The sequence below is a fragment of the Muntiacus reevesi genome, chromosome 16 (genome assembly GCF_963930625.1).
Source record: "Muntiacus reevesi chromosome 16, mMunRee1.1, whole genome shotgun sequence".
In the NCBI taxonomy this organism is placed as follows: Eukaryota; Metazoa; Chordata; class Mammalia; order Artiodactyla; family Cervidae; genus Muntiacus; species Muntiacus reevesi.
In genome coordinates this window covers 24,744,984-24,817,072 of record NC_089264.1, presented here as the reverse complement: position 1 = coordinate 24,817,072, position 72,089 = coordinate 24,744,984, and the positions used below count along the sequence as shown (strand labels likewise).

At 36.5% G+C, this 72,089-nt stretch overlaps 1 protein-coding gene and 1 non-coding gene across 2 annotated transcripts; one reads left to right on the top strand and one right to left on the bottom strand.

Moving 5' to 3' along the window:
- Positions 1 to 31,920: 31,920 nt before the first annotated feature.
- On the bottom strand, positions 31,921 to 70,711 carry EIF4E (eukaryotic translation initiation factor 4E). Its single transcript, XM_065907545.1, has 7 exons — positions 70,642 to 70,711; positions 46,880 to 46,986; positions 41,430 to 41,525; positions 38,554 to 38,617; positions 37,766 to 37,879; positions 35,566 to 35,705; positions 31,921 to 33,493 (listed from the first exon to the last, which is right to left on the bottom strand). The coding sequence occupies exons 1-7, from the start codon at positions 70,657 to 70,659 to the stop codon at positions 33,379 to 33,381; spliced, it is 654 nt and encodes a 217-aa protein (XP_065763617.1). The 5' UTR covers positions 70,660 to 70,711; the 3' UTR covers positions 31,921 to 33,378.
- TRNAW-CCA (transfer RNA tryptophan (anticodon CCA)) lies at positions 36,339 to 36,411 on the top strand. The gene has a single exon. It is a non-coding gene; the product is annotated as a tRNA-Trp (tRNA).
- Positions 70,712 to 72,089: the final 1,378 nt, after the last annotated feature.

Below are 72,089 nucleotides of genomic sequence, written 5' to 3'. Positions count from 1 at the left end.
GAAATTTTGTTATGAAAATGAAACAGAAAACTTAAGTGGATACAAAGTCTGTTCCTACCAATTTCCATTCCTTTCCAACTGATGTTATCAGAACATTTTTTAAAACTTGGAAGTGTATGCATAGATTAGGAAGAAGGGAAGCTTATAATTGGTGGATGGTGTAGGGAAATTACTTTTTCCTCAGGCTACTGTTATTCAGATTATGTTTTAATGTATGAAAAGTGAAGACAAAGATGTTAGCGTCTAAGTAAAACACTGAAGCCCTGTGTATCTAAGGATCAAGATATAATGGATTGAGATAGTATGAACTTGGATACTCTGTGTCATAGGTTATTCTGGACATTTATCTAACAAGAGATCCTAGCATACAAAATAACACACTATACAGTGTAAGCACTCCACATGCTTATTTAGTAATCCCTAATAGCTTTTTCATCTAAAAATTTCTAAACTTTGATAAACCTCAATTTAAAAAAATACTTTTAAAATGTTTGAACAATTGTTACATAGCATTAGCACCTGGAGAAGGCAATGGCACCCCACTCCAGTACTCTTGTCTGGAAAATCCCATGGACAGAGGAGCCTGGTAGGTTGCGGTCCATGAAGTCGCTAAGAGTCGGACATGACTGAGCGACTTCACTTTCACTTTTCACTTTCATGCATTGGAGAAGGAAATGGCAACCCACTCCAGTGTTCTTGCCTGGAGAATCCCAGGGACGGGGGAGCCTGGTGGGCTGCCGTCTATGGGGTCGCACGGAGTCAGACACGACTGAAGCGACTTAGCAGCAGCAGCAGCCTTAGCATCTCCCATCAGGTCAGAATTAGTCACACAGTTCCTATTACTTCAGAATATTGTGAGATGGTTAATTATAATATATCTGAGTAGTTTTCAGTAGTCTCTTGAAAAAGGACTCAGTAATCCATTTTGTACCAGTGGATTAAGAAAAGAAAAATAAACATACTTCAAACGCAACAGTTCTTTTCTCTGTGTTTAAAGAGATAGGGCTTCCCCAGTGGTTCAGCAAAAAAGAATCTGCCTGCAATTCAGGAGACATAGGAGATGCGGGTTTGATCCCTGGGTTGGGAAGTTTCCCTGGAGAAGGAAACGGTAACCCACTCGAGTACTTTTGCTTGGGAAATCTCATGGACAGAGGAGTCTGGCAGGCTACAGTCCATAGGGTTGCAGAACCTGACACAACTGAGCAACTGAGCACACACTAGAACTACACAGTCAATAAGAAAGCTTTGTAAGGGACAGTACAGATGCAGGCGGTTAAGAGGTACAAACTACTACGTATAAAATAAGCTACAAGGAACATGAGGAACTATATTCAAAATCTTGTAATAACCTAAATGGAAAAGAATCTGAAAAAGAATATATTTATATAATTACATATACATATAAAGCTGAATCACTAGCTGTATGCTGGAAACGTAAATCAACTCTACTTCAACAAAAAATAAGGTACAAAGATATATTATACAATACAGGGAATATAGCCAATATTATATGAAAACTATAAATGAACTAAAACCTTTAAAAATTATGAATCACTACAATTGTACAATCATGTACAATTGTACATCTGTAACTTAGACAATACTATACATCAGCTATACTTCAAAAAAAAGCTCAAAAAAGAAAAAAAGAGAAAGTTTTGTAAATGTTTTTTGCGAAACACATCTCCAAATTGTCCCACATAAAAATCTTTTAATGGTTAGAGAACAGAACTTCGGAATAATCTTCATATAATTTATATAATTAATGACAGAAGTGGTTAGTGACACTTTATTCCAAAAATGTGTAATTTAATATTTGTAACTTACAATCCATCTTTTTTTCTTTTAGTGCTTTCTTTTTGTAAGAACAATTTTTTCCTAACTGTGACTACATTTAAATTTCAGAGGAAGAGCATGTTAAAATTTCTTTATAGCCTCATGTTACTTCTCTGTTTACTGTGCATTCATGCATTCCACCTTCAGAATCCCATCCTTGTTCCTCTAAACTTCTGTTGCAGGCAGAATTCTAATGGTCTCTATGGGCTCTGCCCTTCAACGTTTTCCCCGTGATTATACAAGCTACATAGCAAAAGGATTTGGCAGGTGCAATTAAGCGTACTAGTCAGTTGACCTTAAGATAGAGAGAGGATATAAGTGGGCTTAACCTAATCACATGAGCCCTATAAAAGCATAGAATTTTCTTCAGCTGGTAATATAAATGGGAGTCAGAGAGATTCCAAATGTGTGAAGGATTGGACATGAGTTTCCTGCCTTTGAAAATGGAGTGGACCATGTGGTAAGGAACATGAACAGTCTTTGGAAGCTGAGAGCAGCCCCCAGCTGACAGCCAGCAAGGAAATGGGAATCAGTTCTATAACTGCAAGGAGCAGATGCTGCCAAGAGCCTGAAGAGGCTAAAAGAGGATTCTTCTCCAGAACCTCTAAGATAACAGCCCAGTCCAGCCTATACAAGAGTCCCTTTATAATATATTAAGGAAATCTCTACCAATCTCTTATGCTGTTAGCATATTTTTAAAATCAATAATAGATGTCAAATTTTGTTAAAATGCCTGCATATATCTGCAGAGATACTCCTCTGACTTCTTTATTAATCTGTTTAGTTATTATTGCTGTTTTAGTAACTTTCCTTGCATTCCTGGTATGAATCCAGTGAGGGCACAGACTATCATTGCTTTATCATGCTGGGCTTACTCCCTCAGTCATGTCTGATTCCTTGTGACCTCCCATGGGGTGTAGCCCACCAGGCTCCTTTGTCCATGGGAACTCTCCAGGCAAGAATACTGGAGTGGGTTGCCATGCCCTCCTCTAGGGGATCGTGCCAACCCAGGGATCGAACCCAAGTCTCCCACATTTCAGGAGGGTTCGTTACCATCTGAGCTACCAGGGAAGCCCACGTTACTGTGCTACTGGCTTCTAGTTGTCCTATAAGAGACAACTTGGGTAATCTTTAGGAAGAGAAGGCTCATTTCGATTCAGTCTCCTATAGGAAAACTCCAAAGGCACAGAAAAGTTGCTGAGGTTATTTTACCATCTTTTTGTGTTATTCTACTGTTCAGTTCAGTCGCTCAGTCGTGTCTGAGTCTTTGTGACCCCATGGACTGCAGCACACCAGGCCCCCCTGTCCGTCACCAACTCCCAGAGCTTACTCAAACTCATATCCATCGAGTTGGTGATGCCATCCAACCATCTCATCCTTTGTTGTCCCCTTCTCCTCCTGCCTTCTATCTTTCCCAGCATCAGGGTCTTTTCAGATGCGTCAGTTCTTCACATCAGGTACCCAAAGTATTGGACTTTCAGCTTCAGTATCAGTCCTTCCAATGAATATTCAGGACTTATTTCCTTTAGGATGAACTGGTTGGATCTCCTTGCAGTCCAAGGGACTCTCAAGAGTCTTCTGTAACAGCACAGTTCAAAAGCATCAGTTCTTTGGCTCTCAGCTTTCTTTGCAGTCCAACTCTCATATCCATACATGATTACTGGAAAAACCATAGCTTTGACTAGACAGACCTTTGTTGGCAAAATAATGTCTCTGCTTTTTAATATGCTGTCTGGGTTGGTCATAACTTTTCTTTCAAGAGCAAACGTCTTTTAATTTCATGGCTGCAGTCACCATCTGCAGTGATTTTGGAGCCCCCCAAAATAAAGTCTCTCACTGTTTCCACTGTTTCCCCATCTATTTTCCATGAAGTGATGGGACCAGATGCCATGATCTTAGTTTTCTGAATGTTGAGCTGTAAGCCAACTTTTTCACTCTCCTCTTTCACTTTCATCAAGAGGCTCTTTAGTTCTTCGTCACTTTCTGCCATAAGGGTGGTGTCATCTGCATATCTGAGGTTATTGATATTTCTCCCAGCAATCTTGATTCCAGCTTGTGCTTCATCCAGCCCAGCATTTCTCATGATGTACTCTACATATAAGTTAAATAAGCAGGGTGACAATATATAGCCTTGATGTACTCCTTTTCCTATTTGGAATCAGTCTATTGTTCCATGTCCAGTTCTAACTGTTGCTTCCTGAACTGCATACAGATTTTGCAAGAGGCAGGTCAGGTGGTCTGGTATTCCCATCTCTTTCAGAATTTTCCACAGTTTGTTGTGATCCACACACTTACAGGCTTTGGCATAGTCAATAAAGCAGAAGTAGATGTTTTTCTGGAACTCTCTTGCTTTTTTGATAATCCAGTGTGTGTTGGCAATTTGATCTCTGGCTCCTCTGCCTTTTCCACTTCTCTAAATCCAGGCTGAACATCTGGAAGTTCATAGTTCATGTACTGTTGAAGCCTGGCTTGGAGAATTTTGAGCATTACTTTACTAGTGTGTGAGATGAGTGCAATTGTGCGGTAGTTGAGCATTCTTTGGCATTGCCTTTCTTTGGGATTGGAATGAAAACTTTCCCAGTCCTGTGGCCACTGCTGAATTTTCCAAACTTGCTGGCATGTTGAGTACAGCACTTTAGCAGCATCATCTTTCAGGACTTGAAATAGCTCAACTCCAGTTGAGCTATTCCATCACCTCCACTAGCTTTGTTCATAGTGATGCTTCCTAAGGCCCATTGACTTTGCATTCCAGGATGTCTGGCTCTAGGTGAGTGATCATACCATCATGATTATCTGGGTCATGATCTTTTTTGTATAGTTGTTCTGTGTATTCTTGCCACATCTTAATATCCTCTGCTTCTGTTAGGTCCATACCATTTCTGTTCTTTATTGAGCCTATCTTTGAATGAAATGTTCCCTTGGTATCTCTAATTTTCTTGAAGAGATCTCTAGTCTTTCCCATTGTATTGTTTTCCTTTATTTCTTTGCACTGATCACTGAAAAAGTATTTCTCATCTCTCCTGGCTATTCTTTGGAACTCTGCATTCAAATGGGTGTATCTTTCTTTTTCTCCTTTGCTTTTCACTTCTCTTCTATTCACAGCTATTTGTAAGACTTCCTCAGACAACCATTTGGCCTTTTTGCATTTCTTTTCCTTGGGGATGGTCTTCATCCCTGCCTCCTGTACTATATCACGAACCTCGTCCATAGTTCTTCAGGCATTCTGTCTATCAGAGCTAATCCCTTGAATCTATTTGTCACTTCCACTGTATAATCTTAAAGGATTTGATTTAGGTCATACCTGAATGGTCTAGTGGTTTTCCCTACTTTCTTCAACTTAAGTCTGAATTTGGCAATAATGAGTTCATGATCTGAGTCATAGTCAGCTCCCATTCTTGTTTTTGCTGACTGTATAGAACTTCTCCATCTTTGGCTGCAAAGAATATAATCAATCTGATTTCAGTATTGACCATCTGGTGATGTCCACGTGTAGTCTTCTCTTGTGTTGTTGGAAGAGGGTGTTTGCTATGACCAGTGTGTTCTCTTGGCAAAACTCTATTAGTCTTTGCCCTGCTTCATTCCATACTCCAAGGCCAAATTTGCCTGTTACTCCAGGTATTTCTTGACTTCCTACTTCTGCACTCCAGTCCCCTATTATGAAAAGGACATCTTTTTGGGGTGTTAGTTCTGGAAAGTTTTGTAGGTCTTCATAGAACCATTCAACTTCAGCTTCTTCAGCATTACTGGTCGGAGCATAGACTTGGATTACTGGGATATTGAATGGTTTGCCTTGGAAATGAACAGAGACCATCCTGTGGTTTTTGAGATTGCATCCAAGTACTGCATTTCAGACTCTTATGTTGACTATGTTGGCTACTCCATTTTTTCTAAGGGATTCTTGCCCATAGTAGTCGATATGATGGTCATCTGAGTTAAATTCACCCATTACAGTCCATTTTAGTTTGCTAATTCCGAAAACGTCGATGTTCACTCTTGCCATCTCCTGTTTGACCACTTCCAATTTGCCTTGATTCATGGACCTAATATCCTAGGTTCCTATGCAATATTGCTCTTTATTAGTTCCATCACCAGTCACATCCACAACTTGGTGTTGTTTTTGCTTTGGCTGCATCCCTTCCTTCTTTCTGGAGTTATTTCTCCACTGATCTCCAGTAGCATATTGGGCACCCTCTGACCTGGGGAGTTCATCTTTCACTGTCCTATCTTTTTGCCTTTTCATACTGTTCATGGGGTTTTCAAGGCAAGAATACTGAAGTGGTTTGCCTTTCCCTTCTCAGTGGACCACATTTTGTTAGAACTCTCCACCATGACCCGTCAGTCTTGGATGGTCCTACATGGCATGGTTCATAGTTTCACTGAGTTAGACAAGGCTGTGGTCCATGTGATCAGATTGGTTAGTTTCCTGTGATTGTGGTTTTCAGTCTGTCTGCCCTCCAATGGAGAAGGATAAGAGGCTTATGGAAGCTTCCTGATGGGAGAGACTGACTGAGGGGGAAACTGGCTCTTCTTCTGATGGGAGGATAGCCATAAGATATCACAAAAAGTAAGAGGGCAGATTTCTAAGCCTAGCTCATGAGAGATGTTGTAGTTGCAGGCAGCCATGTTTTGAGGTCACACAAGCAGCTCAGTGGAGAGGCTTACGTAGTGAAGAATTACTGTGTTGGAAATCTCCTGCCAACAGGCATGGGAATGAATCATCTTGGCAATGGATCCTTCAACCTCAGTGAAATTTCAGATGACCACAACTACAGCCAATATTTTGCCTGCAACCTCATAAGACATCTCAAGCTAAACCATCCAATTAAGCCACTCCTTTACTCTTAACCCACAGAAACAATGCAATAATAAATGTTTGTTTTTTTACGTCACTAAGTTTTAGAGTCTTTTTTTTTTTTTTTACTCAATAGATAACTAATACCAAGTTTCATATACTTTCCTCTCAACACAATTGCTGACAGGTGCCTCTCCAAACATTTCTCTCCCCATCATGGATCATTCTCACTGCATTCTCAGTTTCTTCAGTCATGTCTGACTCTTTGTGACCCCATGGACTATAGCCTGGCAGGCTCTTCTGGCCATGGAATTCTCCAGGCCAGAATACTGGAGTGGGTAGCCTTTCCCTTCTCCTGGGGACCTTCCCAACCCAGGGACTGGCTGGGTCTCCTGCATTGCAGGTGGATCCTTTACCATTGAGCCACCAGGGAAGCCCCATCATTTTCATTACTTTAATCATAAGGTTATTGCTTCTTACCCAGACTCTGAAAGTTTTCATTCCTCTTCCTGAATGATGGTCTGCCCTCACTATTTGCCTAGTGACTATTTTCCCCATCCAGTGGGAAAAGCCTGACTCAGGAAAAAATCATCCAGAAACCTAAATTTTAGAATACTTATCTCCCAAGTGTTGCTGTGCTGTGCTTAGTCACTCAGACTTTTTGCGACCCCATGGACTATAGCCCACCAGGCTCCTCTGTCCATGGGAATTCTCCAGGCAAGAATATTGGAGAGGGTTGCCATGCCCTCCTCCAGGGGATCTTCCCAACCTAGGGATTGAACTCAGGTCTCCCACATTGCAGGTGGATTCTTTATCATCTGAGCCACAAGGGGTGGTCTCTTTTTTCCTCTCTATCAAGATATAAGTATAATGTGAATAAATTGTTAAAGAACAAATGTGTCATTATCCTAGGTTCTGACATATAATTATACTTTAAAACATTTATCCCAACTGTTCTGAATAACCTAGAGTTTTATAAAATATAGGTCCTAGGCCACACCCTAATGGTTCTGATTCAGTATGTCTGAAGTGAGACCAAGATTAGTGGGGTTTTTTCAATTGCTAAATTATTCTAAAGCTCCAATACTTTGGCCACCTGACACAAAGTGTCGACTCATTGGAAAAGACTCTGATGCTGGGAAAGATTGAAGGCAGGAGGAGAAGGAGATGTCAGAGAATGAGATGGTTGGATGGCATCACTGACTCAATGGACGTGAGTTTGAGCAAGCTCTGTGAGATGGTGAAGGACAGGGAAGCCTGGCGTGCTGCAGTCCATTGGGTCACAAACAGTCAGACATAACTGAGTAACTGAACAACAACAACAACAACAACAGTTATTCTGATGATCATCCACTGTTCATTCATTTTTTTAAAAAAAAGCCATATGATTTCCTTATTAAATCAAAACTATAATCAGAAATCTTCCAGCAATCAAAAGCCCAGGACCAGATGGCTTCACAGCTGAATTCTACCAAAAATTTAGAGAAGAGCTAACACCTATCTTACTCAAACTCTTCCAGAAAATTGCAGAAGAAGGTAAACTTCCAAGTTCATTTTATGAGGCCACCATCACCCTAATACCAAAACCAGACAAAGATGCCACAAACAAAGGAAACTACAGGCCAATATCACTGATGAACATAGATGCAAAAATCCTTAACAAAATTCTAGCAAACAGAATCCAACAACATATTAAAAAAACCATACATCATGACCAAGTGGGCTTTATCCCAGGAATGCAAGGATTCTTTAATATCCTCAAATCAATCATTGCAATACACTACATTAACAAATTGAAAGATAAAAACCATATGATTATCTCAATAGATGCAGAAAAAGCCTTTGACAAAATTCAACATCCATTTATGATAAAAAACTCTCCAGAAAGCAGGAATAGAAGGAACATACCTCAACATAATAAAAGCTATATATGACAAACCCACAGCAAACATTATCCTCAATGGTGAAAAATTGAAAGCATTTCCCCTAAAGTAAGGAACAAGACAAGGGTGCCCACTCTCACCACGACTATTCAACATAGTTTTGGAAGTGTTAACCACAGCAATCAGAGCAGAAAAAGAAATAAAAGGAATCCAGATAGGAAAAGAAGAAGTAAAACTCTCGCTGTTTGCAGATGACATGATCCTCTACATAGAAAACCCTAAAGACTCTACCAGAAAATTACTAGAGCTAATCAATGAATACAGTAATGTTGTAGGATATAAAATTAACACACAAAAATCCCTTGCATTCCTATACACTAACAATGAGAAACAGAAATAGAAATTAAGGAAACAATACCATTCACCATTGCAACAAAAAGAATAAAATACTTAGGAGTATATCTACCTAAAGAAACAAAAGACCTATATATAGAAAACTATAAAACACTGATGAAAGAAATCAAAGAGGACACAAATAGATGGAGAAATATACCATGTTCACAGATTGGAAGAATCAATATTGTCAAAGCAATCTATAGGTTCAACGCAATCCCTACCAAGCTACCAACGATATTTTTCACAGAACTAGAACAAATAATTTCACAATTTGTATAGAAATGCAAAAAACCTAGAATACCCAAAGCAATCTTGAGAAAGAAGAATGGAACTGGAGGAATCAACCTGCCTGACTTCAGGCTGTACTACAAAGTCACAGTCATCAAGACAGTATGGTACTGGCACAAAGACAGAAATATCAGTCAATGGAACAAAATAGAAAGCCCAGAGATAAATACACGTACCTATGGACACCTTATCTTCGACAAAGGAGGCAAGAATATACAATGGAAAAAAGACAAACAACCTCTTTAACAAGTGGTGCTGGGAAAACTGGTCAACCACTTGTAAAAGAATGAAACTAGAACACTTTCTAACACCATACACAAAAATAAACTCAAAATGGATTAAAGATCTAAATGTAAGACCAGAAACTATAAAACTCCTAGAGGAGAATGTAGGCAAAACACTCTCCAACACAAATCACAGCAAGATCCTCTATGACCCACCTCCCAGAATATTGGAAATAAAAGCAAAAATAGACAAATGGGACCTAATGAAACTTAAAAGCTTTTGCACAACAAAGGAAACTATAAGCAAGGTGAAAAGACAGCCTTCAGAATGGTAGAAAATATTAGCAAATGAAGCAACAGACAAAGGATTAATCTCAAAAATATACAAGCAACTCCTACAGCTCAATTCCAGAAAAATAAATGACCCAATCAAAAAGTGGGCCAAAGAACTAAACAGACATTTCTCCAAAGAAGACATACAGATGGCTAACAAACACATGAAAAGATGCTCAACATCACTCATTATCAGAGAAAATGCAAATCAAAACCACAATGAGGTATCATTACACGCCAGTCAGGATGGCTGCTATCCAAAAGTCTACAAGCAATAAATGCTGGAGAGGGTGTGGAGAAAAGAGAACCCTCTTACACTGTTGGTGGGAATGCAAACTAGTACAGCCACTATGGAGAACAGTGTGGAGATTCCTTTAAAAAAACTGGAAATAGAACTGCCATATGACCCAGCAATCCCACTCCTGGGCATACACACCGAGGAAACTAGATCTGAAAGAGACACGTGTACCCCAATGTTCACACAGCACTGTTTATAATAGCCAGGACATGGATGCCCATCAGCAGACGAATGGATAAGAAAGCTATGGTACATATACATAATGAAATATTACTCAGCCATTAAGAAGAATACATTTGAATCAGTTCTAATGAGATGAATGAAACTGGAGCCCATTATGCAGAGTGAAGTAAGCCAGAAAGGTAAACACCAATACAGTATACTAATGCATATATATCAAATTTAAAAAGATGTTAACAATAACCCTATATGCAGGACCTAAAAAGAGACACAGATGTATAGAACAGACTTTTGGACTCTGTGGGAGAAGGCGAAGGTGGGATGATCTGAGAGAATAGCATTGAAACATGTATATTATCAAGTGTGAAACAGATCACCAGCCCAGGTTGGATGCATGAGACAAGTGCTCAGGGCTGGTGCACTGGGGTAAGACCCAGAGGGATGGGATGGGGAGGGATGTGGGAGGGGGATCAGGATGGGGAACACATGTAAATCCGTGGCTGATTCATGTCAATGCATGGAAAAAACCACTACAATACTGCAAAGTAATTAGCCTCCAACTAATAAAAATAAATGAAAAAAATAAAACCATATGATTTCCTTATTATATTTATCTTGTCTCCTCCCTCTGAAATATAAGCTATATGAAGTAAGATATCTTTGTCCATTTTGTTCACTGATATATCCTCAGCAACTGCTACTATTCCTGGCACACAGTAGGTGATCAATAAATGTTGAATAAATAAACAAAATTTTAGAGGTTGCTGAGCACTATGGAAAGAAATAGATCTGGAAATGCAACACAGAGTACTGAATGTACAGGATCGAAGATGGAAGTAGAGATGTAATTCAGAATGTAGCCTGAGCCTTATTATTTATTTTGGTCACACTATGTGGCATATGGGATCCCAGTTCCATGATCAGGAATCAAACCCATGGTAACTGTGGTGTCCTAATCATTAGACTGCCAGGGAAGTCCAGGCTGAGTCTTACTGAAGTGACTTCAGGAAAAATTTGAAGAGAGAAATTGGATACAATGAGCAAACACAACATTTCTGAGCTTTGCTGAAAAGGGGAACAGAGAATGATTCAAGCAGGAGTTTTATGTTTTAAGCTGGTAGACATAATCGTGTCCTAATTATGTCGTCATTGTTGTTCAGTCCCTCAGTCGTGTCCGCCTCTCTCTGACCCCACGGACTGCAGCATGCCAGGCTTCCCTGTCCATCACCATCTCCCGGAACTTGGTCAAACTCATGTCCAGTGAGTCAGTGATGCCATCCAGCAATATTGTTCTCTGTTGTCCCCTTCTCCTCCTGCCTTCAATCTTTCCAAGCATCAGGGTCTTTCCTAAAGAGTTGGCTCTTTATATCAGGTGGACAAAGTATTGGAGCTTCGGCTTCAGCATCAGTCCTTCCAATGAATATTCAGGACTGACTTCCTTTAGGGATTGACTGGTTTGATCTTGCAGTACAAAGGACTCGCAGCAGTCTTCTGCAACACCACAGCTGAAAGGCATCAATTCTTCAGCGCTCAGCCTTCTTTATGGCCCAGCTTTCACATCCATACATGACTACTGGAAAAATCATAGCTTTGACTAGACAGACCTTTGTTATACTTTGCTGACAAAGGTTGTATTTATATGCTAATATAAATGGCCCAATAGAAGAGGAAAAACGCATTGTTGGTTCCAAAACCTGGTATCCTAAACTCTAGGAGAGAGAAGGAACCAGTGAAATAGAAGGAGCAGAAGAGCAGAAAAAATATGTGACTGTTAAAGAACAATATGTAGACATATAGTCTCTGGCTTCAAATTGTAGCTACCAAAGAAACCCCATTTCTCTCTGAATACCTGAGAGTAAGACGACATATCTCCATCCCCTTCCATGAAACAATTATGTCAGGAGAGAATAGTTATCCACCAAGGTGTGTGACAGTTTGTCAACTTTAACCTCCATGGTTATGTTGGGGGTGGGGGAAGCTATGACCCCTCCTAGTTCACATTACTACCATTTCCTCCTTCAGTTCTTGATTTTATTCTCTGGTTAACTGGATGTGATATATCTTAACATTTAAATCCTACCTCTCTACCCTTCTGCAGCATATTCACTCATCAAGGCACACACTGCCTGATTGCTGTCTTCCACTTTATTTGCATATACCATAGCAGAGTTAAATGGGTGAAGTACTGACTCAAATCTTTCTTTTGGAGAAAGATGCAACCATCCAGATCAGGGTTTCTTAATCTCTGCAGGATGACATTTTTTTGGCAGAATAATCCTTCGTTGTGTGGTGCAATTGTTCTTGCTGTCGAGTATTGAGCAACATTCTTGGCCAGGACACACTAGGAGCCAGAAGCACCTTCCTCTCCCTCCCACTTCCTGCACCAATCATGACCAAAAGAATGTCTCTAGACATCGTCAGACATCCCCCAGGAGGTAAAAATCACTCTCTAGTTGAGAACCACCAGTATAAATATAAAGTTTCTCAATATATTATTTAATAAATCCTTTTGTGGTGTCAATGATAAAACATGGGATGAAGCCGGGGACTTGATACCTATATCTTTATTGTGCTTTTGTCATAGGTAATCATTCTTAACCCTTCTCTTCTTACCACTAATCTCAAAATGAGAATCCAGTATAAAGGGATAACTAACTTCACCCTCACTGTAAAACCTGGTACATTTCTATACATCATAGGAATGGGGAGGAGGAAGGAATGAGAACAGACGTACTATGGAAACTTAAAATACTAGTGGTGAGATTTTGCCATCTAAAGTTTTTCAAAATATTTGCTCAAGCACCATATAGGGATTTTTTTCTATCAACTGATTGCTGATAACCTAAATTGGGTCTTATCCACATTGAGTGCATAAGGTATCAAAAAAATCAGAACCAGAAGAGCCCAATTAAGCTTGAAAAGAACATATTTGAATTTAAGAACTAGAAGAAAGTTACAGTAGTTAAGATAGTGTGGGACTGGCACAAGATATACAAACAGACCAACGGAACAGAATAGTCAGAAAAAGACCTAGGTTAATTAGGGCAGGTCTATAAGGAAATGAATGGTTTCTCAGTAAGGGGTATTGGGACATTTAGTATTCTACAGACCAAAACACAACTTGATCCCTACCAAACGTGACATATAAAATTTAATTTGAGATACATCACAATTGTAAATGTGTAAAGCAATAAAGCCTTTAGACTAAAACAAGAAAGTTTCCTCATGACAATCTTAAGTAGAACACAAAAAACACTAACCATAAAAGACTGACTTTATTAAAACTAAGAACTATATTCATCAAAAGACAAAATTAAGCAAGGAAAAAAATGCAAATCACAGACACAGAGATCTTCATGACATAAATTCAACATATCTAAATCAGTAAGAAAATGACCATAATCCAATTTTTTTAAATAGGTAAAAGTACCAAAGAGGTCTGTCACAAAAGAGGCCATTCAAAAGGCTGACAAGCATATGAAATGGTATTTAATTATTTGTCACAGAAGTAATAGAGCATAATGAGATTACAGAGTGACTAAAATTTAAAGGACTATTACTGTCAAATATTATAAGGATAAGAAGCAACAGTTGGAATGCTCATATATTGCTGATGGGAAGGTAAATTATTTCAAACACTTTGGAAAATAGGCAATAGAAAAATTAATGATACTGTGTAGTAAAATGAAACACACACCTACCCCTCAAAGTAGCAATTCTTCCCTTAGGTACAAACCCACGAAAAGTGAGGGCACCTTTCTATCAGAATATATTTTTAAGAATGTTCACAGCGGCATTACTCAAACTAGTCAAAATAGAAGCCACCCATATGTCCATCAACAGAAGAATGAATCAAACATGGTAGAGTCTCACATGGAAGACTATATAATTTAATTAAAAAACCCAGAATCTCTTGATATTTGCAACAAAACGAATGAAGACCACAGACACTGTATTAAGTAAAAGTAGTCACAACAGTACATACGGATGATGCATTTATATGAAGTTAAAGATTAGGCAAAACAAATAACAATAGAAGTCAGAATATTGATTACCTTTTGAGGATGTGTTGAGTAGGAATGGGCATGAGTAAACCTTCTGGAGAGATGAAGTATTCCATAAATTTATATGGGTCCTATGGAACATACAGATAATTCTTTTGAGTTTTGCTGCCAAGCAGAGAATCAAGGCAGTATGTAGCAGAGAAGGTGGGGTTAAAAAATTTTTAAAGGACAGGGGAAATAGGAATAACTGATGGGAATAACTCAGTAGCGAAGGAAAATGATACAGAGAAAATGCTGGAGAAATGTCCTATGCAAGGTGGGATAAGATGTGATGAGAGCCTAGGAAGTTCTTTTCTGATCATTTCCATCTTCTTGGAGAATTAGGAAGTAAAACTGGCAGAGTGAGGATAGAGGAAGTGATTTGGAAGTAGGGGGAAAAGAGAAGTGTGAAATAATTAAAATGGTAGTACAGTGAATGGACCAAGGAGCTGTATGTACTTCAACCGTGAGGTACCACTGAAGCCCATTTAAGGTTAGGGTGATGCATCCAGTTAGTGTGATGTGTTCTCTACTCATGCCAGCACCTAAGGAGTAGAGCACTAAATTAACCAGCTTTACAGTTTTCCCACAGAATTTCAGTTTTATGAATGAGGTCATATATACCTGAGAATCTTATTTTACCAGTTGGGGCATCACTAGTTTCATGCTCTTTTCATGGGCAAAACTAGGAAATAATTCTTAAAATATTTTTAAATGACTTCATAATAATATTTATCATATTTGATATTATAGGGACTTTCTGGAATTTGGGGTTTATCTTTGTGTATCTTTTCTCTGGCAGTGAAAATCTTGGCTCTATTACTGTCAGCAATAAAATTACCTAGTGAAATGTCAAAATTTATTTGCGGTTCTTTTTGTCCTTAGAATATATCCCTTTTGTTGTTGTTGTTTAGTCACTTAGTCATGTCAGACTCTTTTTCGACCCCATGGACTGAAGCCCAATACATTCCTTTGTCCATGGGATTATCCTGGGATTCCCGAACACTGGTCTGGATTGCCATTTCCTTCTTCAGGGATATGTTCCATTAAGGATATACAAATAAGAGTAGATTCAACATTCACTTGGAATACTTTTCTCTGTATAGATTCTATCAAATAAAACAAAAAATAGGCCTTTTGATTATTGAAGTTAAATTTGGATGTTTGCATTTTATATTTCTTCTAAATGTAATGTTTACTATATGACACATTCATAAGAGCAAATAAAAACTGTAAAAAGTCACTCATGTACATATGTAACTGAATCATTTTGCTGTACACCTGAAACTAATATATCGCAAATTAACTAAACTTTAAGTTTTTAATGGTTTTTCAAAAAGGGGGGAAAAGTTATACTCAGAGAAGAATTACTTCTGTGCTTCTCCTGTTGCTATGCCCCCTTCATCCATTATAGGTGACAATTTTCTCACTCTGTAAAGAATGAAACATTTATACTGCCTTTGGGGAAGAACTATAACATATTTTGTTGATGAGGGGAAATTCTCCTTTACAGAAGAGTGTCAGCTAATAAATGTAGAAGGAATTGTTTTAACTGGAAAATCTTTCTGCAATTCTTAGTGAAATAATTAATTCAGACAAGATGTTAAAACCATTGGGTAAAAGGTTGTTGAAGATGATATTGGCACAGAATCAAGTATCACCCCACAGACTACTTGCTTATTGAAAAGGAAAAATGTTATCTTACAACTGATTGAGCTGGCATTATCATCTCAGCCAAGTGACAAACTTGACATTATGTGCTCACTGATGGGATGCAATATTAAATACACAACATTAACCATGAAGCATTCTTGCCAAAACACAAAAAGTTTAATGTGTTTCTAGCCCAACCTTTGGGCTAAACCTCCAGTTAATAGGAATGTGGGAGTTAAAAGATTAAGTTAAACAATCAGATCAATCCAGAATATGTGACATCTTACAAGACAACTGATCTGGTTTCGTCTAATGGCAATCTCAAGGAAGAAAATTGACAAAAGTGTTCTAGGTTAAGGGACTAAATAAGACTAGATTTTAAAATAACAATGATTCACAAATAGTAAGGCATTCACACCAGGTACATAAAGTTCAACACTTCACAATATTAAACAACTTATTATTATCTTACATTTCTGCATAAGTAGTTGTAGAAATAATAAGTAACGTGCAAATTGTGTTACTAATTTTTTACATTAGCAACAAGATGGACATTGAATGTTAGAATTGCAGGGAGTTTTATTTTTAAAACTATTTAATTACATTTTATTAAAGTTTCCAAAAATTAAGTTATTTAAATTTTTATTTAAAATTGAGATAACAATTATATTCACATTTGCCTTCTAATTTTAATAAATAGCTTTGAATATTTTAAGACTTTTTAAAATATAAAAATAATTTTAGTATCTAATTTCCTTTTTGATGAAATATTTAAATATTATATACCTAGAATACATTTTTTATACTTTACTGCCAATAGACATTGTGAACAAATTCTTATAAGAATATAATCAAAGATTTTGTTAGAATTAAAGTAAGAAAAATGGGAAAATTTCTTTAGTTTTGGAAAGATGAGAAAAAACAATGAATGAATATCTAAATATGTAGAGAATAGAATCAAAATAAGCAGTGTTCCTGAAGGAGAATCCCCAAACAGAAGCATTATTGAAAGACATATGCCTTTATTACTCACCCAAACACTGCTGTTGAACACTCAGATACGTGCAATAATGAAATTCAGTCATCTTTGATATTTTACACTTTGTCATATAAAAGCTATAGCACTGTACATCTTTTTCTATTTTAATAAAACTTTATTTGCCAAGGTAAGAGGATATTTTAAGCTTGCTATCATGATTCAAACATTAAAAAATTTTAGACATATGGATCTCCATTCAAACTCTTGCCTTGGGTCCTGCAAACATTAGTGGTGGGCCTGACTGCAATTTCAAATACTAAGAATAATTAAGCAGTATCTATAAAGTGTTCAGAGAAAACTGCAATTCTAGAATCATTAGCCATTTATGTCTATTCAAGTTTCCTTTAACATGTAAAAAGAAACCAAAAGATCATTTCAGATATGTAAAGATTGAGAAAATACATCATGAATCCTTCTTCGAAAAGGTACATAAAGAGATGTCTAACAAGTGACCCAAAATTAAGAGCTCAAGACTGGGAAATTTCTGGGAAGATGGCAGTGTTAATGTACTTCCTACTGCTCAGCTCTTTGAACTGCAGCCCAAATACCAACTACCTTTCCCAAGTGGGCAGGTTGTGTGCATAAGTTAGGTCTCAAATTTCCTTAGATCTCTTCTGAAGAGAGTGAACTCTGGACTTACCCTTTCAGGCCTGACAAAACCTGGGAGTCTTGTAGAAAGAGCAAGAGCCTTGGAGTAAGGACTGAAAAGTCACTGATACATGATCATGTGATCATACTAGGTCTCAGTCCTTTCACATGTTTGGCTCTTAGGGATAAACAGAGAAATGACTCACTGACTGAATCCCTCCTGCCCCCAGAATCTGAGGATTCAAGCGAGTAGAGAGTTCTCAGTAGGGGATAAACAACCTTCTGGCTTGCCTCTCAGAACTGATAGAGCTGCAGGTACACCAGCAGCAGGACTTGAACCCTGAGCAAGGGTGGAAGCCTACAGAGCGAAAGGGAACTAACGCGGCCCCTAATTAGGCAGCCACAGTGAGGAAGGAGAGCTACTGGAGGGCAAAGCAGTGACCTGAAGCATACAAAATGAAAGTGCTTAAGAAAATCTGACTACAAATCACAAACCTTGGATTTAAATTAAAAAATTTTTTTAATTAGATAAAGGTCACTGTTTAGACCTCAATTAATTAAAGGTCAGGTCAGAGGCCTATCTCAAAACATTAGCAAGCATGCAAAAAATGGGACTCCAGAGGAGCTGACAACTGTGCTGGACAGATCCAAAGGCATCTCTCACACACAAAAAAACAAACAAACATGGAGTACCAGGAGAAAGTAAGGACATATAGATGAAAGAAGGGCAATAACTAACCAAGTCATGGGGAATTCCCTGGCAGTTCAGTGGTTAGGGCTCCACATTCTCACTGCCAAGGGCCCAGGTTCAGTCCCTTGTAGGGATCTAAGATCCCACAAGCCACAACGTAAATCAAAAAAAACCCAGAAAAGATAGTAAAATAAAATGTAAACTTGTAGATCAAAGGGGTTAGGAGCCCCAGTTAAGGCTGTTTGAGAAAGTCCACACACCTAAATTAGCTTCATAAAACTCAATTATTTCAATAAAATCATACAAGCTTCAAGGATAAAAGGAAAAAAGACTGCGAGAAACAGAGAAAAAGAATCATCTTCACATCCCACCCCTTGAAAAAGATCAGTGTTACATTTTCCTTTTTTTTTTTACATTTTCCTTTTTTAACAATACAAAATAAAGTTAGTTTAGCTTCTTTCTTAGTTAAATTTTAGTCTTTTCTTGAGTATTTTGCTAAGATGGTGTAGATGGCTGGTAGTTCCTGAATGTTTCCCTATCTAGGATTTTTTTTTTTTTTCACTAAACAAATGAAGGATGACAGACACTTATAATACATAGTGTGCCAGACATTGTTCTACAGACTTTAAAAGTATTAATTCTTTCAATGCTTACAACTCCATGAGGTAGATGCTATTATAATCCTTATTTTATAGATGAGAAAAGAAAGCAGAGAGGTTTGTCCAAAGTCACAAGCTAGTAAGTGGTGAAATCTTTTCTCTCTACTCACATCAATGTACAATATAATATTAAAAGTTCTAAGAAGGGACTTGCCTGGTGGTCCAGTGGTTAAGACACTGTGCTTCCACTGAAGGGGGCACAGATTCAATCCTTGGTCGGGGAACTAAGATCCTGCATGCTGCAAGATGTGGCCAAAAAATTTAAAAATAAATTTAAAAAAAATTGTAAGTCATAAACAAAAGAAAAAGACACATTATATAAAAAGCAACTAGTACAATGATCATAAATCTGTAAGCTCCAACAACACAAATAGTTGTGTCTTAAAAAAAGTTCAGTTTTTGGATGAGAAAATATAGTACTTATAAAAGTATTTATAATGCAAAACAAGTAATTTCATAGAAAACAACAGTAAAAAGCAACTTGACAGGAAAGTGGACTATGAATATAAATATGCAGAAGAGTAAATGTTAATAGACAAGTCAATCCAAAGACACCTAAGAAAAATTTTCAAAACACTAATATACAGAGAAATAAAACAATGATGTATTACATCTATCAAACCGTCAAGAATTGAGCCTCAGTTAACACCTTACGAAAGGTCTTTCTATGGCTGACTGGCTCATGTTCAGTTGTGTTTGACTCTGCAATTCTATGGGCCTGTAATTTGCCAGGCTCCTCTGTCCATGAAATTTTCCAGGCAAGAATATTGGAGTGGGTTGCCATTTCCTCCAGCAGGCGGATTATGTACCACTTAGCTATCAAAGAAGCCCCTATGACTGACCAGGCCTAACTTAGTCTAGACTGCCCCTTCTGACCTCTCTTCTTTGCTTTCTTCTCTATCGTTCAGCCACTGTCCAGCTTCAAATGCGTCTTCAAATGTAAAAAGCATCCATCCTTCTGCCTAAATACTCCCTCCTTAGATATTATGGTGGCTTTCTCCTTCACTTACATCAGGTCTTTGCTCCAAAGTCAACTGCTCAGAAATGTGCCCTTATCACAATACAGAATCCTCCTCCCACAAAGCTTCCTCTGCTTATCTTACTCATTCTTCCTTACATTTATCAGTTACCTAGTGTAACTGATTGTCTTATTGCATTTGTGCAATATTTATAGAATTGTATTAGTCGTTGTAATGTAATTGCTTATTGCTTCTCTTTCTCAGTAGACTCTAGACTCCAGGAAAGCTGAAACTTTTTTTTAATCTAGTGTCTAGAATAATGCCAGACACATGGCAGAAATACTTGTTGGTGGAATGAACAAACAATACAATGAGCAAACAACTACGAGCAAAGGTGTTAAGAAAATGGAACTCTTAGAAGGACATGTGGATTTACACATTTTAAAATTTATATAAAATTATGCACATGTATGACAATATCTCCTTTAACTTTTAATGGGTCAGCATCCACATAAAGTTTCAAAATATAAGGACATATACATAAGAAGGATATATGTAATCATACTATTTGTAGAGGAGAAAAACTGGAAATAAGAATAAAATGCTCACCAATAAGGATATGGTTGGATAAAACATGGTACATAGACAGCAGAGATCATGTAAGCTTTAAAATAGCTGAAATTAGATCTGTATCTGATAGGCACTGATAGTAATATATATATTACTACAGATTAATAGATATAAATAGTAAATACTATTTATTTGTATTAAATAGTAATCAAGAAAAGCAATATTCAGATAAATGTGTACAATGTGAGCTCATTTTACAAATCAATGAAACCTTCTCTATGTGTGTGCATAAATAAGCATGATGAAGGCTGAAGTAATAGATTTTAAATAATGGTTATGTGGGGTTTGAGTTTGGTAAGGAAAACAAGAATTCTTTTGAAAAAATGTCCACACCAAATAAACACAAGACAGGGCCACCTTATAAACAGTTACAAATATGACAGATATTGTTGGCTGTCCATCCAACAGCCCTTCCCTTTCCTTCTTTCTTGCTATCTTTCTACCTCTCAATATAGAAGCAGAAAATGCCAGAAGCACTTTTTCCCAGCCTCTCTTGAGGGTGAGGCATGGCCATGTACTCTGATCAATGTAAAGTAAAAATCTGCTAGGGTCTCCTAGGAAAGATTTTTTTTTCTCCTTGAAAAGATATGAGGAGAATCAGCTTATTTCGTGCTGTTGAACATGGCTATCTGAGGAAGTTATGGCTGGAGCTGTGAGAGCCATCTTGTGACTATGAAGGGAAAGCCAAGAAAATCAAAAGTCAGTAAAGTCTTGACTTTGGTAAACTGCTCTAAATCCTAGAACCACCAACCTCTAGCCTTCGTATTATATTTAATTAATAAACCTCTATAATATTACTTTTAGCAAAATATTTGAGTCAATTAGAGCCCTGTATCTTAACTAGCTCTGTGTTTATGTGGGTATTTATGAATACATGAAAATTTGACCATCAAAACATTAACAGTAGTTAACATATAAATTGTTTGTTTGAATCTTTAATAAGCAAATACTTAGATAAAAATAATAAAGCTGTTTTTATTTTATTTATTTATTTATTTATTTTATTTTATTTTAAAAAGTGATGACTTCAGGGTCAGAGGTAAACATTAAATATTGTAAATGTGATTACGTAACAGTATAAATTATTAAAATTATTACTCATTGAAAAAAATGCAGTGTAAAAAAGTAATAAAAATATTCTAACTAGCCTCTTAAAAAGACTGAAAATTGTAAAACTTTAAGCATTATCTTAAATAAGGGCTAAAAATTTTACATCATGGAAAAGTTAATATTTACAAAGAACACAAGAATGCTTTGAAAACTTAAAATATCCACTGCAAGAAGCAAAAATAAAATATACATTTTATTAAGACAAAAGCAAAGAAAATAGTTTAAAATAAACACTGAAAAAAGAAGTAGCAATCAAATATTGGGGGGGAATTTTGATTTTTATTTTTTGGCTGTAACAAAAAAAAATCTTGAATCTGCACTATATAAAGCTCTTACAATAAGAAGCCAACTAATGAATACAGAGATGACGGAAGTAGAAAAATCACCACTTGCCAATCATAACTGAAAGTGAGACCATCAATGGGCATCAAAACCTTTGAGGATATTATTTATAGAGAAACAGGAAGTTCTGCTACAAGAGGTTTAACTACTACAAAGGAAAAATCACAAGTTTATAATGGAGATACCCACAGACATCACCTTAATCAAGCAATCAAAGTTACCACCACCAGTAATTGAACAAACTGATGTCATGTGCTCCCTGGTTAAGATGCCCTGAGAAACGTATTTATTCTATAATTGCCCTAAGTTCATAGCCTGATTCTAATCATGAGCAAACATTCAAACCCAGATAGAGATATTCTACAAGATACTGGCACATACTTTTCAAAAATGTTATCTCCTTAGAGGACTGAGGACTTGTTTCAAATAAGAGACTAAAGGAATATGAGAGCTGAATGCAAGGTATAAATGGAGGCTTTCATTTGCTATCTAGGAAACTGTCCAGTATAATGATGATGGTAAAATTTGAATAAAATCTATAGATTACTGTAATAACTCTTTATTTCCTGATTTGATCATTGTATTATGGTTATGTAAGAAAATGTTGCTTTTAGAAAATATACCCCCCAAACTTTAGGAAACACAATGATGTGTTTAGGACAGAGGGGGACATCAGCTTATTCTCAAATGGTTTAGAAACATATTTTGACTAAGTGACAGGAATTCCCTAGCAGTGACTCTGTGCTTCCACTGCACGGGGTACAGGTTCCATCCCTGACTGGGGAACTAAGATCCCGCATGCACCATGGCATGGCAAAAAAATCAAAATAAGATAAAATGGGTAAAATGTTAACATCTGATGAATCTGGGTGAAGGGTATATGGAAATTCTCTATATTATTCTTACAAATTTTCTATAACTTTGAAATTATGTCAAAATTAAAAGTTTTAAAATGCTTATCTGTAGTTCATACATAGATAACTTTTATTGGTCTGAAATGAAATTGATTCATTTAAGAGTCAGACCTAAAGCCAAGTGGACCTCAGGGAGTAGAAAGAAGCAACAGTTCCTAGAAGCAAAAGGTTCTGGGCAGGTAACATCAGTGATGTCTGCTGCAATGGAAAATTAGCCATTTCCCTGTACGATAAAGCACAATGAAAACTGTCATCTTTTAGCATCAGGTAACATTGTATTGAACTGTACAAAGCAAAAACCATTAAAAATACATGTAGAAAATGAATCTACAAATCTATTAGAGCAAAAGCATAATTAGGGGAAGAGATTTTTGTTCTGTTTTATTAGTATAAACTAGTCTGGCACATAGCAACCATTTAGTAAGTGTACTTTCACACATTTACATTATATAAACTCATGGATTATGATCATCATTAGGGTGGAATCATGTCTATTTTGTTCTCATGTCCATTCAACAGCAATGGCTGGCACGTAATAGGTGTTCCATGAATATTTGTTTAACAACTAAATACTGAATCTGCACTTTCATACTTGTGGGACACTGAGTAGTAAGAAATACCTTTAATAGATTAGAATTACAGTATGATAAACTAATGTACATATTCCCCCCCCCCCATCCTCTAATTTTTAACTTAAGAAGCTGATACCACATTTGGATAAGACTAATACAGGCTCTTTGGCTATACAAATTAAGTATACGTGTTTGCAAATGATTGGTCTAGCAGTCATGAACCGTATGGTCTAGCAGTCATGAACCATGTGATCTTAAATAGCTGTCTTACAGTGTAATTATTGTCTCACCACGTACCCTGAAGAAAACCCACATTCCAGAGAGTACCTATCTGCACAAAAACAGCATTATTACTTTGGAGAATGACTGAACTATTTAACTGATTAAGAGTTAACAATGCCAAGTGGCAAGATAACTCATTCGGCTATCTAGGAATGCATTTTGTACTTAAGACTCTAATTAAAAATTAAATTAACCAAGTGTAAACCATCAATGGAGGATTTAGAGACTTTTTAAAAAATGCCAACTGATATAAACTGCTTTATAAATTTAATAGGTTCATAATACTAGAGATACTTTTCATGGTATTTTTTCAAACTGCAGGTTGTGAATATCTGAAAAGGACTGAGACCAAAATTTTAAAATAGACTAGCATAGAAAAATCTCAAGATACCTTCATTCCCTATGGTAGAATACAGCTGAGTGAAACTTTTGGTATATACATATATAAACAAAGCCACAACATAAAATGTGTTATTGTAGGCTACAGTAAGCAACTTTCCTTCTTTCATCCTCATCAAGAGACTTTTTAGCTCCTCTTTGTGGTCATCAGAGTGGTACCATCTGCATTATCTGAGGCTGTTGATATTTCTCCCGGCTATCTTTATTCCTGTTTGTGATTCATCTAGCCTGGCAAATCGAACAACATACTCTGCATGTGCATTAAACAAGCAGGGTGACAGTATTCAGTCTTGTTATACTCCTTCCCCAATTTTGAACCTGTCAGTAGTTCCATGCCCAATTCTAACAGTTGCTTCTTGTACCACACACAGGTTTCTTAGGAGACAGGTAAGGCAGTCTGGTATACAATTTTCCAGTTTGTTGTGATGCACACAAAGACTTTAGCATAGTCAATGAAGCAGTAGTAGATCTTTTCTGGAATTCCCTTGCTTTCTCTCTGATTCAATGAAGGTTAGGAATTTGATCTCTGGTTCCTCTCTTTTCTAAACTCAACTTGGGTATCTGGCAGTTCTCGGTTCATGTTACTATTGAAGCCTAACTTGAAGGATATTGAGCATAACCTTACTATCATGTGAAATGAGCACAACTGTACGATAGTTTGGACATTCTTTGGCATTGCCCTTCTTTGGGGCTGGAATGGAAAACTGACCTTTTCCAGTCCTGTGGCCACACTGCTGAGTTTTTCAAATTAGCTGACAATATATTAAGTGCAACACTCTAACTAGTTCTTCAGTACTAGTAAAACTCACTATTTGAAACTTATTATAGCAATGACAGAATGCCCAATATCTGAGCTACTGTTTTGAACACTGTAGATTCAGATTATGTCATACAGTATGGTCCCTGGGTCACATTAATCATCACAAGATCCACTTAGGAGTTTCTTAGAAATGTAGAATTAAGGCCTGACTCCAGGAGTAATCTTTCAGACTGACCATCTGATTCATATGCACAACAAAATTTGAAAAGGATTGTTTCTCAAGGGACACAGTATCACTGACTACCATAACCAGTAGAAATTTATGGGACACTTGGACTGTAACAATTATAGGTGAGGTACATTTGGAATTATTAGGGATGAGCAATACACAGATGTACACACCCAAGAGCTGGTATCCCAAATGATGTTCAAACACCCGGCCAGCCATTCATGTGAAAAGTTTTAAAATCTACTTCTAATACTGAAATTTGAATCTAACTGTATTATCTAACATGTAACACCAAATAATCTCTGTACAATATACTTAATTTTCCAGAAATATTTTGTATAAGATGAAAAAAGGTATACTTTTGTCTAGAACTTAACTAAGCATTTTTACCATTTCAGAGTAATTTGCTAACTTGCATTTAGAGTTGTTCACACTGATACTGGGTAAGTGTTCAAATATCAGATTACTTTCCTTAAATAATCACATTTGAGCTAAAATAATTTTCCTAAAACTTCCCTCTAATTTCCCCTCTTATTTATTTTATTGTTAGCTCTATTATTCTAGACAGGGAATTTTTTTCTTAAATAAGTGGTAAGCAAGTTATATTACCTATGAATTTCATTTGAGGATAATGAGTATGCAATATATAACTGGTTTAAGAAATTATGCAGCCCCTACCATTCCTAGTTCAGGAGTCCTTGATATGAGAATACAAGGACAGTCAGCCCAAGGAAACCATATAGTGGATTCAGAACAATAGAAATTCTAAGCAATACAATTTGATACATACATATAGCCACCCTGATGGGTTAACACATAATTTTGTTCCACCCAAAACTGTTAAATTAAGAACCACTACATCACACCCTGAAACTATATACAATGGATTGGATTATAAACTTGGATCTCAAAATGTGGTCAAGCCCCACACCCAACTTCATTTATGGAATGAAACTGCATATTTAGGCAATTTGCACTTATGCAAATTACAACTTGCATCATTTTACCAGCCTACACTGGCTATTAAAAAACAATCCCATAAAAGCTAGAATTACTGTATAGTGTCAGTCACTGCATGATGCACACTACAGGAGTTTTTTTTAAGGAAGACCTACAGAAAGCTAAAATTCATTACAGATTTGTTCTGCACCAAGCACTGAACTATACACAACCAACCTTGTCTCACGACTGCCCTCTGATACAGGTATCACTCGTTTCAGAGATGACAAAAACTGGCTTAGAAATCTCAACTAACTTGACTAGGTTGGTACATCAAATAGACTGCAGAACTAGAATGTGAACCGAGGCTATAGCACACCAAAGCATATGTGTGCTTTTCCAGAGCAGGTTGCCACGTAGCCTTCACCTTTATTGCGGAGCATCTACTGAATCCTGTCTTTATTTGACTATCTAGCCAGCTGGATACTTACCACAAAAATTGTGTCTCACAAAAGGCAATTGCCCAAGCATGACATTAGCATCGTTGAAGGACTTGCTTCTCCATTTTATTTGGTTATTAGAATGGGCTTTATGGAATACATTTTGCATGCTAACCTCACTTCTGGCTTAATCTTTTCTCACATTCTATCTTCATTTTTTCACTTCCTATAATAAAGCAACAAAGAGGCATACCACATGCTGCTTTAGGTAATACAAAAAAATGTATTATTAAGACAGCCCTAATAGAGTACAAGCTTTGCTAAATGATTTAGAAACTACTGTGCAATCACTTTTATAGTTAAAAACCCAATTATCATTTTGAGAATAAGTATATAAGCTCCAGTGTTTCCCAGTTACAGACCTCTGGTTACCTTGGCTGCTTTTCAGAAAGTAAAAGAAATCTTAACATACAGATAAACAATGAGCATTTAAGGACATGGAAAAAGTAAAACAGGGCTCAGTGGCATGTCTTTAAGCTAAGAACCCAGACAATACCATGGACAATCAAGAGAAACTGCAGTGGACTCAAGGACAAGAAGAGAGGAAAAAAGTAAATATCGAGGCAAATCACACTTTGTTGACTGGACTAATGACAAAGTCATCAGGTGGGAATGGAATTAGGAGCCGGCTAGAAGTGAAAAGGAAATGAAAACAGGGTTAAGACATTTAGATTTACTGACACTGTCACCACAAAACATTTAGAGCAAGGATCAGCAAACTTCTACAAAGGTCCTAAGAGTAGTAAGTATCCGACACTTTGCAGGCCTGTCTTAGTCACTAGTTAACTCTGTCATTATAGAACACACATCAAAGGGAAAAAAAAGACATGTGAACAAATGGGCAAGTCCATGTTTTAATAAAACTTTAATTACAAAACAGAATGCATGCCAAATATGACCTATGAGGTGTAGTTTACTGCCCTGAAAAGAGGTTCAGTAGGCATGGAGAAACACGGATCTGAAAGACAAGAGAAAGGCTGTGGCTAAGGACAGAGGTGTGGAAGCCACTGTCACAAAGTGACAGCATGGATAACCTAAGAATAGTGAAGATGGAAGATATGGACACTTAAATCAGAATTCTTATAAAACAGCAACACTTGAAAAAAACATGAAGAGAAGGTACATAATGATTTTCTCAAAGGAGAAAAATTGTGTGAAATGGGAACTTACGGAAAACAAACATCCTTAAAATCAAAACTGCCAAAACAAACTTTTTATGATAATATAAAGATGAATCTGGGAAATGTCCTCAGTTAAAGAAAATCGCAAAGTTAAATTCAGTCTGAGGCTTGAAAATAAAACTAGGTCCTGTTATCAGTGCTGATTCAAGCTTTTTAAATGTTTACAGGCCTAAAACAAAATTAACAACTTAATGCTTATTCTTTGGAAAAAGTTCAATCCAGAGAACTATTTTACTTGTATGTTAAAACAATATTGGCTCATTAGAAGAAAATAAAACAATACTGATCATAAAAATATCATGAAGACCAAAACTGAAAAACTTGCTAAGCAGCACCCTGTAGAACACAACCACAACACTGAGATGACCCTTTAACGCACATGAGAACAGTCTGGGTTTGGAATGCATAGGGAGAGACTAAGGGCCATTTAGTGCTAAAGAAAAGGGATTCCCAAGTTGCTCAGTGGTAAAGAATCTACCTGGCCAGGAGGAGACGCAGGGTTGATCCCTGGTTTCAGAAGATCCTCTGGAGTAGGAAACGGCAACCCACTCCAGTATTCTTGCTTGGGAAATCCCGCAGACAGATGAGCCTGGCTGGCTTCAGTCCACGGACTTGCAAAGAGTTGGACACAACTTAGCAACTAAACAACAACAAAAAATGGAAACTGCTTTTTTTGCACATATCAAAAAAAATTACACTATACACAGATAAGACTACAACTTACACTGGGAAACTGTAAAGGCAAAAATTACAAGCAAGCAAGGAAAGAAGCCAGTCCTTCAATAAGGCATACATTCATATAATGGATCACTAGAATATGAAAGTTTTATGTGTTATGACATAAAACTGAACTTTTCAAGATTATTAAATGAAAAAGCAATGCTGAATGATTTGGGTCCAAAAAAAAAGTCACATGTACCTGGTGTATGCACAGAAAATTCTTAGACGTATATAAGAAACTGGAGTGGTACCTTGAAAAAGAAAAGTAGGATTGAAGGAGGTAGGAAATTGTCACCTTCTACCTTTCTGTAGTCAAAACAGGTATGTTATGTCTGGTCAAACACTGAAAAAAAAAAACAGGTGACTAAACGGAGAACTGCCATCTACAAAACCACATCAAAGCAGACACAATCACATTTAAAATGCTTCAACAAATTCAAAAGTATGCTAAAACAACAAAACTTTTAAAAAGTACAATCTTATAACTGAAAAAGAGCCACACCCACAAAACTACTTGGAGAGTCATACAGATTTCAACAATGTAAAGCAGAAGTTAAGTCTTGCAAAAGCTGTAATTTACACATGGGGGCTTGGTCGAGTCCTCCTATGTAATGTGACCCATTTAGACTCACTGTAAGTTAGTGCTGAAAGGGTGTTTTATATTTACCTATAGACTACTAATCCCTAGTAACATAAACTCTATTACAATAATACAAGTTATTTGCAGAAACTGTGGAAAGATAGAATTATTTTGGATACTTGCACAGACCAGTTTAGAGCACAGATCAGTCTGTTCTGTTTTCTTCTGTACACCCAGCCATCTACAACACAATAAACTGAGGTACTCAAAATGCATTTTTTGGAGAAAAAGTAGGGATATAACTTCTGTGCAAAACTATTAAGAATTTACAAGCTCAGAAGTAAAAGAAAAGGGGGCAAGATTAAAACATGGAATCTGGTTCCTGTGAATTGGGAAAGGTATAGCACATCTGACCTCACACCCAGTTTCATTCTTTTGCTTCTGGCAGTAAAATAAGTAATCACAAGAATATTAAAACATGAAACCATCCAAGGTGTTAGGATAACTACCTCATTTCTACTTCGAAATTCACAGTAAGCAAGATATAAAAAAGTATTATTGCAAGATGCTACAGACTGGGGCTGAAACTTCCACACTAAGTTCATTAGTTGTGAGTTGAGAAGTAGAGATAATGAGCTGGTTGTTTTTAGCAACTGATGGGCAAATGAGCTGATCCGGGCTACTGAAGACGACAACCTAAGAGGGGTGTCTCTCCAACTGTATGTGATAAAGGAGCAGGTTTAAACCCCAAAATGCACACTCCTGTCACAAATGTAAATATATATATATCACATACTTCTTCCCAAGTGGTGAAAGAGGTAAAGAACCCACTTGCCAATGCAGGAGACATGAGACACATGGGTGTGATCCATGGGTCAGAAGACCCCCTGGAGGAGGGCATAGCAACCCACTTCCAGTACCTGCTTGGAGAATTCCATGGACAGAGGAGCCTGGTAGGCTACAGTCAGATACAACTGAAGCAACTTCCACACACACAATGTCATAGCAATATCTGATTTCTGTAGAAGTTTCTAGATACACAATTTCTATACTGGTCTAGAGAAACACCTGCTAGCACTACCTAGGGTCAATTTGATCTGAAACCTTGCATTTATCTGGGTCTAACTCTTAAATGAGAAAATTCAGTTCTTTTTTCCTTCGACTCAGTAAATGAAGACAATCCAATCCAACAATTAGATAAAAAGTAGCACAGAGACTTGTCATTAACTTGTTTTAATTTTAAAATGTAAAACATCACATTATCACACTGCCTTAGTAAATTAAAATTATCCTTTTGAATGCAAACTTCAGCATTTAAGAATCTCAACTCGAAAACTTTGCTTTATTTTGCCATTTATCTTAGAAGACAACAGGATATAGATACTTAAAACCGGATATGAAAATATTCACTTGATCTATGTACCTCTAAACTCCTGTACCTTTGTCTCCATGTTCTCAGGAAAAAAAGCCAAATGATTAGCTGAGTGTGAACAGAGTACCCTCAGGAGACCCCCCCATCTCTTACACGTTTCATTACAAAGGAAGTAGAATTTAAAACGTTCTGACCTATATAAACTGACTACAATCTGGCACAATTTACTGTAGCCCATGAGGCAGGCTCCATACCTCTGAGACCGTAACATGTGCTTTACAGAATTTCTGGAACAAAATTTCCAGGACTCAAATCCATACTATGTGACTGAAATCCTCACTGTTTCTGTTTCTTCATCTGTAAAAAGGGGGTAAGAGCACCTACATCAAAGGATTATTATGCAGGTTAAAGTGCATATGAAGTGCTTAGAACACTGCCTGGCACGTAGTAAGTACGAAGTAAGGATTTTAACTTTTTGATTCTTTCATAGTATAACTCAAATCCTTCTGAAGAACTAGAATTTTAACAATTAAATTGGTTAAATGAAATATGGCATATCCTTATGATGAAATACTAATTATCCATTAAAGATTGTTTTAATAATCTATTATGAAAATATATTTAAGCTATAATATCCTGTTGAACAAAAAGGAAAAAATAAATTAGAAAATCATGCACAATCTAATCTTATATTTAGAAAAGATGCTAATAGTTATAAACTTTGCAACTTATTATGATATTTAAGTGATATTTGCCAAAAGACACTCAGAATCATTCCACCCTTACTGGAAAAAAAGACTTAAAACCAACTGTGATTCTCAGCTGATAATGAGGATAATAAAATGCCATAAATTAGGATTCTTAACAATTTAGAACTGTGTACATTTAATGCATTATTTCTTCTCTACTCTCAAAGGTTGATACCTCTTAAAAAGGACTGCATCCTAGAATTAATAAAGCACTGATTTCTGATACATTCCTCCAATGCCACCCACTGCCAACATACTAACATTACCACTGTTACTTTTAAGCAAGCTCTTGAAGTGCTCACAACTACATATACCAAAAGACAATAAATCACCTTAACCGATCACCCAGATTTAAACAAGATATCATTAGGTACATATATTGAGATCATAAATATAAAAGACACAGCATTTATAGAATACTGAACAAGTGGTGTTTGTGGATTGAGAGTACTCAGATGGCAGCCTGTGGTACCCTTTAAACGGTTTCAAATTCTCAGTACTATTAATTTCACGTTTATTTTACATAGGATTTTTGTCAAACTTACCAGTTTTAAATGATTAATTCATAATCACCATCTAGAGACAAAATTTCCTCTCAACTAATGGTTGTTCTACCTACAGTTCAAGCTCACTCTTCCGTCTACAATAGTTCTATTTCATTTTATCGAATCTGAAATATACAATTATGCATTACAGACAAGATGCTTTCAAATTCACTTAAAGAGTAGATCAAGTTTTCAATTTTACATAAAGCCATACACCAGTTATCATTAAAAATATGAGTCTTCATAACCTGTTTATTCCAATTCTCTTTAGACAGCAACACTAACAAAATTCTTAATGCATACACCCCCATCACCTACAAGTCTTTCCTTACGCTGTTATTTTGACATTTAAAGAAGAACATCTCAATTTAACAACCAAGTTTTATAACTACTATCCCTACCAATCAAATGGTGATGCATCAAGGTCGCAATTTTCATGAGTTTTAACATATTAAGAGTACATTATTTACCTAAGACTAAAGGACTGCGCCTTATTTAAAAAAAAAAAAAAAAGCCACATCAATTTAATTTCATATATATGATGCTACCTATTCAATTTATTAAAAATTAAACAAAATAACCAAACTAATGCTCCAAACTTATGCTGTTCATGTGGAAGACACTACAAGAGAAGACACAATAGAGACTGCCTTGCAATAGGAAATACAAATTCCTTCTACAAGATGGAGAAATAAAAGGACAATTCTAGTTGTCTAAAAGACAATTCACTGTACACATTTTATTTACAGTTTTGTACACTGTCTTAATATGAATGGGACCGCTTTTCTACTTGAGCCAATTTTTTAACCAAAGCAAAATAACCTAAGTAATACAAAGTGTTAAAATACAGCATAAAGATACAAAAACAGACATACTAATTCTAATTAGGAATGTAATTATGATGTTACATTTTTTTATAATCCACAATTAAGTTTAGGAAATCACACATAGATCACTGATTTGAATGAAATGCATAAATTTGTAGCAAAGCGTTGTAGTTTAAGTTACAAAAAAAAAAATTACCAAAGAATGCACAAAATTAATGTTTATTCCACCTTTGTGTCATATTCCTGGATCCTTCACCAATGTTACATGAGAAAGAAAAACTAAAGCAAAACAAATGAAAAACTGAAATCAGAATCACTAATGTTATCAAGTAGGGAAACAAATAAATTAAAATCTAGCAGCCATCAGCGAGAGTACAGCACAGACAGTGCTGTGAAAAGAAACAAAGGAAACTGCCAGGAAACTGTATGCATCACACTCTTTCAAACCAGCAAAATATGCCCCTGCATACAATGGAACGTAAACAAAGTCATTCTCTTGTAAGGTATAGAAATGCAAGTTCTTCTTTTTTTTTTTTAATATTGTAGATGGGTCAAATGTGTTTGTAATGGTTATTTCTATTAAGCTGTTACAGAGTGGGCCAGGAACACATTTATGGATTCTGGGGATGATGTGTATTGTAATTCTTTGATTGGGATAATGGACACTCTAGCCAAAAAAAAAAAGAAAATATGAACACAGAAGTACAAGACAAAGGCGAATGAGACTTCTCTTATATCTTAGCAACACTTAGATGGAAATCAAATTTAAATGCAGTCCACTCTGCTTTTGAAGAGGCTTTGGTTCAGCTCCCAAATCTCGATTGCTTGACGCAGTCTCCTATGAGAATACTCAGAAGGTGTCTTCTTAAACAACAAACCTATTTTTAGTGGTGGAGCCGCTCTTAGTAGCTGTGTCTGCATGGGACTGATAACCAATCACTATCTTTGGAGGAAGTCCTAACCTTTCCTTGTATACCCTCCTAGAGGAAGAAAAAGAAAAGTAGCCATTAATTTTTATTTAAACATACACCCCAGATCCAGCATTACTATTCTTTATTAAAACAAAACAAAACAAAACAAAAAACTAGAGAGTGAAATAAGAAACTGTACATTTTCCTTTTAGCAAAACATACTCTTCCTTTTCACTACAATCTTGGTTAATCACTTAACCAATATTTAAGAATCTACTATGTACCAGGTACTGTGGTAATTATCAATAAATTAATAATAAGCAAAGCAGGGAGTGTCCCTGGGGTCAGGGTATTTAGAGTATTTGATTATTTACAAACAAATAATCACAAATACATATGGTGGAGCTGCATCACATGCAAAATTAATTTGTGTAAAATCAATTATATGCACCTATTTTAATTTTTTGATCTAAAATGCTTCAATTACTTTTTACATATAAACTTTAGTAAATATTTTATGTTACTACAATTACATTTACCTTATCTATTACTGACAAGAAAGCACATTCAAAAACTAAACACTTCGAAGGCAATTTGTAATATTTTCAAATCATATGTGATTCTATTTTAAGGACAAATATGAGTATCAAAGAGGCTAAGTACAGGGGCTGCAATATCATTAATAGGAATGATCTAATCTCCTGGAAAACAAAGAAATCTCTCCTTTTAAATTTATGAGGTCAAAAGTATAATGCTAAGAGAATGAAGCACATCTGAAGGTTGAGAAATAAAAATAAAGTTCAGTGGCTATAGCTCGCAAGAAAAGTAAATATGAGAGATAAAGCTGACAAGGTAAAACTGGACACAGATCACCATATGATCTGAGAACATCACAGGTCAGGCTAGAAACCTGGTATCTAAGAAAAGCAAAATTTAAAAATAAGCACCAAATGAAACAAAAATAAAGATATGTATTTTTCATGGAGCTGAATCCTCCAGTATACTAGGACAATTTATTCATACTCTACCCTCCAGAAGATTTCAGTACCTTCCCTAGAAAAAGGTATTTGAAAATAATTTTATGATACCTAAAATTACAACTAATATCAGGTTGACATTAGGATACAATGTACCTTCAATTATACTCAATCACTAAAAATGCCAGAAAGCAAGAGTACTGAACCATGCAACTTAAAAGGGTGGAAAAATATCCTTCCTTGAAAAACTGAAGTCAAATGTTTAAATAAAGATTTCAAAAATTGTTAACACTGACACAATTAAAAATCTTCCCAAGGAAAGAAATTCATATCTAATTTCTTAAATGCACTTTCAAAGAAATATGAGATCCTCACAATCAGTAAGATTCAACGCTGACAAAAAGATCAGGAATATGACGACAATCAATTATCAATTTTCTCTTACAGAAACCCTCTGGAAAATGAAACCTAGAAAATCCCCACACCTTTTAATTATACTTGCCAGAAAGGAATTATGTTCATAGAATTCATATTGTTGGAAAAATCAACATACAAAGGGGCAAGTCAAACATATTGAGACCCATGACCTGTACTTAATTTCAATATAAAATTTAAAGTTCAGTTTTACTAATTTAAATTTAGTAAAAATTAACATTGACTGACATTTGAGGGGGGGAAAAATGACAGGCAATTTTTGCAAATGGTAGTATTTGCCAAAAAAGTTTTAAAATATATACATGTGGGCTTTAAGCATGGACAAAACCAAGCTACTGTCACTTATATCTTAATGGAAATTTCATGTAAGTGTACACATGTGTGGCAAAATACACATATACCATTTGCCAATATTCACCAATATATTGAGTATTATACATTAGCACTGTGGTTTTTAAAGTACATTAAAGAAAAGACACATTCTCATTTGATAAATAAAATGTGACATGCTGAAATAGTGTTCCAGTGATTCTATACTCCATGAGAGGAAAAAGAAATTTTACAGAAATGAAAAAGGATGAACCAGACACAGAACACCAGTACAGCAGTTCAAGGTTATAAATGTGTTCATGAAAACAAGAAAAATAATGATCTACATAAACGTATTTTTTTAAAAGTAGTTCTGCTTTTAGTTATCTATTTTAAAAGTACACAAACAGTAAAACTTACCCTATATGTGTAACAGCTTCTCTGTTTTCACATTCAGTAGTCCATATTGCTATTTTATCACCTTTAGCTCTAACGTTAACAACAGCTCCACATACATCATCACTGTAGTCATCAAAAGATTCTCCAATAAGGCACAGCAGCTTAAAAGAAAAAACTCAATTTCAAATTACATTCAACAGATTATAAACAGCTTCTTAAGTTGCAAAATGTCTCATATATTTATATACAAAGCTAAGAAAGATTATATATATAGTTTTTTGTCCTGGCCTTTTAAATTTGATGCTTTAATACGAAAACCATTAACAGTTTTGTTAACTTTTTCAGTAAACTGGGCAACTGATGTCAGGGCACATAAAAAGTGAATTATTTTATTAATATTCATTTGCTCTGCTGCTGCTTATACTTGCCAGTAAACAAGTTTTAATGAAATAAATGAAAAGTTGCTCATGGATGAAATGCCTCTTGCTTCTGTTGCTTTTCATTAACTTTCCCTAATTAAAAAAAAAAATATGGCAAATACGTAACATAAAATTTACCATTTTAACCATTTTTAAGTCAATGGTTTAGTGATATTAAGTATATTTATATTCACACTGCACCACCATCCGTCTCCACAACTTTTGTCGTCTTGAAAAACTGAAATGACTTAATAAAGAGTTCTAAATGGTATTTACTGATAATCTCTCCGAAAAGAAAATTAAGTTTTTCCTCAATAAAAGCCATTTACTGAAATATTTATTATTGCTCAATTTAGTAAGTGCTAACCACGAACTTCCCTGGTGGTCCAGTGGTTAAGACTCCATGCTTCCACAGCAGGGGGCTTGGGTTCGATCCCCGGTCAGGGAACTAAGATGGTGCATGCCATGTGGCATGCTTAAAACACTAACTACAGAACAGACCAGTGTTCAGGATACAAAAAAAGAGTATAATCCATGACCTTAAAAGCCTGGGGTTTAAAACCTTTCACTAGAGAAAATGTCTATTATCTCAATTTATTAAATGTTGTATGAAGTCAAAAGTTCCAAATTACATCACAACATATAAGCTGAATGATATCAAGCTACAATTTCACTATTTCCTTCACAGATCTAAAAAGTTGAGTACCCAAAGCAATACTCTAAGGCCTGTAAAAACTTGTATCATACAAAATGTGAAAGTTACCATAATTTTGAACTTAGTGAAATAACTAGGATGACCTTATTGTGGAAAGTCAGTCAACTGCCAATCACTTTCTGGATATGTAATATGTGGCAGGGCATTTTACTGTACTAGTATGTAAATATATATAAGATTCATTCACAAGATAGAACAAAATTAAGTGCTGATCTAGATTTCTAGAGTGGCATCCTTATCTTCTCTTTGAGTAACCAACGTAAAAAGCAACAAAGTTTTCTACCACTTTAATGGCAGAACGTGAAGAAGAGGCTCTTGATGAAGGTGAAAGAGCAGAGGGAAAAAGCTGGCTTAAAGCTCAACATTCAAAAAATGACTGGTTGTATCACTTCACGGCAAACAGAGGTGGAAAATGTGGGAAACAAGAGTCAGTCTTCATTTTTTAGGGCTCCATAATCACTGTGGACAGTAACTGCAGCCACGAAATTAAGACACTTGCTCCTTGCAAGAACAGCTATGACAAACCTAGACAGCATATTAAAAAGCAAAGACATCACTTTGCTGACAAAGGTCTGTCTGGTCAAAGCTATAGTTTTTCCAGTGGTCATGTATGGATGTGAGAGGTGGACTATAAAGAAGGCTGAGCACCGAAGAATTGATGCTTTCCAACTGTGGCGCTGGAAAAGACTCTTGTGGTGCTGTAGAAGATGCTTGAGAATCCTGTGGACAGCAAGATCACACCAATCAATCCGAAAGGAAATCAACCCTGAATATTCACTGAAAGGACTGCTGCTGAGGCTCCAATACTTTGGATACATGATGCAAAAAGCTGACTCATTAGAGAAGACCCTGACGATGGGAAAAATTAAGGGCAAGAGGAGAAGAGGGCAACAGAGGATGAAATGGCTGGATGGTGTCACTGACTCAATGGACATGAGTTTGAACAAACTATGCGAGATAGTGAAGGACAGGGAAGCCTGGAGTGCTGCAGTACAATGGGTCACAGAATCAGAAACAACTTAGCAACTGAATAACTAGCAATACAGTTTTAGTATTGTGAAACAGCTTTATAATTTTAAAATCTTACTGTCTCTAGCCAAAAACGATCGAGGTCACTTCGTCTCTGCTGTTTGTTCAGTGTAATTAGCCATCGTCCTCCTCGTTTGTTTTTCTCATCTTCCCACATAGGCTCAATACCATCCTGCAAGGTTAGAGATACAACAATATGAGACAATATTGTTAGTTTAACTTCAGATAATACTAAAAACAGTAAGCAACAACGATGTTGTTTACTTTATACTCATAAAACTGTTATTGAGGTAGTGGGAAAAGCACACAAAACTTAAAGCTAGAGGCATGGGATTGCAAAAACATGGAATTGCAAGAACAGAGCCCTGATTAGGGCACTTACTAGCTATCAAATATTGGGTTTAACTTAATTTGGAGGTTCTAAAACTTTCTGAATAATATACACCTTTGAGAAGTCATACACATTTCTATATCTAAAAAATACATACAAAAGTTACACCACTTCAGAGAGCTAATGAATGTCCCACCCACTAATAGCTGACAAAACTCATAAAAGTATCTCAAGGACGCACATACTCCTGACAAACTCTGCACTTCAGTCTACTAAGTATATAAAGAAGAAATAGGACTGGATAATAAAAGCTCTCCTCAAAATCAATCACAGTATGTGCCCATACAGCTACTAAAAGAAGCCAAAATATACTTATGCTAAAATATGGTAAAGTTAATACAATTATTCTCCAAGCATCACAACATTAACTATTTCTAAGTTCACGGTAAGATTTCAATGAATACCTGAATGGTCTAGTCTTATAATAAATATATGAAGTCACCAATTAAGCATACCTTAAAAAGTGAGTAGTCACAGCCAGGCATTAAATTACTAGACAACTGGATATGGTTGTAAAGACTAGGTAAAAGAAAAGAACAATTATAAACATAGAAAATGTAGTGCAGAATTTAGGTGTTTGTATGTACATTCAGAGAATATGATAAAAATAAACAAGATAAAAACTCGCTTACTTTCTTCCCCCTAAGGAGTCAATTTCTGAAACAGACCAAACAGATCTTAATAACAGTCAGCTTTAAGAATCAATCTGATGAGTTTTAGAAAATATCTTCAGTGATTTTATCCTGACAATTCTGATGTATTAGTTAACTTAATATATACACATTATTACAAGAAACTGAGAAGAGAGGTACAAGATGGCTTTAAGTAAATGAAAGAATCCATGAGGCTAATAGGCAGTTTTAAACACACAAAGACAAATCTACAGAAAGTAAGATAAAACTCCCTGATCATTAGGATTGCATGACTAAACTAAGTCAACATTATTATTATCTGTGAAAGCATGAAAGAGTGGAAAAGATCAGAGGTCCTCAAACACCACACACCATTACTAGTTTAAGTCAGCAAGCATAATAATCTTTGGGGGAGCTTTTAAAGACAGAACAGTTCCACATCCTACTTCTTACAATTTTAATTCCTTAAATATAGGCTGGAACCACAGAATGTGTATTTCTAAACTATTTCCCAAATAGCAATGTAACAGATTAAACATTTGGGATGAATTAGGTATTCCACTAGCCTGAAGGTAGAATGCTAGATTGGATCATTTGATCTCTTGAAGTCTACCATAGCAAAATTGTTATAAAACTGGCAATAGAGTAAGAATGCTTTGCCTGTCTCCAGTATTTTATACAGAAGTGATGATCTTATATGACTAGCAATAATACCACACAGATGGTATTATTTTCCTTAGTAAGATTTTCTTACTGCTATTGTAACCCAGTCTGTACTTCAAGTAGAGTTTTAAGAAAAGAGTCAAGGATTCTTTGGATGACATTGCACAGTTTAACAACAAATCCAGTTTGAATGAGAGAGAGAGCATTAAGACAGCATACAGCTTGCTGGGTTATTCTATCTAATAGTTAACTCTTTCCAAACTAGATTATCACTGACAAGATTCCACTAGGCAAGAAGAGAGACATGGATACTAACAGTACCTACAGAATTAGAATCACCATTTCTTCACAATTAATGGCTAGTGTGGAAGGGACATTCTTCAGTGGCAGTCAAAGTAGAAAAGACCAATGCTTCTTTCGGCTGTCTTCTTTCTCCTTAATCATGCTCTAAGGTCTTTTACTAAGTTTACAATTAGAATCTGTAATGGCACACTTAAATAGAATCCTAACGCTACAGACAAGACCAGATTAAAAAAAACAAACCTCAAAGGCTATTTCATTAAATGTGCCCACCAAAAGTGAGAAACTAAGAAGTGACAAAGATAGAAAGCTTAAGGATTTATCTCTCAATTATGGCATAAAAATCCACTAAGCAATAATATTGCTTACAACATGCCTAAAAACTGTGGTGTCATGTTCTAATTAGAGGCCATTTAGGGATATAATTATGTAAAACTGGTGACAGCCAAACAAACTCAGATAAATGCAAATCTTATTCAGTGGGAGAACAGCTCAGGACTCTTGCTCTCCCTCCTCCACAGGGTATTGGAGACTATTATGTTTCAGAAAACTCTTGAAAAAATACAATTAGAGAAGAAAAACAAACAACTAGAGAAGAACACTCAATGTTTTGATGAAGGCCAAAACAGAACCATAATTTAACTAGACCTATGAATTACTAGGAGTTTCAAACGAAGTTCATTTTTAAAAAAATGTTTTCACTAAATTAAAAACTTTAAAAAAAAAAAGCCCATAAGTTGAATTAAAAGTGACCAAAGTGATCCCAACATAGTTTCTTTAATTATTCTATGCTTTGTTTGTTTTCAGTGATTCAAATGCACACTAAATGCCTAATATGCTGGAAGTATACATCATATGTATAAAATTTTTAATCGTAATCTATTAATTTATGATTTTCTAACCACAATCTATCTGTGTGATACACCCAAGCATTAACATTAAAACATAGGAATCACATCATTGATATGATCCAAAATATACCAACTGAACAAATCAGAATACTTAGATAACTGCTAGATAATTTACAGCTCTTAAACATGTTTTTAATAAGCTGTATCTTTCATGTTCTCCAACAGCTTCTCCCTATATATTTTTCAAGCAAATAAGGCATACTAAATAAACTGTTTTTAAAGAATCAATATTCCAAAACTTCCTGCAAAGAACTTTATAGCTCTAAATTAAATTATGTTGCTAAATCTGAAACAAAATCTCAAAAATATTTCAAGTATTCTTCTTAAGTTGACCACAAAGTATAATAAAATTATCTATCATCACAGATACTGTCATTCTTTGATAAACCCTGATTTATGAGCAGTTCAGCCTTTGAAATCTCAGTATCTTTATCACAGGAAATCCACAGTTTATACTAAAGAGAATCTGCAGAAATGCTAAGAAAAGCATTCTTTTCCTAAGAAAGCTCTGGAATACCTAAAAATAGAGCAAATTTGCCTAGGTAACCAAGAAAGGGGACAAGGTCCTAAAAGTTGTCATAAGTTCCAATGACAATAAAGGATTCTCAATGAATGATATCTTAGGACAAGAAATAGAGAAGAGGCAGAGCTACAAGATGGAAGCTTTCTAAAACTGTTAAGAAATAATCACCAATTCTAACAGCTGTGAGAAGATGGACAAGCAAAAAAGTAAATATTAACTCTTCACCTTACCCTTTTTTGTGTGAATACAACTTAAAATAAAAAAGTACACAATACAACAAACATCCTAAAATGGTTACTTACGCCCAAAAGTCTTCAACAGTATCAAACTTAGAGATCAATCGAAGGTTTGCTTGCCAAGTTTTGCTTTTATCATTTTTAAAAAACCAGAGTGCCCATCTAAAAACAGAAAGTCAGTGTCAACAGAAGTTTTACATCCATGTTCAAAGCAGCAGTGAGTTTCACTTATTAAAAAAAATGTTGTCTGAAAACAGTTTTCCAAGTGGACATATATTTTATAACTTTATGATTAATGCTTGATAATCTCAGACATAAAAATGAGATGCATTTCAACACCTACTTGGTAATGTGTATTTGCCAACCCCTGATCAAGGAAAAAAATATTTTGAAAAAGCAAAGGCAGAAAAACTACTAAACACACAGTATCAAGTACTGTACCCTGGATGTCTAAAACTAATTCAGTCTTTCCTGAGAAAATTAAAAACAGAACTACCATTTGATCCAGCAATTCCACTTCTGGGTATTATCTGAAGAAAATGAAAATACTAACTTGAAAAAGATATATGAATCCCCATGATTAGTGTAGCTTTACAAGAGGTTAAGATACAGAAGCAACTTAAATGTTCATCAGGGGGTGAAAAAAGAAAATATGTATGTATGTATGAATGTGTATATTCAATGGATTATTCACTCAAAAAAGAGAAGGAAATTTTGCTAGTTCCAACATGGATGGACCATAGAACTTTGTAACAAGCTAAATAAATCACACAGTAGACAGGAAAAACAAATACTACATGATTTTGCTTATACGTGGAATCTAAAAACAACTTTAAAAAAGGAGAAAAACCCACCCCAAGCTCACTGATACAGAGAACAGACTGGTGGTTCCCAGAGGAAAAGGGGTGGGGAAATGCATGAAGGGGATCAAGTGGTACAAACTTCCAGTTATAAAATAAATAAGTCATGGGGATGCAATGTACAACATAGTAAATATAGTTCATAATACTGCACTGCAAATTTGAAAGTTGTGAAGGGACTAAATCTTACAAGTTCTCATTATAAGAAATTATAAATATGTATTGTGATAGATGTTGATTATGATCATTCCATAATATATACAAATACTGAATCACTGTGTTGTACATTTGAAATTGTTACACCTCAACTGAAAATAATAAAATTCCATTCCATCTTTAAAAAAAAAAAAATTGCATTCAGTCATTAAAGGTTTATTCTAAGAAAATGACTGGATGACTAAGCAAAAATATTTGTACAATAAGGTTCTTAAATTTGGAAAACTGTAAACATCTTAAGTGCCTATCAACAATTCTCAGAATGTGGTTTACAAGACCCCTTAGGCATCTTAAGACCCTTTCAGGAGCACTGATGCGTAAAAACCATTTCATAAAAATCCTAAGATATTTTACTTTTCACTGTGCTGACATTTTCACTGGTGATGCAAAAACAGCAGCAAACCTAGTGGTGATGTGCCTAACAAGAATCACACAGTGGCACCCTGTGCCACTACCGTTTTCACTGTTCCTGTACTATCATCAACTCTCAGAGGAATAGCTGTCAGTTTCAGTTAAGAACGCCACTGATGAAGCAATAATAAAATACTTGTTTTATTAAATTTCAATTTGTGTACATGTTTTTTTCTGCACAAAAATACTTCTGCACACCAAATACAATGCTTAGGCAATTGAGTTGTGAGGAGAACTAGTTGCTTTTTCAAAGAACACCACTTTTACTGGAAGAATAGGCTGATCAAGCATTGTTACTTCTTGAAAAATGAACAGTGAGCATGTTGCTAAAATCTGAGCTTTCAGGAGAAAAATCAGAATTTTGGAAAGCCTGCAGGTGCCACTAAGCATGACAATTTAACAAAACTTGGGGACATTTCTGAGGCATTTAGTAATGATGATGTTATTGTTTTGATATCATATAATGAAAAATGCCAATATTTAGATCTACAAACTCACTGAACCAGTATTTTCTAAATGACCAGTAGTATGCATGAGTGAAGAAGGATATATTCCAAATGCAAGACAGATCAATGGATTTTAAAGTAACAGAGTAGAAAAAAGTTCTTGGATGTGGTTTCAGATTCTACATCGCAACTAGCCTGCAAGAAACCTAGTATCAAAGGAAGGAGATATTCATAATTATAAAAGGCCATTAAAATTTCTCCTTTTCCAACCATGTATATTTGAGGTCATATTTTATCCTTATACTTCCTCTGAAACAACATATCTCCAAAGACTGAAAATGCAGAACCAGCTATGAAAACCTAGCTGATTTCTATTAAGTCAGGCACTTAAAATATTTACAAAAATGTTGTTCTTCTCACTATGTATTTTTTATTTTGAATAAATTTTTTCCATAAAAATCATTTACATTAACATTCAATGGGTTAAGTGAATATGTAATTTTACATTTTTGAGAATTATTTTATTTTCTAATATAGCAAATGAAAATAGATGAAAATCTACATAACCTGTAAAACACTGTGGAATCCTCAATAATTTTTAAGAATGCAAAGGGGTCATGAGCCCAAAGAAGTAATATTTAAATAATTACAATAAATAACTTAAAAATATAATAAACATAATATATACATGCAAGAAGACTTCTAGGCCACTATTAAATCGGTTAATTGTGTGGGCTAAAAAAAAAAAAAAAATAGGATAACTGTGTGGGTAAAATTCTCTTAAGACTGACATGAAACCCAGAAACCATGGAGAAAAGTTGGTATTTGATCATATGAAAATAAAAAACCTTTAAAATAACATAACTCTTTAGACAATGTTAAAAGACAAATGATTTGGAAGTGTATTTTCAACCTAATCCCCCTTGGATGGTTAGCATCCTTAATGTACAATGCTTGGAAATAAACTTGAAAAGATAATCCAAAAGAAAATAACAGACAATAAGAACTGAACAGATTTCTCACAGGTAAAAACACAAATAAACAATTGTCTTGAACAAAACTGTTTTGAAACTTCAAGAGAAGAAATGCACATTTAAAACAATAAGACATTGTTTTCGCAAATCAGACTAGAACCAATCTGACAGGCAATTAAATTTAACAGATTGACAGTACCAGTTGGCAAGGATGCAGAAATCAGTAATTCTAAGCAGATAAAGGAGGATAATTTGGCAGTGTCTACAAAGGTAGATAATGGGCAGTCTTAAACCTAATAACTCTGAAATTTTACCATATAGATATACCACTATATTCACACAAGTGTAAAAAAATATAAGGATGTATATGTAAATTTAAAAAATCTGCATACTCATTAATGTAAGCCTGATAAAATACACGACTATATATTCATTTAATACTAACAAGGCTGTCGATTGAAATAAAGACTTAAAATTTACATGTACAAACAAAAAACTCAATAGTATGGCAATCTGTATTAAAAAAAGTATATATATGTACATTGAAAGGTTTTGGAAAAACACAAACCCAAATTTTTAACACTATTTTGGGGAGTGGAGCAAAACAAAATGGGGAAGAAGGAATCAGAGAAAAACAGAGAACTTACACTTTGTATATTTCGTGCCTCAATGATTTAATCTTTCTTACAATACTATAGTGGTTTTTTTCTTAAAGAAAACATAATTCCTTACAAAATTATTTACAAAAAGTAAATAATGAAGAAATTAACAAAATCAGAACCAAAAATGTCTTAGAACAGTTTTCAATGTGATATTTTAATATTTTATGCAAGAAACAGAAATTATAGAGAAATTAAAATCCTCACAGATTTCATTTTAGAATTTAATCAGTTTGTTCACTGATAAGGGCACCTTTCAGGAATCTCAGATTTCATCCTAAGCTATGAGGGATATATGCCTTGATCTCCCAATAACAGCAACATGAAGAATTGTGTTCACAGACAGAAGACAGTAAGCTTTTTATACGATACCACTGAAAAGATGGGGGTAAAAATAAAGGTTTTAGTACTGCTGCTAGGATGAACTACATAAAACTGCCACTAATCAATTGTACAACTTAGTATTACTTTGGCACAATGCTTTCCTGAAGAAGAATTTTTTCCTTTTATTAACTATTTGACCTTTGGTATTTCACACACTGGCTGACAATCAACAGTATCTAAAGAACTGATTTGCTCCTCCCTGGAGGGTATGCTGAATCAACCATCTCCTATGAAAAAACTACCAAAACATATTTGGATTACTACTTCAGTAGGTCTACAATGATAATGAAGGGGAAAAAAGGACATAAAGGGACAACACATTTTTCAGATAAATGAAACCTAACTATAGACTTGTAGGGTCTGGGAGAGGGGGAATGAAGGGAATTAAAGATCCTCTAAAGTTAATTTATCCAATTTACTTTCCTCCAGATTCTGAGGAAATGTTTCTGAGTTTTCCCACCATCAGCTCTCAGTGAATTAAAGTTAAGTTTTATCAGATAAACCAGAAAGATAATTAAGTAAAAGCACAAACATACTGGGAAGTGGTAGGGTGGAGATAGGAAAAACCATATACTGAAGTATTAAACTACTACACTGCAACTATGAAAACTTAACTCATCCAAAACTCTCTTTTCCTCTTCTAAACTTCTCTTAAAATACAAACCAACGGATATCCAGACTCCACATACCCTAGGCTCTCTCTCCTTCACAGACCATCTGAACTTTCTCCTTCAAATCGCCTATTCCTGCTCTATACATTTGTATAATTTCTATTCACTCTTCAAACTACGCCAATCTTTTTCCATCATCTACTCTACTAAACGTTCTCCAATGTTAGCAAGGACTGACTGTTCAATCCAATGAATATTTGACTTTTTGGGGGCATATATGCTGTACCTTGTCCTTAAAATAAACCATTTTCTTGGTTTCCGTGACCAACACTCTGTCCTAGTTTATACAGTATATATGTCTATACACTTCCATAGGCATTCTTTTTTAAAAATTTTATTGAAGTACAGTTGATTTACAATGCTATGGTAATTTCTGCTGTTCAGCACAGTGACTCAGCTATACATATGAATACATATTTTCATATTCTTCTCCATTATGGTTTATCACAGAATATTACCTATATAGTTCTCTGGGCTATACTGCAGGACCTTGTTTATACACTCTATATACAAAGTAATTTGCATCTGCTAACTCCAAACCACCAGTCCATCCCTGCCCAACTCCCTCTCTTTGCACCCCGTCTGTTTTCTTCATGGATGCTCTTACCCAAAAAAATCCCCTATGTGCTAATATTCCAAGCCTCTGTTGTGAGTCAAATTCACTTAAGAGAACTTATTTACTACTCTGGTTTCAACTACCATTCAAAGTTCTACTTTCTGAGCTCAAGATTCACACGTAAAACTGCTTGCCAGATGTCGGTCATCCAAGAGAAAACGGAATCCTCAACCTAACATACCTAAAACTAGTCTTACCTAACCTTCCCCTCCAAACCTGTCCCATTCACCATTTACCTTGTTGCCCAAGTCAAAAAAATCCATGTGTCAGAAAGCTTACCTGTTCTGTAAAGGGTGTTTAATATAGTGTTCTGGGTTAGCAACCTCCTGATTAGATTCTGTTTTCTCTTCCTCTGTAGGCGGGGGATTCGGAGTAGGGGTGGTTTCCTAGTGGAAAATAATTAAACATTATAAAATTCTTAACATGAAAAAACAACATCAAGAAATTTATTTGTACATTTTTATTGAAATATAGTTAATTTACAATGTTGGAAAACTTAATCTCTATGATAGCAATACTCTAAATAAATCTGAACCAATACTGTCCATAACATTTTTTTAAAGAATGAATTACAGGGGAAGCATTTGATAAAGTAGACAACTAGCCAAACTCTAAGAAAAGCACCAGACTCTTCTAGCATCTCTTCATTAAGAGCAAAACGTTTCTCAAATTTAAAATATATATTGTTATCTTTCACTTACACATTTAACATAAGATTATTAGACACCATGCAAAACAGAAAAATGAAGTATCTTTCTTTTAACACACCATTAAAGTGTTGTGCATGGCAGGGTGGTTAGTGGGGAGGGCTGGTTCAACGCAAGTTTGGAGAGCATAATTAACTATATTACATGACACACAAAAAACCTTTATAAAATGAATAAGGCAATACTACACAGATCCTTGCCTTCATGTCAAACTTTATGATATATGGTAACTTAAAGTTGAGCAACTTCTAAAAAAAAAAAAAAAAAAAAAAAGAGTTGAGCAACTTCTGTCATTTTCAAATGACCCGAAGGAAAAAAAGCTGGACACCAGCTTGATTTGTAATCTTCTACATCAGGAAAGGAGTACATCAAGGCTGTATATTGTCACCCTGCTTATTTAACTTATATGCAGAGTACATCATGACAAACGCTAGGCTGGATGAAGCACAAGCTGGAATCAAGATTGCCGGGAGAAATATCAATAACCTCAGATATGCAGATGACACCACTCTTACAGCAGAAAGCAAAGAAGAACTAAAGAGCCTTGTGATGAAAGTGAAAGAGAAGAGTGAAAAAGTTGGCTTAAAACTCAACATTCACAAAAATAAGGTCATGGCATCCAGTCCTATCTCTTCATGGCAAATAGATGGAGAAAAGAGTGAGAGACTATTTTTTTGAGCTTCAAAACCACTGCAGATGATGACTGCAGCCATGAAATTAAAAGACGCTTACTCCTTGAAAGAAACGTTATGACCAATCTTGACAGCATATTAAAAAGCAGAGACATTCCTTTGCCAGCAAAGGTCCGTCTAGTCAAAGCTATGGTTTTTCCAGTAGTCATGTATGGATGTGAGAGTTGGACTATAAAGAGAGCTGAGGGCCAAAGAATTGATGCTTTTGAACTGTGGTGTTGGAGAAGACTCTAGAGAGTCCCTTGGACTGCAAGAAAATCCAGCCAGTCTGTCCTAAAGGAAATCAATCCTAAATATTCATTGGAAGGACCGATGCTGAAGCTGAAACTCCAATACTTTGGCCACCTGATGCGAAGAACTGAATCATTTGAAAAGACCCTGATTCTGGGAAAGATTGACAGCAGGAGAAGGGGATGACAGAGGATGAGATGGTTGGTTGGCATCACTGAGTCAATGGACATGAGTTTGAGTAAACTTGGAGTTGGTGATGGACAGAGAGGCGTGGCGTGCTGCAGTCCACGGGGTCGCAAAAAGTCGGGCACAAATGAGCGACTGAACTGAAGTGAGACATAGTTATCATCATCATTTAAAAATGTCATGGAAAAATGGAGCCTGGGAATAATGCATATTATCCACATTAATCTATGTAACTCTTCACCCTACTGTAAATTGGTGTCAACAAAAAGACAGCTAAGAAAAGGGACCAGAAACTGAAACAAGTTGATACAAAAGAGGAGGGCACTGCAACAAGGGTTTGGATATCAGATTTAAATGGAACCAGAAAAACAATAAAGATACATATTCACATTAACATTTTATAAATCAGAGATGTATGATCTAAGACTTCAGAGCAGACAGAGGATACATATTTTACAAAATAAAATTCATTTTTCTAATTAAAACGACACCTCCAGGAACTGCTTTTTACTAGCCTATGAAGTCACTCACAGCAAGGGCTTTGTGTCACAACTATAATGCCAATGAGGAAAATACTACACCCAACAGAAACTTACTGGCTCGATTCCTTAAATTTTAAGTATTTACACAGAGTAGTTAAGGCCCTAAAATTTACATATAGTAGCCAATGCCTTAATATCACATTTTTACCACCATTTTCTCATCACAATCCATTTAAATCTTCAAATAGATGATCATTACCAAATGCCATTCTTCACTAGCTTAAAATTAATGATGGTCTCCAAACAGGGGCAGTCTGAGTGAATAGAGAAAGTAGGAAACAATTAGGGACTGATAAGGCAGGTGGGTTTCAGGGACAGTGTACCAGAGAAAAGGGAGCTGCAGGAGTGAGATTCAAACAACCAAACATCATCAAACATGCAAAGAAAATTTTCTACAGCAACTGAAGATCAAGAGATTAAACTGTCTATAGAAAGAGACCTAGATAACATACATATGATCCAGATAACCGGGCTAGCAGACAGTCTTAACTTTTTTTGTTTAGTTTTTGTGTCCGACTCTCTTGTGACCCCACTGACTGCAGCTCACCACGCTCCTCTGTCCTCGAGATTCCCCAAGCAAGAATACTAGAGTGGGTTGCCATTTCCTTTTCCAGGGGATCTTCCCAACCCAGGGATCAAACCCACATCTCCAGCACTGGCAAGGAGAACCACTGAGCCACCTTATTATCATGGTAAAATAGAAGACAGAGGGAACTCCCTGGTGGTCCAGTGGTTAGGATGTGGTGCGTTCACTGCAGGGGCCAGCGTTCAACCCCTGGTTGGGGAACTGTGATCCCACATGCATGCAGCATGGCAAAAAGAATTTTTTTAAAAAAGATATTCTTCCCCTCAAAGTTAAGAAATACTGCAAATTCTCTTATTTACCTAAAGAACAATGATTAGTAAAATGTACTCATGAATTCAAAACCCTCATTACAATCCACAATTGTACAATTCCACAGTGTTTGTTTACATCTGTTATCAATACCTCAGCAGCACATAAAAAACAATGAATTACACTAGGAGTAATTACAAGTTTCAGAGGATACAAAATGTCACTTCCTAAGTAAGCACCTTCTTCTCTCCTATTCTACTCTTTTCACCATTAGCAGAATGATGGAAGACTTAGATGATATCTAAAGTCTCTAGATATTTGAGAACTAAAACTAAATATGCTCACTTCCTTAAAAAGTGTTCCTTTAAATTGAAAGTTTTATTTTAATTGAAATTTTAGTCTTTATATTAAGAATATATAATTTTGGAGTTTTCCTATAACAAATAAAAATAACTACTACTAATCTTTAAATAAATGTGTGTAGGTATGAATAAGTATACTATTTTAAAATCTTTCATCTTTGCTTTCAGTATCACACAAACAAGCTAGATTTTAAGAAAAATACTCTAAAACACTTTGTCTCTTCTTTTCAGTATTTGACATGTTTTTTAATATAAGCCTTTCCCCCTCCTTGGCCACAATGACCAGGGATGGAAGCTGTGCCCCTTGCAATGAAAGTGCAGATTCCTAACCATTGCACCACCAGGGAATTCCTGTCTTTTTTAGCCTTTTAAGCTACTATCTAGAGTCTGAGAGATGTACAAATTTTTAAGCTTATTTGAATTTCTCAAATCCTCTTAATAAGATAAAAGTGATTAACAGCCAATTGTTTCCATGACACAATAAAAATTACTCAAATACTCTACAAAAATATGGCACAGGCCAAATCTAGTAAGAAATCATTTTCATGATGGAAATTACTTATGAAAACATTAATATTATAAGGACATATTTTCTCAGTACAAATTTTCTCAGGTCATGTTGTGCTATGGCCATCTACTTATCACAACAATTCAAAGCTTTAAAAAGCATACAATCAACCATTCACCCTGAAAACTTCTTGATTCTACAACTATGTTGTACATTATTGCAAAGGAAAATATTTTTGTTTGAGACTACTGAGACATGCCCCATTATAAAATCATTTTCTGTTCATTTCTTTCAACTTACTGTTTTTTGTTTAAAATCTCTTAACTTTGATATAAATAACCAGGGTGCATTTTTTCAACTTAGATAAAGCAAAAAAAACACACCAAAGTACAGCCATGTTCGATGCTATTTTAACCTTTAAGATTAATTCTATGGCGGTGGTCTGTTCTATGGGGAAGCTCCAATATAATTTTTTTTTTTTGGCTTGTACACGTCTTAGTTGCAGCATGTGGGATCTAGTTCCTTGACCAAGGATCAAGCTTAGAACCCCAGAACTGGGAATGCAGAATCTTAGCCACTGGACCACCAGGGAAGTCCCTCCCATACCTTATAAATCTGTGGTAGTACATATAATGAGAAGTATGTCCAGAATGATGGCCATGCTGTATTATTAAATTCTTCGGTCAAAAATTAGTTTACAGTTATAGTTGTTGTTCAGTTGCTAAGTCATGTGACCCCATGGACTATACGGCACACCAGGCTCCTCTGTCCTCCACTATATCCCATAGTTTGCTCAAGTTCATGTCCACTGAGTCGGTGATGCTAACCATTTCATCCTCTGCCATCCTTTTCTCCTTCTGCCTTCAATCTTAGACATATGCCAAATTAATTATAGACATATACCAAAAAAGAATGAAGTAACATATTTCAAAAGAACCCTAAAAGGGGGAATTTCCTGGCAGTCCAGCGATTAGGACTCAGTGCTTTCACTGTCGTGGCCCAGGTTCAATCCCTGGTCCAAAAGACTGGACAGCCAAGGTGGTTCCTACATCCAATTTAAAAACAAGATTCTCTACTGCAAATGTCCTGTAACATCCCTCCAGTTTGGTGACCACCCAGCTTGGTAGTCACCCCACAGAAGGAAATTTCACTGAAAATTACATTTTAAACATCCCAGAAACTACCCAGACAAACCAGGAAAGGCTCATTTTAAAGACCATGGCTACGCTCAAATTAATCAAATAACAATTTCAACCTAAAAGACAACCTAAAAGACACATTTCAGGTGGGTAGAAAGGTGAATAAAGCTGTGACATGGTACAGTGTTTTATCGAGAGACAGTAAGGAAGCAGGGAGTCTAAAGTGAACGTTCATGAAACCAAAGACAGAGTTAGAACGGTAGACTGGAGCAAGACTGTAAAACGCCTGAGGCTAAAACTGTATCTTTCCACATGGAAGCAATTAAATGACAGGTCAAAGTTACTAAATACAACTAACAAGTAAGGGAATAGAAGAGACAACATTTAAGAACAAGTTATTAAACCTGGTTTTGGATTTGCTGAGTTTATGAGATTCAAATAAAAATATACGGAGAAGAGGGCTTCTCTGGTGGTCCAGTGGTTAGGAATCCACCTGCCAATGCAGGAGACTCAGATTCAAGCCCTGGTCCAGGAAGATCCTACATGCCACAGGGTACTACAGACGCCGTGCTCTAGAGCCCTCGAGACACAACTAGTGAAGCCCTCACACTCTAGAGCCCTGTGCCATTAATCAAGAGAAGCCTCCGCAGTGAGAAGCCACCGCAATGAGAAGCCTGTGCACTGCTCGGCGCAACTAGAGAAAGCCTGCACATAGCAACAAACACCCAGCACAGCCAAAAATAAATAATTCTTTAAAAACTATGGAGAGGGAGAGCAAGAGCTTTCAATTAACAGATACAAACCACTATATATAAAATAAACAAGGTCCTACTATACAGAACATGAAACTATATTGAATATCTTGCAATAACCTATTGTGGAATGCAGAGAAGTACATACATATATAAATACGTAACATTATATGTATATACATACATATACTAATAAACTGAATCACTAGGCTGTGTACCATAAACAGGACGTTGTAAATTAACTATACTTCAATTTTTAAAAACTTAATGTACAGTATTACAATTTATAATTTGACTCAATGAACATGAGGTGAGCAAACTCCAGAAGATAATGAAGGACAGGGAAGCCTGGTGTGCTGCAGTCCTTTGGGGTCACAAAGAGTTGGACATGACTTAGTGACTGAACAGCAACTACCAGCTTATTAACACAGTACCTCAGCAAACTGAAAGCACTGCATATTAAAGATATGAAATAATGGACAGAAGGGTAAGCAAAGAATAGAAAAGGACAGCAGTGCTTTATGATTTTCAAGTGGTAACACCAATCCTCACACTTGTATCAAACTATGAGTTTTTTTACATGAAAGGTAACATTTACTAAGCAGTTACTAACAAGCAATAGGCTACATTTATATTATCTCAATAAAGGGAAGCCCTATAGGGCCTATAGGAAGAAATATAGGGCTTCCCTTGTGGCTCAGCTGGTAAAGAATCCGCCTGCAATGCAGAGGCCTGGGTTTGATCCCTGGGTTGGGGAAAATCCCCTGGAAAAGGGAATGGCTACCCACTCCAGTATTCTGGCCTGGAGAATTCCTTGGACTACATATAGTCCATGGGGTCACAAAGAGTCAGACACGACTGAGCGACTTTCACTTTCATCTCAATATATTCAATCTTCACAACACTGTGAGACTACTACTCTCTCTGCTCTTCAAACTTAAGCCGTGGGCACGAACATGCACTGTCTATAGCCTGACATTTTATTGCAGGACTGTCAAGATTCACAGATAGGGATACTATGTCTCCAAGTTTTACCTGTTTGTTGTTTCAGCATAATTATTATTACTAGAGCCCTCGTTCACTCTCACAAGTGTCCAGAATGGTTACCAAGACACTCCTTCCAGGCGGCATAACCCTACAGTATACATTAATACCATGCTTTGTACCACAGCCTCAGATCCCACACCTTCACTCTCTTTCAAGTGCATGCCACAAAAGAGACATGAATAGTACACTTCACTCTTCCAACACACATACACACACACTCCACTAGGAAAAAATATGTAAATGCCAATGATTAATTATAGGGATTTTATATTATGCAAGACAGTATACTAAATACATCAAAATATCTTAGAGCTACAGGTAAACATAAATAAAAGCTCTCTTTTATGGATACAAATAATTAACTCTAAGAATATTATTATTTGATATAAGTGACATATGTAAATAGAATTCATGATTCTTTTACTCTTCCTTTTATTATCCAAACATTCAGTTCCCAGGTCTCTTTTTGGCAAAGATGCACTTCCCACAGACCCTCCCATATGTAAATTAGTATAATTATCTAGTACACAAAAACAAATAGCCTCACATGCCTTGTAAGGAATGAAAAATCTGGTATAAACAGTAAAAACTGCCACAAATAACTAAACCAGCTATTTTTGGGTGTTAGTTTTCAACTACATTATCTATAGTAAAGGAATACCAGCTAACCTGGCATCACTCATCAGGAAAAGTATAGCTATGGATTTTGCAAGTATTCCCTGTCTGTATCAAAGAATCAAACTGGTGACACCTTTGTGCCATAAACTAAAAAGCTGGAGAAGATAAACAATAAATGTTGATTTAGCAAAATACAAATCTTCTAGGGCTTAAAACACTGCTCAAATATATAATTTTTTCATGCAAAGGACTGTGAGATCCCATATATTACCTCTGATTCCAGACAGTACTTTTTAGTATTCTTTTAAACTAATTTAATATGACACCTAAACAATGAAAAAAATTGAAAATTTGAGGTATAGAGGGAAGAGCTGTGACCATTTGCACAAACTGTATTGTGTCCAAAAATTACTCCAAAATTTAATAGCTGTTTAAGTTATAACAGCTATCTAAAATTTAAGACTAGCACTAGATTTGAGTTCAATTTGCTGTGCTATATGTTTTTGGATAGTCAGCAAGCTACATCTAGCCACTTTTCACTAATATAAAATAATTCCTATAGGTCATACTTGAATTTCTGATCTTCTAGAACCTAATTTTTAAAACCAGAAAGACTTATAAGCATTTAAAATAAACTAATTCTTAAAACAGCATTAATATTTGTCAACCAAATTATTCTGCACATCTTAAGTTGCTTAGGACAAGTCTACAAATTCAGAAAGTGTGGTAAAGACAAAAGAAATAACAAACATGTATGATCTAGAATAAGGTTAATAATAAAATTTAAATGTGAATGCTACTTAAACCAAAGGCCACCAGAAGACTCATATATTCTTTTTAGTTTTTACTGGAGTATAAAACACACAATGTTGTGTTAACTTCTGCTCTGAAGCAAAGTTAATCAACTATAGTTGCGTTGTTCAGTTGCTAAGTCATGTCTGATTTTTTGCAACCCCATGAACTGCAGCATGCCAGGCTTCCTTGTCCTTCACAATCTCCTTGAGTTTGTTCAAACTCATGTCCATTGAGTCGGTGATGCCATCTAACCATCTCATCCTTTGTCACTCTCTTCCTCTTCTGCCTTCAATCTTTCCTAGGATCAGTGTCTTTTCCAAATGAGTCAGCCCGTTACATCAGGTGGCCGAAGTATTGAAGCTTCAGCATCAGTCCTTCCAATAAATATTCAGGGTTGATGTCTTTTTGGATTGACTTGTTTGATCTCCTTGCAGTCCAAAGGACTCTCAAGAGTCTTCTCCAGCACAATTTGAAAGCATCAATTCTTCAGTGCTCAGCCTTCAGGGCTTCCCTGGAGGCTCAGCTGGTAAAGAACCTGCCTGCAATATGGAAGACCTGGGTTCGATCCCTGAGTTGGGAAGCTCTCCTGGAGAAGGAAACAGCTACCCACCCCAGTATTCTGGCCTGGAGAATCCCATGGACTGTCAAAGAGAGTCCATGGGGTCGCAAAGAGTTGGACGTGACTGAGCGATTTTCACTTTCAGTCTTCACTATGATCCAAGTCTCATATCCATACATGACTACTGGGAAAACCACGGCTTTGACTATACGAATCTTTGTCAGCAAAGTGATGTTTTTGCTTTTTAATACGCTGTCTATGTTTGTTACAGCTTTCCTTCCAAACAGCAAGCATCTTTTAATTTTATGGCTGCAGTCACCATCCACAGTGATTTTGGAGCCCAAGAAAATAAAATTTGTCTAAAAGAGAAGGGATATATGTATACATATAAGCAGAATCAGCTACACATATACATATATATCCTCTCTTGGATTTCCTTCCCAATCAAGTTGTCAAAGAGCAATGAATTTCCTGTGTTATTCAGTAGTTTCTCACTAGTTATCTATTTTATACATAGTAGTGTATACGTTAATACCAATCTCTCAATTCAAGACTAATTTTAAAGTAACTATGGAGAAATTTATATAAGTTGAACATTATATAAAAGTAAAAATTAGTGCTTCAAATAAATCAGTAATATTAAAATGTTAGGACAAGCACCTACACTGCACAAAATTATACTGGTTCCAGTAAGGTAATAATTTATATTTCATTCATTCTTTAAAGTTTTATAATTATAATTTGGAAGGCAAACATTGTAAAGAATTTAACTACTGCTTCTTTTAAACTTCATTCCTGGACTTCACTGGGGATCTACCTGCCATCGGTAAACACGGGTTCTATCTCTAGTCTAGGAAGACTTCACATCTCACGGGGCAACTCAATCCATGTGCCACAACTACTGAGAGCCCAAGCTCTAGAGATCATGGGCTACAACTACTGAGCCTGAGTATGCACACCCTAGAACAAGAGTAGCCACTGCAAGAAGCCCGAGCACTGCAACTAGAGGAGCCCTCACAAATTGCAACTAAAGAAAGCCCGCACACAGCAATGAGAATCCAGCACAGCAAAAAATAGGTAAAACATTTTTTTAAAGTTTCTTTTAATTTGAAAAGCGTAACTTAAATGCAACAATACTGATTAAATGTTAGTTTAAATAATCAATTTTAACATGTCACAGTTAAACAAGCAGTTGAATTCTTTTTAAATTCCATGCATTAGTTTTAAGTTCTATAATGCTAAATAGCAAGGGGGTATAGCTTTGAGTAAACTCCAGGAGTTGGTGATGGACAGGGAGGCCTGGCGTGCTGCAGTCCATGTGGTTGCAAAGAGTCAAACATGACTGAGCAACTGAACTGAATGCTAAATGTTAAAATTTTAAATTTCAACGTTAAAATTACTTACTAAAACTATGGTTTTAGTAAGAATATTAGATTTATCCTTATATTCTCTGAGTATCTGAATCATCTTTCCAAAGAAGTCAACCTGTATTTCTTTAAAAACTAAAAAACCAGGTACTGCAGCCACTGTTTCAAATGTCCCCAGGTTTAGAGAGTATGGTTATATCCTTTCACTGAATGAACCATCCAAACTTCCAAATATAAAAACATCTATAATCTTTAGCCCAGTTATACTTTTAATTCTGTATTTATTCAAAGGAACTCTCAGGATAATAGGAGCTTTATATATTTTATATTAGTAAGCAAAAGTAGAGGCAAAAAAGATACAGGTTTAACAGATAAATCAGTGTTTATGATATATGAACTAGCTTGGAAAAATCATTTTAAAGTGCTAACATAAATGCAGAAAAGAATTCAGGACTAAATAAACAGAGAATTCTACTTTTAGGGGGCTGGGAGTCACTTTTTTAATTTAACAAGTACCAAATATATTGTGGTGTCTCCAGACAATGGAATATTATTCTACAATAAGAAAACAAGCTATCAAGCTGTGAAAAGGTATGGAGGAATCTTAAATGCATATTATTAAGTGAAAGGATACTTAAAGGGTACATACTGTTTAACTATATGATAACAACTATATTTCTGGCAAAGACAAAGGATAGTAAAAAGATTTGTAGTTGCTAAGGGTTGTGGAGGAGGGAGGGATAAGCAGAAGACTTTTAGGCAGTGAAACCATCTGTATAAAACTATAATGGTAAATGGGTTATGTCAAGTGTCCAGACCAAACAGAATGTGCAACAGTAAAAGTGAACCCTGATGTCAATTACAGTCTTCGGGTACTAATGATGTGTCAATGTAGGTTCATCCAATGTTAACGAATGTACCATTCTGGTGTGGAAGGTTGACTGCGGGGGAGACTGTGCCTGTCGGGGCAGGAGATCCGTCAGAACCCTTCGGACCTTCCTTTCAATTTTGTAGTGAAATAAATAAAATTCAAAAAAAAATTTTGTAGTGAACCTAAAATTGCTCTAAAAAAGGTTAAAGGAAAAGGCACAAAGAGAGACATGGTTGGCGGGGGGGGGGAGTCCACAAACAAGTACACCAAAATATTAACCAGAGAACATACTGTTAGGATTACAGATGATTTTTTTCTTCATACATATCTAAATGTTCCAAATTTATTATGACAAAATTAATACTGAAGCCCAAATACATATAGTGTCTACTTCTGGAATGCTAAGTCTGTTCCAGAGATCCTTGTCCCTACTTGCACCAACATCACATTTTTAAAAGTACCTTTGTCGAATGTTTCTCCTCGCAGGGGACATTCTTGTTTCCCCTTTTCTCCTCCTTTCCAAAATTTACTGCCATTCTCATTTGTTTAGTCTTTCAAATAAACTTATAAACTTTTTCTTTAAATGGCCAGAGAGTAAATATTTTAGACTGGGAATCTGATCACTTATTCATTGTTTTTGTTTTACAATCTTGTGAAATAAAAACCATTCTTAGTTAGCAGGCCACACAAAAAAGCAGCCCTAAGGCCAGCTTGTGAACCCCAGCATCAAGTGTAGCTTTCACTGCACTAGCAAATATTTTGATTCAGTTTATACAGAATGTACACATTAACTTTAAGAAAAATCACCATCTTTCCAATAGTAACTCTTTGAAAAGCAAATTATGACTCTTCACTTATTAAAGTCCTCTACTGTATTTCTCACTTTATTTATGAATCCTGCAAACTGCTAGGATTTATAATTTCTAGGCACTTCAAGACTCTGGCATTTGAGTATATGATTGCTGCAAAGAACGTCCTAGGTTTGTTATTATTCCTGGCATCTTTGGCCTAGTTATACAGAAAAACTGTTAACACTATTCTATAATCAGAATGCAATAAGTTACTTTTAAAATGTCATAAGTATTAGTTCTTTATTTCATTTCTATTCAGTAATCCAGTATCTCGTAGGTTAAGGTAGAGCTGGGTTAAGCACTCAAGAGTGCGTGGCACATGATAGGCACTTAAATGTTTGAATAAATAAATGATTCTTATTTTGTTCCTAGTCAAAACTGCACTAAAACCACAGTGAATTAAAAACAAAAACAAAAACAAGAAGGTGGTCCAGAATCATGGATGGGGAGAGCAGGGGAAAAAAAGAAAGAAAAGTGGAATGTAGATGGACAAGTGGTAACTATCAATACACACCTTAAAGTCTCCTGGCAGCACCTTTATAACTTGCAGTGAAGGGAGTAAATTAAAAAGAATTTGGTGAGGGTTTCCTGGTTGCCCAATGGTTAAGAATCTGCCTTGCAATGCATGAACACCGGTTCAATCTCTGGTCCGGGGAGACCCCACATGCCATGTGGCAACTGTGTACCCTAACTACTGAAGCCTGTGCGCCTATAGAGCCTGTGGTCCACAAGAGAAGCGACCTCAACGAGTAGCCTGCACACCACAACGAAGAGCAGCCCCCACTCACCGCCACTAGAGAAAGGCCATGTGCAGCAACAAAGACCCAGCATAGCCAAAAATAAATAAATAAAAAGAATCCAGTGAAAGCTGTTTTGGAAATAACTAGGTCTCTCCATCCCCAACCTCACCCAACCACACCAAGTCCCTAGGATTGCTGCCATGAGTTCAAGAATAAAAAGAAAAAAAGCAACTTGGAGAAGATAGCCAGGGATAGATCATGCCTTTAAAAATATGTACCTATGTATGTCCTCCAAAAGTTCAGATTGTGCACACATACAATTATTCCAGGAAGCTATGAAAATGAGCATTCAGAAGATCAGAGAAAGAGAGAACATCTGGAAATTTAAATTATGAGACAGAAAAGGTTGGAAGTGGTAAAGAACCTGCCTGCCAATGCAGGAGACACAACAGATGCAGTTTCAATTGCTGGATTGGGAAGATCCCTTGGAGGAGAGGCATGGCAACCCACTATCACTGGACTGGATATATGGGTACAATAAAAATTATATTTCAGAGTTTCCCCATTTAATGATAGAAAAATGGTATCTCAGCGTAGTTTTAATTCAGATTTCACTTATTATGAGTAAGGATGAGAATCTCATGTTTTACGCCTCTACTTCCATTTCAGGGCTTCCCTGGTGGCTCAGATGGTAAAGAATCCGCATGCAATGCAGGAGACTGGTGTTCGATTCCTGGATTGGGAAGATCCCCTGGAGATGGAAATGGCAATCCACTCCAGTATTCTTGCCTGGAGAATCCCATGGATAGAGGAACCTTGCAGGCTACAGTACATGGGGTAGCAAAGAGTCGGACACAACTGAAGCAACTCAGCACGCACAGAAAACAAAACAAAAAGAGATGGGAAATGAGAGCAAAATTTAGATTTAGTTTAGAGAGCACACAAGAGCATGTCAGAGCATGCAGACATGAACGACTCAGTGACTCCAATATATAATTAACTGTTTCAAAGAGGAAAAATGGGGATAGGAAAATCACCAACAGATCTCTCAGAAGAGATGGATATAAGTTGCTATATTTAAAAAGTTCAATGAGTACCCAGCACAACAGACAATATTCACACTAAAGTATGTCACTGTGAAATGGGGACAAGGAAACTTGACAAATTTCTAGGGAATGGAAAGGGAACTGGTCACGTTAAAAAAAAAACAAAAAAACAAACAAAAAAAAAACGCCATCAGAATAATTCCTGAATTAAACAATTATAAGAGAAAATTACCATGGGACTTAAAAATTCTGAAGAAAAGGCTACACCCAAACTACATGTTCAATATGCATGGTTTCAAAACTCTTTCTCATGCAACTTTTCTCAAAAATCTTCTGGAAGATGTGATCCACCATAGTGAAACAAGTAACCATAATCAGAGGAAGAAAAGAGATACAGCAAACAGAGGGGTGCAACACAGAAGTCAAGACAGCAAATCAGAAACACAGTCTAAAGGGATCCAAGCAAGACAGGTGTGCACCAGATATAGAGAGCAACAGTCTAGACTGGAGCAATGTGATTCTGGCTACATTCATTTTGCATCTGTTATGACCAAAGGGCTTACTATTCTACCTTCTACTAAAAACAGATTGACATGTTGTCTGGCCTGGGTGTTTACATACACATATGCTAACAAAGCTCCCTTTTCCCTCTTCTGTGCCCTGCTCCCTGGAACAGCTAAGAATTTGACACCAAAATTATATTTTGTTGATCTTAAATACAGAACAACTCACTCCAAGAGACCTCTTTCTTAACTGAAGTTTCTCCGCCTGGCCCATTTCACAGCCCCACCAGGTAACTATAGAGTCCTGTGTTTCCCAGAACATAATCTCACCCGTTGGTTTTCCCAAGAAGGGCTCTAGTAGAAATTTCAGGAAGTTGAAACCAAGCTGTAACCCAGAAGGTGTGTTCAGTTACAGCAGCAATACTGTGCTTTCTTTATACATCATCTAAGTTTTTAGTTTTTCAAAATTAAAAAAGCTGAAAGATACACAGACTGGATATTAAACTCTAAAGATAATTAGACTGTTCAAAAAAAATCAAGGAAATGATTAACATGAAAGTCAGGTTAGTGAGTAGGTGAGGAGGCAGAGAAATGAAAGTGTAACCATGGGGTACAACGCGGAAGCACAATGATGTCTTACAGGACGGGTCTTCAGTTTATTACTCTAAAACTTACAGACACGGGTATACTTTTTCTACATATAAATATCTCAGTTAGAAAGGAGTTCTAAAAAGAAAAAAATTGTAGCCTGATAGCCAATGACAGTAACAGAAGTGCTTTATTTTATGAGTTTTTAAATTTTCAATTTGTTGCCAAAACATTCACCCTACAGATATACCACCTCATGTATAGAATAGTACAGATAAGAATTATTCATCACAGCACTTAACTAGCAAATGGTTGGAATTCCAAAGTAAGTTACATGGCTAAACTGGGGATGGGACGTAGGGTGGGATGTGTGTGTACCACAGGAGGGGAGCTGTAGACTAGTCAAAAGTATGGCTACATGGATACAGGGAGGTATGATTCTTTATAGATAGCATAACTCTAACAATCTTTCACATCTTTGAATTTTCCACTGCTTTTCTCAAATAATTACAGTAGTTACAAATCTTTCTAACTGTTCAATTTATCACCTCAGTTCAGTTCAGTTCAGTTGCTCAGGCGTGTCTGACTCTTTGCGACCCCATGAATCGCAGCACACCAGGCCTCCCTGTCCATCACCAACTCCTGGAGTTTACTCAAACTCACGCCCATCGAGTCGGTGATGCCATCCAGCCATCTCATCCTCTGTCGTCCCCTTCTCCTCCTGCCCCCAATCCCTCCCCGCATCAGGGTCTTTTCCAATGAGTCAACTCTTCGCATGAGGTGGCCAAAGTATTGGAGTTTCAGCTTCAGCATCAGTCCTTCCAATGAACACCCAGGACTGATGTCCTTTAGGATGGACTGGTTGGATCTCCTTGCATTCCAAGGGACTCTCAAGAGTCTTCAACACCACAGTTCAAAAGCATCAATTTTTCAGCGCTCAGCTTTCTTCACAGTCCAACTCTCACATCCACACATGACCACTGGAGAAACGATAGCCTTGACTAAACGGACCTTTGTTGGCAAAGTAACGTCTCTGCTTTTTAATATGCTATCTAGGTTGGTCATAACCTTCCTTCCAAGGAGTAAGCGTCTTTTAATTTCATGGCTGCAATCACCATCTGCAATTTATCACCTAGTCCTCAGTTCATCTGGTATGGATAACACAGTCAAACCAATAAACACAAACAGTACTATAATTCATCCCCAGATTAACAATCACATTCCCTCTTAAAATCAATTCAGGATAATAAACTTTGATATACTTATATGCCTTAATTGGACCCCAGGAAGTGTTCATCAACATAGAAATAATATGTTTTAAGATCAAACCATGTAATATATATCATCAGAAAAAAAAAAAATGAAAACTTGATTGTTGATATGAAATGCTCTAAAAGACATAAAAGAAAAACACAAGAGGCCAGAATAGTGTATGGAGTTGGCTACCACTTATTTTTTGTAAAGAATGTACAGTTGATCCTTTAACAATGTAGCGGTTAAGGGTACTGACACTATACAGTCAAAAATCCACACACAACTTTACAGTCAGCCCTTCTCATCCAAAACCTAGCATTTGCGGACTCAAACAACTGCAGATCATGTAGTATCATAGAATGCATTTAGTGAAAAAAAATTCATACATAAGTGGAGCCCCACATTTGCAATCAAGGTTGTTCAAGGGTCAATATCACATTTGCTTGTGTGTATATATATAATTTAGCATATATATATATATATATATATATACACACACACACACACACACATATATATATATATACACACACACACACACTTCAGTATCTGTGGCAGATTGGTTCCAGGACACCATAAGATACCAAAATCTACAGATGTTCAAGTGCCTTAAATAAAATGGCACAGCACAGAGAACCCTCTGAAATTTGATCCAGTTGATTGAATCCTTGGATGGAAATCCAGGGTGGGGGTGGGAGGGACACTGAATATACACATTTCCACAGAAAGATATGAACTGACCACCTGACCATGCCGGTTGCCCCTAAAAGTGATCCATCTGGATGGTAACAGCCTGAGAAAACCTCGTATACTCTTTTGTACAAAAATTGATTTGTGGACAATGTAAACAACAACTGTCTATTCACACACACGTTTTCTTAAACAGCAAAACAAGGTCATATGACAGTTTTGTCAAGACCAAATAATTATCTTTGCAAGTTGAATACAGAAGAAAAATTAGAAAGATGTCTTCCTAGAATTAAACAATAACTTGCCCAACCAAACTGGCATTTGTTGTATCCAGTTATTCCTTATAAAGGTGCAATACAATATGTGTTTTTATATACCAGAATATATCTAGATTCTAGAGCCACTGTCCAATTCAGTATCCATTTACTACATATGGAATTAGATTACAAGTAATTAAAAATTACATTTAAAGTTTAAAAATAATTTCTTTGTTGGATTAGTTTTATTTCAAGGGCTCAACAGTGCAGCTAGTGGCTACTGTATTGGAAGCACAAATACAGAACACTCTGACCATCACAGAAAGTTCTCCTGGACAGCATTTTTTCAGAAGAATCCTCAAATAAGCCAGTTAACATCTGAATGCTTTGGAGAGAACTAGGTGGTTGGAAAGAACAGGAGATAGGTTTTTCACACCAGTAAGACAACAGGACTTGGCCTGTGCCAGGCAGCATCCTTAATGTTTCATTTAACGCTTTTAATCCTCACTGTACTTCAATTATTTTCCTTTGTAATCCTAAGTATTAATAGTTTATTTAATGCATTTAAAAACCATATTCTGATAATGAGGTCACAAGCTCCAGCAGACTGCTAAAAGGATCCATCACCTTTAAGGAAAAAGTAATTAAAAAAGCTAAAATAGCATTAATTATAAATCAAGATCCAAAGGTGATTTTACTAAATACTGTTTGAGAATACAAGTTGTTCAAATTCAAAACAAAAAAATTAATTGTATCACTCATAAATCCTATCATGCGACCACCCATACATCCTTTCAGATTTGATTTTAGGTTTATTTCTGCGCAATCTATGAATCAATTCTATCCTTAAGGTAAGAGTTTTTCCTGAAGGTAAAGAGTTGGACTTCTGAGTGTTGGCTGAATTTCAGTTTCTTTTTTCTAAGTGTAGTAATAAAGCTTGTACGCAGAACCAGGGTTTGAGTTCCAGCACTCTCACTTAGGAACTATGTGACCCTGGCAGAATTTTTTTTTTTTAGTTACTTGAAATGTGAATTTTTCACCAATAAAAAGTATTTATCCCACAACATTAAATTTTTTTAAAACTACAAGAAAAAGATGTGCATTTTCTCTCTACTGAAATATGTCTTGCCTTAGTTAATACTTTAAGTTATCAGACTTTGTGGTTACATAAACTGTTATCCAAAGATGACCCATGGAAAATCACATAAGAATTTTTTATAACAATTTTTTAGTTCACATAAATACTAAAATCTTATTGGCTGTCATTATAATAAGCACAGCATTTTACAGTAACAAGTTTAAAATACACAACTAAAGACATTTTAGCTTTATAGATTACTGCAAAGAATTTACTTCAAAGATCACTCAGAGAAATCTTAGTCTTATTACTACCACCTCCTCCAAATAATTCAGCTTTTAAGATGAGTAACATATTAGAACTGAAACTTTTTCAAAACAACTGCTTAACTCTTTGCCAGACCTTTCACCAAAATTACTAAAAGTACAAAGGTAGTTGAGAATAGATGCCATATTTACCAATTTTTAAAAAATTTTACTACACTGTTTCCACTAGCAAAATATTTCACCTGTCAAATCATTTGAATTGACAAGGTCCAGAAATCAAATGAGAAGGGGGAGAAGGGAAGAGATCATTCACTTTCTTTAGAAATCAACCCACAAAGTCCTAGACCATTTACTGAAGAATGAACAGTATAACTAACTTGTTTAGTCCTTAGACTTTCGACACAATGTTGCTATTTTATTAAGATTCTATACCTTGGATATCAGCAAACACTGCAGGACAAAAGAAACTAAAAACAAACCTCCAAATATTTTCTTTTAGAGCTTTAGCAAAGTATCTATTAAGTTTATCAAATTAATCTTTCCAAGTCACACAAGGAACACACACTACATGCCTCTTGGAAAGACAGTGTCATATTTAACAAACTCTGGAACTTGGCTGCTTTAGTTTGAACTCCACCCCACCACTTTAGCTGTGCGATCTTGGGCAAGTTAGTCACACAGTTACTTCATTTCTCTGTGCCTTGGTTTCCTTATCTGTGAAATAATAATACCTACCTCATAAGGCTGCTAAAAATTAAATGAATATATGTAAAGCACTTAGTAAGATGCCTGATGTGTTAACTATTATTAAGCTATAAAGACTGCTTACATTAAAATTCACTATTACAGACTATATTTAAAAGAAAATTTCTATTAAGTCAGTTGCTTAGAACTTTAAATCTGTAGCCCTAGAAATGCAAAGCTGGTTAGATCTGTTATAGTCCACAGACTCTTAGTGAACACAGTGAGCAAAAACTACAGCTTCCCATTGTTTCTATGAAAGATGTATCAGAAGTTCTAACTGGGGGAAAAAAAATCTTATTTTTTTTTTATCACATTCTCAGGTTCTAGAAGTAAGAGACTAGAAATGACTACATAGTACTTAAGAAATAAAAGTCATCTTTTTTCTCTAGACACATATGGAACTTTTAAAACACTACCATTTTTACTGTAAAGAGTGGGAAGAGTATTAATCATTTATAGGTCATAAGCTTTGTATTTCTGAATAATGACAAAGAAAAGATAAAAATAAAGTCAGCTATGTGAATCTCCTAGCAAAGAGAGGAAAAGGTAAGCATACCCATGCATGAATACACCTGCATGCAGTACATCAATGGAATATTAACTTTATCTAGTTCTTCATAAGCGACAAATTGTCATCTCTAAATATTGTTATTTGAAAATCAAAATCACTATACTTATTCCCATTTTCCAGCTAGCTTTAGAAATTTCAAGGTTTCAACATAGATATTAAAATTAAGATTGTAATTCAGGCTCATTTCCACTTCTCAAAAAATTCTCTATGACAAAGATGGAGCAACTCCAAAACAGCAAGAAAATTTCTAATAGAAGCAGAGAAGGAAAGGAAGAAATTATCATTGCTATAACAACTACTTCACTGGTTCCTTGTTACATCCAGGACTGCAGGTACTTCTATATTCTTAATCTTATATAAATTCAATAGAATATTTAACAAAAATTTTTTGTGTGTAGAATTTTCTATCCAAACTGGATTATGGTTACATAATTCATTAAACATTTTATTCTCTGCAGCTTTGGAGTGCAGACTATGTCTGTTTCTAAGCTGGACTTCTCTAAGTCAAATAATTAGGCATAATATGAATTCAGAGTAAAAAACAAAGTAAAATGTAAAATATAAACACTAGAACCAAATTTCTTTGGCCGGTGAATGGACTCTCATAACACTATGTTTTCTTAAAGGAAAAACATGCATATTAAAACGAAGGTTTGCTTGTCAACAGTCTTTGTTTAGCAAAAAACATGGCATTATATAACATATTTGTCACATGAATTTAAGATTTACTTTTTATTAACTCTTTGCAAAACATGTTTCTAAGGGATAAAAAAGGAAACATTAGATTAGCTAACTGTCCAAGTGGATTCCAACTATGAAACTAAGGTATAGTTTTAAAAAATTCAAAAGATACATTGTAAAAGCAAGTAAAACTATATACCTTCAGTTTAACTAAGGAAATAAAAATCTCTTATCTTTGAAAGAATTGCAAGTCAAAAAACAACCCAATAATGAAGAAAACAGAATGAAGATAAAAGCTACCAAAACAATGACCCACTGGAGGCAAGATGGCCTGCCATTTTTATCAACTGATATTAAGTCTAACTTTGATCTACTCACAAGCTCTAATTCTGACCTGGCCACAATTCAAATGCCAACAGAGTAACAGGAGAGTATTGTTCAAAATTTTCCAACAGTACCTGTTATGAGATAAGTGGTTCCTTTAATTTGCCCACCAAACTTCTTAACAAATTTAGTATCATCCAGTATCCTTCTGTGTGTCCATGTGTTCTGTCGTGGGTTGTTTTTTTTTTTTTTTGGAAGTATAGTTGATTTACAAAGTTGTGCTAATTTGAAGTATACTGAGATATACAGTTTTAAAAATATACACACAAAGACACATATATATTTACCTTCTTTTTCATTATAGTTATTACAAGGTACCAAATATAGTTCCCTGTGTTATAAAGCAGGTCCCTGTGCTCTATTTTATATATCCTGGTGTGTTTCTGTTAATCCCAAACTCCTAATTTATCCCTTTCTCCTCCCTTTCCCCTTTGGTAACCATAAATTTGTTTTCTGTGTCTGCGAGTCTATTCCTGTTTTGAAAGTAAGTTCATTTTAATCATTTTTTTAGATTCCGTGTAAGGCACATCTTAATTTAACTGATCTCACACACACACGCTCGATAATCACATAATACCAAATTGAAAACGACTGATATTTTACGTAACTTTCAGAGACAAACATTCCCCGAATGCCTACCAAGGTGGGACAAGGAGAAAAAACCTATGACTCTTTAGGTGCTTATGATTATGCCCAGCAAAAAAAGAATAAGGAAACTCACAAGCTAACTGAAATGTCAATGAATAAATAACTTTTTTGTAGGCTTTTACAGGGATACTTCAATTGCAATAAATACTAATCAGTTGCTTAAAAAAAAAAAAAAAAAAAAAAAGCCACTATTTAAAATTGCCAAAAAGAATTCTAAATGACTAATCTGCAGACAAGGGTACATTAAAAATACTAAAAAAAAAAAAAAAAAATTTTAAATCACATTTTTACACTAAAAATGAATCCTTTAAAGTATTTTACAGGCATCCTCAAACTACTATAGTTTCAATCTGGCTTTCGACTTTCACAAACCAGATTTTTAGGTTCCCTACTCCCCAAATTTAAATGCAGTATTCAAATCTCCCAAGGGTCAACAACTAGAAGGAATACTATACTTTATCACTGACCAGGATCATTAGAAATTAAGCTTCTAAAAGTTTACACTGAACAAGGTATAGAATCCCATTTTGTATAATTTGTATCCTCAAGAACACCTGGTACAAGCTCCTAAAAATATCCAGGGCTATAAATATTTACTGACTAAATACACTCCTTCAACACTTTGTAGTTTTGTTCCCTGCTGTTGAAACAAAACAGCATAGCTTCGCAAAACCCAAAGGACCTAAATGTTACTGAAACTTCAGAGAATACATTATTGTTTTGTTTAGAGCGTTTAGCCTTGCCCCTATGACCAGCTATAGTGTTTTTAACTGATGCTAGCACAGAGGGCAAGAGAGTTGATCAGATGTAAGTAGTATCATAGCCCATTAAAGGGTTTTAAGTTAAAGGTTTTACATATTCATCGTTTAGCTATTTAACATTAATGTTCTAAAAATCAGTTAATTGTATCAGCAACTTAAAGTGAATTCTGTAGTCATTCTAATTTCCAGGAAAATAAACACATACTGGTACCAATAAAAGAAATAACCAAGCTTTCTGCCTTAAACTCCGACAGTAAGCTAAGGATAGTTTACATCAATGTAATGAAAAGTAAGTATTTTTGTATTCTACAGACGTTTCCATACCTAGTTTTCAAAGTAGTTATAGAAATCTTTAAAAAGAGTCAAAGCAAACTGGGAAGCCATTATCAAAATCACAAACTACCATTAAAGATACACGAAAACATCTGGCAACGAAGGTCTGGAATTGGTTCCAGAGTATCAAAGGTTTACTGGCGAATGTATTACGCCTCTAAATTATCACTTAGATGCGACATTCCTAAAACGGCAACATAGGCCTAGAAGTTTCAGTGAGCCAGTGCCGGCAAAACCAAACTATGTCAAAGATACTCTCTCCTTTGAACGGTAACAATCAACTTTGTACTCTGGGATCAACTTGCTTCAAAGAAGTTTAAGATGATACCTAAAATGGGAGGGAAGCCAGTAGAACGGATAAAGAGAGAATCAAATGGAAAATTAACTTGAAAAGTTAAGTTTCTATTTCCAATAAACTGCGTCTGTGAAATCTTCCAGACGATAAAGACTCGGAAGAACAGACGGATCTAGACCCAGTCGCATTCTCTGAGGCGTGCGCACAGCGCGGAAAGGATGAATGAATGGAAGACAGGCGCGTGAGAAATGCAGCAGGTCCCGCCGGCAACCAGACCGGCAGCAGCTCTCCGTAGGCCTCGCTCCTCCCCCTTCCCTCCTCCATGACAGCCCGGTCTCGAGCACGGAGGGGCGAGGACAATGTGGTCCCCCTTCTAACCACCCCCCTCCGCCCTTTCATCCTCCTCTCAGATGTTTACCGCGCGGCACGGGGTTCTCCTCCCCACCCCAGACCTTTCTCGCCTCCCCTGCCGCCAACCCCGGCAACTCTCCGACGCGCTGGAGTAACATGCGCTCGCCCCTCTCGGCTCCCCGCGGCGAGGTCGCAGCTTCTCCGCGCGTGCCGCGGCACCACTCCCGCCCAACCCACCCTCTGGCAACGCGCGCCCACCGGCCTCCCGGCCCACCCGTCCAATGAACCCCGGCACGCGCGCCGCACCCGAGTCCCTGGGCTGGATAGAGGCTCGGGAGGGAGAGAGGGAAAGGCTGCCCCGGGGCTCCCTCCTCCATCTCATTCCAGGCCGGCTCGCCGCCCACCGTCCCTGCGGATCCCGACGCCTGCTCGGAGCCGGCCCTGCGCCCTCCTATCCCGAAAGCACAATTCCCACCACCCTAGCCCAGGGCCCCGAACACCCTCCATCCTCGTGGCCCCCTCAAGGCTCTGCCGGAGGCGCCGCGCCGCCCCTCCCCCACTTCTCTCCCCGAGCTCTCGGGCCCCCACCAGAACGTGTGCTCCACACGCCGTAGCGGCCAACCTCCGGGGCGCCCCCAGTTGTCCGCGGGGAGGTCAGGCCCAAGAAGAGGGGGAGGGGGCGGCAAGGGGTAGCATGCGCGCCGGGAACGCCGTCCCGCGGGGTCCCCCAGTCCGAAGGGAGACGGAGCGCGGGGACCGGTGGGGGTGGGGGCCAAAGGCAATACTCACCGGTTCCACAGTCGCCATCTTAGATCGATCTGCTCGCACAACCGCTCCTGAAGGGGGGGGTGAGAGGAAAAAAAGGAGATTCAAACCGGATTGGCCGGCTGCTGTTCACGTGACGGACGTGTCCGTTTGGCCCTGGCGGCGCCTGCGCAAGACTGCGGCTGCGTGTTTAACGAGAGGCTTCTGGGAAGTGAAGTCTCTCCCTTTTTTTTTTTTTTTTTTCTTTAAGGCAAAGAAGTTAAAAAAAAAAAAAGAACTGGTCACGTGGTCGATGGGTACGGTTCGCGGTTCTCGGCGCTGCGGACACTCGCGTTCTGCAGGGTGGTTTTCAGTGCCCTGCTCTTCCGCCTGGATAGATGCTGTCGCACTTACTGCCAGGCATGCCTCCTGTGCCCTTCGTCGCCCTGTCCTCCCATCTTCCCTGGAAGGTTGGGTACCGAAGCCTCAGCACGCTCAATAAGGCTTCATTTGCTTAGTTGAGGTCCTAGGACGAGTTGCCTGTGTGCTTATTTAATTTTCTTTTGACTTCTCACCATTTTCTCTTAGTTTTACAAAGAGTTGGCGATGGAGGATAGCTGTGTGAGCAGTCAACCCTCGCCGGCCCCTTGGCGCCGCTAGCACTGGTGGTCACTCATCGCCATCACTGCGAACGGGGTGGCGGCACCGCCCACTGTACCCACTTGCCACGGGTTGGGGGAGGGGGAGTGCACCCGACAGCTTTTCCTGTTCCGACTCCTGAAATTAAGACCTTAGAGTTAGATCTTGCGTGGAAGTAAAAATGATTTGCAAGTTGTGTCCTCTCGCTTCCACTGTTCTGCTTTAACGTGAACGGAAACAGCCCAAGTCCAGGTGCCAGCCAGGGAAGCCACTCCGGCCCCCGCTGACTAAGCCCTGGACTGACGGTCAGGAGTCGTTAGGCCAGGTCAACTATGACTCTTGACGTTGACTCATTCTCGTTAGGCAAGTGACTTAGTCAGTGCCTCAGCTTTTTCATTTATGAACCACAGATAATAATACACTTACCTCACAAGGGTTTGCTGTGCTAATGATTGTAACCAGTTTTGAAGAAGCATCGGACTCTATAAATGCTTCAGTAGGCAACCTCGTGTCTTCCTGAGGATCAGCGGCTTCCCTTAATTTTTTTTTTTAAAGCAATTAAAAAGTTTTTTCTTTTGTGTACTTTGTTACATCATCATGTACACGAATGCAATTTTAAAGTTTCAAGACAAGCTTCCCCCCTCCTCCTTTTTAACTCTAGCTACCCTCCACAGAGACTTTAATGTTCAGGAAAATATTGTTATATTCACAATAATCACTGGCAATTAGAAATTCATCCCCACTATGGCATCCCACATTTCCTTTCCATGTAAGATACTGTGCTGTCATTTCTCAAGACAGTATTACTCTGCACGGCTATAAATAGAGGTAAAGATATCTAGTAGAGTGCTACT

Bases quoted from the DNA above. Each gene is read 5' to 3' on its own strand.
- EIF4E (XM_065907545.1), bottom strand. The intron at 35,706-37,765 runs GTAAGATTTTAA...TTTTCTTTTAAG, and splicing joins ATCGTTTTTGGCTAGAGACA to CTGCTGTGCCTTATTGGAGA. The intron at 33,494-35,565 runs GTAAGTTTTACT...TTCTTCCTCTAG, and splicing joins GAAGCTGTTACACATATAGG to GAGGGTATACAAGGAAAGGT.